This window comes from Lycium barbarum, chromosome 7 (genome assembly GCF_019175385.1).
Source record: "Lycium barbarum isolate Lr01 chromosome 7, ASM1917538v2, whole genome shotgun sequence".
Taxonomy (NCBI): Eukaryota; Viridiplantae; Streptophyta; class Magnoliopsida; order Solanales; family Solanaceae; genus Lycium; species Lycium barbarum.
Genome location: NC_083343.1, coordinates 13,335,616 through 13,407,704, shown reverse-complemented (window position 1 = coordinate 13,407,704; position 72,089 = coordinate 13,335,616). Strand labels below are relative to the sequence as shown.

The 72,089-nt window shown below is 37.2% G+C and overlaps 3 protein-coding genes, 2 long non-coding RNA genes and 1 other non-coding gene across 11 annotated transcripts; 5 read left to right on the top strand and 1 right to left on the bottom strand.

The window, feature by feature from the left end:
- The first annotated feature begins 19,336 nt into the window (after positions 1-19,336).
- On the top strand, positions 19,337-19,442 carry LOC132604820 (small nucleolar RNA R71). The gene has a single exon (XR_009568915.1). It is a non-coding gene; the product is annotated as a small nucleolar RNA R71 (small nucleolar RNA).
- Positions 19,443-26,811: 7,369 nt separating this feature from the next.
- On the top strand, positions 26,812-30,998 carry LOC132602151 (uncharacterized). Of its 3 annotated transcripts, none has more exons than XM_060315145.1 (6): positions 26,812-27,136; positions 27,724-27,966; positions 28,106-28,186; positions 28,268-28,328; positions 28,417-30,502; positions 30,606-30,998. In XM_060315145.1, the coding sequence occupies exon 5, from the start codon at positions 29,387-29,389 to the stop codon at positions 30,464-30,466; it is 1,080 nt and encodes a 359-aa protein (XP_060171128.1). In that variant the 5' UTR covers positions 26,812-27,136; positions 27,724-27,966; positions 28,106-28,186; positions 28,268-28,328; positions 28,417-29,386; the 3' UTR covers positions 30,467-30,502; positions 30,606-30,998. The 3 variants fall into 3 exon arrangements, with proteins under 3 accessions (XP_060171128.1, XP_060171127.1, XP_060171129.1); XM_060315144.1 differs by having other exon boundaries at positions 26,812-27,144; XM_060315146.1 differs by having other exon boundaries at positions 26,812-27,144; positions 28,106-30,502.
- A 5,378-nt stretch (positions 30,999-36,376) lies between these two features.
- On the top strand, positions 36,377-39,347 carry LOC132602150 (uncharacterized). Its single transcript, XM_060315143.1, has 3 exons — positions 36,377-36,719; positions 38,496-38,629; positions 38,813-39,347. The coding sequence occupies exons 1-2, from the start codon at positions 36,428-36,430 to the stop codon at positions 38,573-38,575; spliced, it is 372 nt and encodes a 123-aa protein (XP_060171126.1). The 5' UTR covers positions 36,377-36,427; the 3' UTR covers positions 38,576-38,629; positions 38,813-39,347.
- A 5,802-nt stretch (positions 39,348-45,149) lies between these two features.
- LOC132602149 (uncharacterized) lies at positions 45,150-46,681 on the top strand. Its single transcript, XR_009567623.1, has 2 exons — positions 45,150-45,807; positions 46,467-46,681. It is a non-coding gene; the product is annotated as an uncharacterized LOC132602149 (long non-coding RNA).
- Positions 46,682-48,198: 1,517 nt separating this feature from the next.
- On the bottom strand, positions 48,199-52,591 carry LOC132602148 (uncharacterized). The gene is made up of 4 exons (XR_009567622.1): positions 52,383-52,591; positions 49,942-50,829; positions 49,689-49,828; positions 48,199-48,433 (listed from the first exon to the last, which is right to left on the bottom strand). It is a non-coding gene; the product is annotated as an uncharacterized LOC132602148 (long non-coding RNA).
- A 16,744-nt stretch (positions 52,592-69,335) lies between these two features.
- On the top strand, positions 69,336-71,488 carry LOC132602147 (uncharacterized). 4 transcript variants are annotated; one of them, XR_009567621.1, is made up of 4 exons: positions 69,336-69,689; positions 70,032-70,052; positions 70,161-70,471; positions 71,291-71,488. XR_009567621.1 is itself a non-coding variant. In XM_060315141.1 (3 exons), the coding sequence occupies exons 1-2, from the start codon at positions 69,411-69,413 to the stop codon at positions 70,410-70,412; spliced, it is 531 nt and encodes a 176-aa protein (XP_060171124.1). In that variant the 5' UTR covers positions 69,336-69,410; the 3' UTR covers positions 70,413-70,471; positions 71,291-71,464. The 4 variants fall into 4 exon arrangements, 2 of the variants coding, with proteins under 2 accessions (XP_060171124.1, XP_060171123.1); XR_009567620.1 differs by having other exon boundaries at positions 70,158-70,471; XM_060315141.1 differs by lacking the exon at positions 70,032-70,052 and having other exon boundaries at positions 71,291-71,464.
- Positions 71,489-72,089: the final 601 nt, after the last annotated feature.

Here is a 72,089-nt window from a genome sequence, read left to right as displayed (position 1 = left end):
CACATGAGCTCAAATGGTATTGACCAATCCGGAGATACAATAATTGGAGTAGAGGTGAGAATTTTCTTCAGCTCATTAAATTCCTTAAGGCACTATTCATCAAATACAAACTTAGCTTCTTTTTCAAGAAGCTTACACATCGGGTTGGCGATCTTGGAGAAATCTTTGATGAACCGCCGATAGAAACCGGCATGTCCCAAAAAGCTACGAACCCCTTTGACAGAGATTGGTGGAGAGAGCTTGGCTATAACATCAAATTTTGCTCGGTCTACCTCGATACCCTTTTCGAAAATCCTATGGCCAAGGACAATCCCTTCTGTCACCATGAAATGACATTTCGCCCAATTTAGTACAAGGTTGGTTTCTTAACACCGCTTCAATATCTTACCGAGATTGGCAAGACATTCGTCAAAAGAGTCACCAACAACAGAAAAATCATCCATGAATACTTCCAAGAAATCTTCCACCATATCCGAGAAAATAGACATCATACACCGTTGAAAAGTAGCCGGGGCATTGCACAAGCCAAAAGGCATGCGGCTGAAAGCAAAAGTGCCATAAGGACAAGTGAAAGTGGTTTTCTCCTGGTCCTCTAATGCAATGTTAATTTGGTTGTACCCCGAGTACGTATCCAAAAAGCAATAATAAGCTTTTCCGGCTAGCCGATCAAGCATTTGATCAATAAAAGGCATAGGGAAGTGGTCTTTACAGGTTGCGGTGTTTAGCTTTCGATAGTCCATACACACTCTCCATCCGGTGACTGTCCTTGTAGGAATCAACTCATTCTTGTAGTTAAGGACAACAGTGATGCCCTCCTTCTTTGGCACACATTGCACCGGACTAACCCATGGACTATTTACAATTGGGTATACAACAGCCGCATCCAACCATTTGATTATCTCCTTCTTGACCACTTCTTGCATAGGAGGGTTTAGCCTCATTTGATGCTCTACACTTGATGAACTATCCTCCTCAAGTTCGATTCTATGTTCATAAATACCGGAGGGAATTCCCCTAATATCCGCAATAGTCCACCCAATAGATCTTCAATAAGCCCGCAACACTTCAAGAACCTTTTGAGTTTGTTCCTCATTTAACAAAGATGAGAGAATAACCGGTAAAGTATTATCTGGGCCAAGAAACGCATACTTCAAATGAGAGGGAAGTAGCTTGAGCTCAAGTTTTGGAGGCTCAATAATCGAAGGCTTAGCCGGAGGAGTGGTTCTTTTATCAAGATCAAGAGATAATTTCTTCGGTTCATAAGAGTACGAACCTCGGCCAATAAGATAAATAACTATTTCAATATACCCCTTCATTTCATCCGCCTCAAAGTTCACCAAAATAGCCGAAAGTGTTTCGGCAAAGTGCTCCTCCTCCAACTTATGATCCACCGCTTCGTCTACCACATCCAAAAGACTCAATGACCTAAATGCTCTCATAGGTAATTTTAACCCCTTGCTAGCTTGGAAAGTTACCTCTTCATCATTGACCCGGAATTTTATTTCATTCTTTTCGGAGTCCATTAGAGCTCTCCCGGTGGCAAGAAATGGCCTTCCCAAGATAATTGGGACTTCTTTGTCAACTTCAGAGTCAAGAATGACAAAATCTGCCGGTAATAAGAATTCCCCCACTTTAACAAGGATGTCATCAACAACCCCTACCGGTCTTTTGATGGTTCTATCGGCCATTTGGAGACACATACTCGTTGGTCTAGGTGTTCCCAAACCGGCTTGCTTGTATATGGCTAGTGGCATCAAATTAATACCAACCCCATTATCACATAAAGCACGAGCAAAATTATGATGACCGATGGTGCAAGGGATAGTGAAACCCCCGAGATCTCCCTTCTTCTCAACATTTGATGACGAAATAATAGCGCTCACACGGTGGGTGACTCCCACCGTATCATGCTTGATTGGTCTTTTCTTCGTCAACAAATCTTTCAAGTATTTAGCAAATCCCGTCATTTCATAAAATGCATCAAGAAATGGGATATTCATTGACAACCCTTTCAATTGGTCGTAGAAGCGTTGGCACTTGGCATCCTCCATTCTTTTCATCAATCTTTGTGGGAACGGTGGAGGAGATTTATATGTTTGAGTCAAGGGTTTAATTACCCCCGTGACCTTGCTCTTTTAGGTGCTACCACCGGTAGCTTTTTCAACACTTGGCTCCTCGTCACCCTTTAGAACACAAGGGTGCGCTTCCTTCTTTTTCTCAACAATAATAGGCACTTCAATTGGTGCCTCTATTTCTTCTTCAACTTCTTCTTCAATAACCTCATCAACAATCGGCTCGACAATGATAGGTTCAACCACTCTCTGATTTACCGCATTAAGGATCTTTCCACTTCTAGTAGAAATAGCTTTGCATGAGGCAATGTGATCACCTCCACTACCCCTTGGGTTCGGAATTGTGTCGCTAGGAAGGCCCCATATTTGTGGTGGATGTTGCTAACGATAAAGATCTCGCATTTGTGACTCAAGTTTATGAATAGAAGGGGTGTGAGAGTGTTGACACCCAATTTTGTCCCGCCTCTCTGCCAAAATACCTATTTTTAAGCTTCAAATATTTTTTTTTTGAAAAAATTAAAAATATACATATATTATATTTTACTATGATTATTAGCCTTTTATCAAAGCCGGGGTTTCATTATTATATTACAGTTACTAATTATTATTATTATTATTATTATTACAGTTCACAATTTTTTATCATTTTAGTATTTTACCAGCTTACGCACACGCATCACATTTATCTTTGTATAATTAAATAATAGTATTTATTTTACTGTGGATTTTTCGCAATATTATTGCACTGCTATTACAACGCCATTTTTTTCATCTAAGCATTAATGACGACATATTCCATATTGAGCAATATTTTAACAGAAGTTATTTAAACAAGTCTTTTATTTAAATTTAGAAGCCAAACTATTTCTTGCACTCAGTCCGTATTTTGATTTATCGGATTCCAAATCAAAGTCCAATCAATTCATAAATATTTTTTAACCAGCCTATATTTTTTACCTTAATTTTTAGACCAGTCCGTATTTTAATTCGTTAGCCCATTCTTTTAATACCCGGTCTAAAAATTGACCCGGTCCGTAAATGAACCGGGTCTGACCCATTTCAGTGAAAATAAGGGGAACCCTTTTAGGGTTTCCCCTCATTTCCCCCCACCTTCCTCCGCCTCCCTCTTCTTCGTCCCTTTCTTCTCTCTTTTCCTCCATCTCCGCCCCTTTCCCGTCGTCACTCCGCCGCCTTTCTCCGTCGTCACCACCATCTCCCCATCGTTCTATTCCTCCCTCTCTCTCCCGCGTTACCCGCACACTCCCCTCCCACTCGCCACTGTCTCTCACGTTTCCTCTGACACCCCACTCCCCTTTGTCGCCTCTCACTCCTCACGCCTTGTCCCACACCACTGACACCCCCACGCACACGTTCCTCTCCACTACCTCCATCACGCCTCCACTATACCCTGTCCCCACGCCACTGCGACTCCCACCGTGCTCACCGTCATCTCCACCTTCGCCTGTCCTCCACTTCCCGTTGTCCCCGTTTCCTCTTTCTTTCTTCAATACAAAGGTCAAAAGACCTATAAAGGGTGGGAGGGTTGAATCGAAAAAGAGGGGGTTTTTTTTAAAATCGCGGAAATTCCCCAAGAATCGAAATTATTGAATCGCCAAATTTCCCTTGAAAATACAAGTCTTTGATTGCTCCAGTTCTCCTTTAAAACATCGGCTTTCAATTTTATCGATATCGTCACAAAAGATTAAATCTTGTTCTGTTTTTACTTTGGGTGCTCGTTTGAATCTGAGTACACACGAGTTCGAATTTTGAAGTGTTTCGAGGTATATCGGAAGCTCGAGCCCCACTTCGCTGCACCCGAAGAAAGTAAATTTCCTTCCTTTAAGTTATTTTAGCAATTGTTCGAGTGCTTTAACTGTTTATGTGATTTTTTTTGGCTTTGGTTGTATTTTAGTTTCGTTTACAGTTATGATGGTTGAATTAAGCATATTCAGTTCCTCTTAGTTTAAATTAGTGAGTATGTTAGTCTTGTATGAGTTTAGATTCGTATGGTGCCTCAACTTCATGTGTGTTGATTAGCATGTCATCAGATTGGTCTTACATCATTTGGCAAACCTTCTTACAGGTCTAGTTCCCTGCATTTAGTTAAACTCAGATTAATCCCTGATTGAATCCTTTAGAGAGGTTGATGCTCATTAAAATGATAATGGCATAATGAAATGATCATTTCCTATTATGTATAAACATGTCCGTATTCACTAATGTCATTTAAGAGTGTTATGAGGATCAATTGAGTATAAGTCTCGACGTATTATTTTGTTTGAAACTGAGAATTATGATATTGTCATATTTCACTGAGATCATGCTTTATTCAGTTTTTTTTTTTTTAAGTAATCATGCCAGAACAAGAAAAGTATTCAAGCATGCTTTCCTTATTCCAGGGAGTCTGATATTTCGTCTGTCTATGCCCCTGTTCCATTTGCCCCCCTCCTCCTCTGCTTATTTAGTGATGACATCGCATATCTGCTTACCTTTTAGTGTGTTTAATTTGTAACATTAGTTTGAACCTGTACGGATAATGGGGTTGTTGTATCTAGTTAATATGTTAGAATGAGAATACCCACATATGCATGATTAAATGCCACGTCTGATCACTATCCTTATGCTCGCGATGCTATGGCTGTTAGTTATAACACTGCCTGCCACTGTCCTCTCTGCGTGTCTGTTACGTTGAGATTGGGATCATTATATTTGGTTGTGATCGTAGCCTTATGCTCTGTTTACTCAGTTTAATGAAATGCTTGAACCGGCTGTCCCTGTTTCTTCATCACAGATTGCCTTAAAAACTAAGTAACTTTCAAAGGAATCCTGCAAATATGTGGCACGTTTGATTAAGACCTTGCCTAATATCAGTTGGTTCATCTGAGATTCAGTAGGATATACCATGCCGCACCAAATTGAATGTCTTTGTTTAGTTTTGCCTCACCTTTGTTGACTACTTTACCGGAGTATTTGTTATGCAATTGTTTGTTTTGACTACGTTATGGTGACTTTGTTTTGGCAATGCTGTCCAAGAATGAGAAATATTGATGATGGATTATCATTTTGTGTTCTTCCAATGTGATGATAGTATTAGCTGCTCATTCTAAGTTACATGTTCATCAGTTACACAGAGGATATTGAGATTTCTCTGTTTTGAAAATCTCAAGTTCAAAGCCTTTTGTTTTCTAGAAACCTGCCTTTGTTCCTTTCTGATTTGTTTGGAATTTATATGTCACGTGTCTAATCTTAAGATACTAATCCTTTTTTCTTTCATTTTTATGCATGACCATCGTATACGAGTCCGAGGGACTCGTTCTTCTTCCACATTCGGTGTTGGGCTAAAAGCCCAATGAAATCTTTTCCGTGTCCAGCCCAACAGCAGCAGATCAGCCATCCTTCAAAATGGGCTGAGTCCGTGCCCGATTACAGCAGCCCTTCCTTAAAATGGGCTGAGCCCATTTAACTTATTTACTCCTCTATTTTTTATACATTTAATTTGTATCGCATGACTAACACTTGTTAATTTAGATGAACCGTAGTGAAATTAGTGGGGTTTAGTCTTAGTAACGGGTAGTAAACCAATAATTAATTCCATAAGTTTTATTCTCTTCTTTTCATGTTAGAACTATTTATAATGTCTAATATCTATTTTACTTGAAACAATTGATTTGCAAAATAACATGACTATATATTTCAAGTAAAGGGAAGCATATTTTACTATTATAGACACTTCAAAACATCATTAATACTCAAATATAAACTCTAGTATATTCATAGATAACTCTTCAAGTTTGAATCAATCATGCATTTAATTAAGCATAGTCCATAAAAGATAATTAAAAGAGAAAGAAAACTCACTTCCTTTTGCTTCCTATTTAAAAAATAGTCTAGATTTTTCTACATAGTCATATTCATATCACACTATCTTATTCAAAGTTTAAATTTGCAGAGGTCTTCTATTAAAAACTATCACTCATATGCAAATTATCTTTCACAAGTTTTATTTTAAAAATAGTATTAGTATTTAAAATCATATCAACATATCTTTAAGTATTATTTAGCATTTCAAATCTTCTTTTGCTAAACGGCATTTGAAAGTTCCTTTCTATGTAAATTATCATATTTTTTATCAAGTCTTATTCTAGCTAATATTTCTCATTTAAAGCCTTAGTAATACCTATAAGTATTATTTTAAATAGCATTATTACATTTCTTTTTCTTTTAAAACCTTAGCAATAATTTACAAATTATTTTCTAAATGTTATATTTGCGTTTAGTCTATATTAATTAACCTAAGTTTAGTCGGATAACCGTAAGTTAACGGATTCTAAAGGATGCCTAACCCCTTCCCTTTAGGATAATATAGAGCCCTTACCTAGAATCACACTGGTTAGCAGACCATTAACGGAGGTTTAGTTTTAACTTTACCTTAGTTAATATTTAGGTGTCCTAATTCACCATTAAATTAATTAGGTGGCGACTCCTTGAAACAAATAAACAGGAATCACCAATACGTCATACTCCCTAAATCAACCCGGTTAAAATGGGGTGTGACAGCTTGGCGACTCCGCTGGGGACTTTAGGCTCTAACCATAACAACTTAGGTTAATAAATAATTTGTGAGATATTTTGTTTGTTTTATTTTATTTTGCCTGTATTGTAGTTTTATATGATTTCAAGTATTATTGTTCCGTTCCTTATATGCATTTTTTTTGTTCTATGTAATATGTATATTACTGCTTTCCTTAAATTGGCATTCCGTTCATATTTCCTCCACTCCTGGAAAATTCACACATATTCACACACTTAAAGCGGCTTCGCAGTTTGCGCCCGTGCACTACTAAATTACCCCTTTAGTTGGATTTGTCTTGTGGATTTAGTCGATCGGCGGTGCAGTCGACGGCCACGGACTTTCCACTTCCAAGTTGTCCGCTTGGGAGAGCCTTGTGTCATAGGAAAACCATTCTTAGTCTACCTAGGGTAGAGCGAAACCAAAACCTTGTAAGGACATGCATCATTTTAAACCTAGGAAGCTTAATACCCTTGGTGTATTAAGTTCATTAGTCAACCTTACCAAATGTCGAAATGAGTCTATGACTCTAAGTGACACTACTCACTATCTATGTGCATTATTTGAAGGACAAATATGTGGAATATGTGGACCTAATACTCTATAGATAAATATTTCAAGGAAACTGACATTTTTTTGCAGGTTGCCGTGGAGCATTAATTAATGCCGGAGGTTGAAGACAACCGAAGGAAATTAGTGAAGTTGAAGTATTAGATATCTTAGGTTGATTTTGAGATGTATTATTGGCATGTAATAATTTTTATTCTTGCAAATTACTTTTAGGAGGAGTTGTGGAATGATACATAAAAGACATGATTGTCCTTCAAATATTCGTTAGGCCTACCTCTGGCATAAAGAGGTCCCTTGCATTATAAAACGTGATGTATTATGCGCAATAATGTGTTTATATGCAATAATATGTCCTTACCGTATACTGACTCATTTTCTTTTTTTTTCTTTTTCTTGTTTTATCTTTTTTCTTTTTAAAATTTATTTTCAAAATAAAAGGGTTGACTTGTGCTAAAAGGGAACTGGCGGAGCATCCATATTTCACACGGTCTAAAGCCAAGAAATCAGATTCTGACTCATCACTAATCACCTGGTTAACTAAAAGGACTCGTTCTAAAATGGAGCAAAGTTTGATCAATGCAACCACTTCATCTGAGCCATCTCTTAGTTTACCAATCACGAGTGATCCCACATCCTCTAATGAACCAGAAACACATTTGGAGACCATTGCTCGTCTGGAGCAACGAGTTGCCGAACTAAGTCATATGGTACTTCATAACCGGTCATTTTCTCAAACACCGCCACATATGACTCCGTCCCAGGGAGTTCGTCAAACTTTGCCTGTGCCACATCCATTCCCAAATTTGGACGAATTTAACCAAACAAATTACTTTACTACTTCTCAGCCAGTTCGTTCCGAACACCTCACTCAAAATGCTCCCTTTTTATTTACAACCACCTCTTCAAAAGCTCAATTCATACCGCCAGCACATGACACACATCAAGTTCCGCCGGTGTATACTTATACCACAGCTCCACCCATGACACAGATTCAAGGACAATGTCGCACAGATGTTGATCATTATGTCGAAGTTGAAAATGAGGCACGGTCAGTTAATGATGAAATGATAAATAGAAAGCTCAAAAGTTTGGAAGATGCCATGAGAAGTTTGCGTGGACTTGGTAGTAACCAAAGCGTGAGATATGAAGAATTATGTGCATTTCCTGAGGTAGAATTACCACCAGGTTACAAGATTCCAAAATTTGAGAAGTTTGATGGGTCGGGGAACCCTTTCTTCCATTTGAAGGTCTATTGTGAAAAGTTGATTGGTGTGGGGAAGAATGAAGGGATAAGAGTCAAACTATTCAATCAGAGTTTGAGTGGAAAAGCCTTGGAGTGGTATTCTAAGCAAGATACAACCAAATGGCGTACTTGGGATGATTTGGCAAATGCTTTTGTGGATCACTACAAGTTTCATGTTGAGATCGCTCCTGACAGAATCTCAATTACAAAGTTGAAGAAGAAGTTCACCGAATCATTTCGAGAATATGCTATACGGTGGAGGGAAGAAGCATCTAGGGTACACCCACCCATGGAGGAGACAGAAATGGTTACTTTCTTCATTCAAGCACTGGAACCGGAATACTATGAACGTTTGGTGACAATGAGTGGAAAAACTTTTGCAGAAGTGATCAAAGCTGGGGACATGATCGAAGATGGCATTAAGACAGGGAGAATAACAAGTCTAGCAGCTTTGCAGTCTACCAGTAGGGCTATACAAACTGGTACTCTCGGAAATGGAAAGAAAAAAGAGAAAGAAGCAGCATCGGTGATGGCCTTGGGAAACACATCATACCGCCATCAACGACCACCGCGATACCAGCCTAACGCTCACCACTCACAATATTTCCAATATTCTCCACATCCCTACGACCAAGCTTTGTCATCTTACCAACCTCAATCACCACAAATATCCTACCCTGTTTACAACACACAACCAGCATATCGAGCTCCACGACCACCAACATATCTAGCTCCACCATCACAAACTCATCATCCAAACAATGCATCTGCACCTCGTCCAAATAAACCGTTTCGCAATTTCACACCATTAGGAGAGCCACTGAGCGTTGTTTTTGAAAGGCTGCAAGCTTCAGGCTTAGTATATCCCGTGGAAGGTAGAATTCCAGATCCATTACCCAGAAGCTTTGATCCCACTAAAACATGTGCATATCATTCGGGGGTAAAAGGCCATTCCACTGATCGTTGTTACGCATTGAAGCATAAGGTTGAGGATCTTATTGAAGCAAAACAGATCACGGTCAAACCACCAACACCAAATGTGGTTAACAATCCACTCCCGACCCATGATGGGGCCACGATAAATATGATTGGAATAGATGAAAATGTTGACGACCCAGCCGAATTTATAGTGCCTGTGGATCGTGTGGAGGATCATGATTTTGTAGCCGTTGCTTCTCCGGCTGTAGTGATAAGGGGTTGTGCGCCTGTCGAGATATTAGGAGCTTCATCAACGCCTGTGGAAGTAGTTCAAGCACCAAATCAGTTACCAGTGCTCGATACAAAAGCCGTACCATGGAATTATCAACAAAATGTGATGGAATGTCGAGGAAAGGACACGATCACTGACAAGGTTAAGACATCAGGAATGACAAGGTCTGGAAGATGCTATTCTCCAGAAGAGCTAGTTAGATTGGGGCAAGTTAAGGAAGCCAATGTACCTCCCAAAAGGGTCGTGACTGAAACCGAAGCAGAAGAATTTTTGAGGAAGATCAAGGCTAGTGAGTACTCAGTTGTGGATCAGTTGAAAAAGACCAATGCTCAAATTCCTATTCTCTCTTTGCTTTTGAGTTCAGATATGCACAGGAATGCATTGTTGAAGATCTTGAATGAAGCGTATGTTCCAAGCGAAACAACTAGTGAGGCGTTAGCTGGGATGATTGAGCGCGTGCTTGACAGTCATCGAATCAGCTTCGATAATGAAGAATTGCCGCCGGAAGGATGCATGCATAACAAAGCACTCCATATAACTGTCAAGTGTCGTAACATGTTTGTGGCTAAGGTATTAGTTGATGGGGGTTCTGGACTCAACATCTGTCCATTAACAAGTCTGAAGAAGATCGGATATAATGTTAGCGAGCTCAAGACCAGTGATATGAATATTCGAGCATTTGATGGGGCTCCAAGGCGTCCTATTGGGGAAATAGAGTTGAAAGTGTTGATTGGCCCTGTTGAATTCATTATGGACTTTCAAGTACTTGATATTTCCACGTCATACAATATGCTGTTAGGTAGGCCGTGGATTCATCTGGCTGGGGCTGTACCATCTACTTTGCACCAAACTGTCAAATTCGAGTGGGATCAACAACAAATATGTATACATGGAGAAGGAGACACGTCTTTCTATATAGAGCAATCCACCCCATTCATCGAGGCAGAAGGAGGGTTCGACGGAGCAGCTTACCACGCTTGGGAGGTTGTGAATGTCACTAAGGAGAGTGAAGTATGTCAAACTCAAGAGTTCAAAAGATCATGTGCCGCAATTATGGTTGCAAAAGAAATGGTGAGAAATGGGTACCAACCTGGATTTGGGCTAGGGAAAACACTAAATGGGCGGGTTGAGCCAGTCGTTCTCCCTACGCAACAATTTACATTCGGTTTGGGATATGAGCCAACTGAGGAAGAAGTGAAGAAAGCACGAAAGAATAAAAGGAAGGAGATTGCATTGCCAAAACCTATTCCTACCATTGATCAAACTTTCTCAAAACCTTCAGATCTGATTGTTGAAGTTGCCTATGATGATATCGTGGAGGGAGTCAAGAACCTGTTCGTGGAAGATGAAAATGATCATGCTGCGATAATCAAAGACTTTGCTGAAATATTGACTTTATAGGCTGCTGAGCCAAGACCTGAGTTGCAAAATTGAACTTCTATCTTAGCCCCGGTTCGCCGGGAGTTTCAGTATTTTAAGTTTAAATTTCCTTTTTGTAGTAGGCCGGAGGCATCAACTAGAACATTTAGTTCCTTTTGTCATGTTGCCTCTATGTTTTGTTACGGCCTTTTTAAATTAAGATTCTGTCATTTTGTTTGGAACGAACTACGTTTGGCCTGACTTCCTGTTGGATACGTAGGCAGCCCACATCGGGTTCGGCCACTTTTTCAAAATATTTCAGTGTTTTGTTGTATGAGTGGAACTACGTGTGGCCTGATTTCCTTTTGGATACGTAGGCAACCCATATCGGGTTCGGCCCCCCCTTTATTAAAAAAAAAACAAAAATTCAAAAGTCTTTATTTTTACCACGAACTACGTCTGGCCTGATTCCTTTGGGATACGTAGGCAACCCGAGGCGGGTTCGGCCCTTCTATCTTAAAATTTTTATCTTCAGTTTGTCCAAACATTTTGGTTCCTATAAAATACATAAGGATTTTTATACAAGACTTGGTCTTCCCACCGCTTAAATTCATGTGTCTTAGTATCTTGAAACTGGGACAAATTTTTGAAATCGGTCAAATCACTTTCAAAAAATTTTTTCATTACAGTTTTCTCACTTTTCGATCGTTTAGAACCAAGCGTTTCCAGGACTTGAAACTGGGACAAATTTTGAAGTCGATCAAATCACTTTCGAAAACTTTCATTATAAGTTCTTATTTTTCAATTGTCCAGAATCAAGCATCTCTAAGACTGCAACCGGGACAAATTTTTAGAAGTAGCATAAAAGTGGTCTTAAACAAAAGTCCATCCATATTTCTAAAATGTGAATAAATTCAAAAATCGAGTCTTCTTAATCATGTTACATATTAGAGCCACTAAGTATTTCCTTTCAAAGTCATCTAAATCTCATTACTTTTATTTTCAAAATACATTTTTTTTATAACTGAAACTCCCCGGCAAAGCAAGATATGTGGTGAGACATCGAAGAACGTGGACGCGACCGAGACAAAGTCAATTCAAGGGCCAAGTTCCCCGACATGCACAAGTCAACCAATTTTCTTTTAAACTCACAATTTTTCTTTGTTGAGACAGGTCCAATTAACATGAACACGGTGCATGTATTAAATTATGGGCGTGATAAAAAAGTTAACTTTCTTCAAAATGCAAATACTCTTCAGCGTGGATGCAAAGGTAGCTTATGCCGAACGGTGGGCGTCGTTCCACTCATCACGAAATTTCAATTGCAACAGTGGACACAAGTTCATCTTCTCAACCAAGGGCTGTAAGTATAATTCTTTTAGACCCAGCTATTGATTCTTATCACTAACAGTTGTTTTAGCTCGTTACATTCATCGATGGATTGAATACATATAATCATGGACACTGACCTTGATCACCTGTTATTGGTTAGAATTCCTCAATTTCGTCATCACTTCATACATGTTCAAATCATCATCAAATTCTTTTAGAATGAAGTATGTTAATAAGATAACAAGATCGAAATATTGCATCGTATATCAAATTGTGGGGTTAATTATAGATTTAACCCCCGTCACAATGGGACATCGAGTAAGATGTGGATATCTTTTTACAATATTATCTCTAAAGTGGACGTGGATTTACATTTACATTGTGGATGCGAGCATGGAAGTGAAAATAGAATTATATTACGGAAAATATACCTACAATTGTAGAAAGTGGATACAGATTTACGTTTTCGAAAGTAAAGTGGATTTATTTTGCGCCATATAATACGGATGTGAAAGTAGATATAGGTTTGTTTTGCACCGTATAATACAGGCGTGAAAGTCGACGTGGATTTATATTTTGTACCGTGAAAAATGGGCATGGATTTACATTTTTGCACCATAGGAAGTGGACATGACCAGGCACCCACCTTAGAATGCGGGTATTTCAATGTTCAATTCAGGCACCCACCTTAGAATGCGGGTATTTCAATTTTCAATATAGGCGCCCACCTTAGAATGCGGGTATGTCAATTTTCAATATAGGCGCCCACCTTAAAATGCGGGTATTTAAAAATTTAATTTAGGCACCCACCTTAGAATGCGGGTATGTCAATTTTCAATTTTAGGCACCCACCTTAGAATGCGGGTATTTCAAAATTTAATTTAGGCACCCACCTTAGAATGCGGGTATTTCAATGTTCAATTCAGGCACCCACCTTAGAATGCGGGTATTTCAATGTTCAATTTAGGCACCCACCTTAGAATGCGGGTATGTCAATTTCAATCCAGGCACCCACCTTAGAATGCGGGTATTTCAATGTTCAATTCAGGCACCCACCTTAGAATGCGGGTATTTCAATGTTCAATTTAGGCACCCACCTTAGAATGCGGGTATGTCAATTTCAATCCAGGCACCCACCTTAGAATGCGGGTATTTCAATGTTCAATTCAGGCACCCACCTTAGAATGCGGGTATTTCAATGTTCAAATTAGGCACCCACCTCCGAATGCGGGTATCTTATATTTCAAGTTCAGGCACCCACCTCCGAATGCGGGTATCTTATATTTCAGTTCAGGCACCCACCTCCGAATGCGGGTATCTTATATTTCAGTTCAGGCACCCACCTCCGAATGCGGGTATCTCATATTTCAGTTCAGGCACCCACCTCCGAATGCGGGTATCTCATATTTCAAGTTCAGGCACCCACCTCCGAATGCGGGTATCTCATATTTCAAGTTCAGGCACCCACCTCCGAATGCGGGTATCTTATATTTCAAGTTCAGGCGCCCACCTCCGAATGCGGGTATCTTATATTTCAAGTTCAGGCACCCACCTCCGAATGCGGGTATCTTATATTTCAGTTCTGGCATCCACCTCCGAATGTGGATTCAACTTTCGAAACAGGGGCTGCAAGTGTAACTTCTCCAACCCTGTCTTATTTACATATATTTCTTTATTGCTAACAATTGTTTTTAGCTGGTGGCTTTTGAACAATATCGAAGTTGGCATCACACATCAAATCGTGGAACTTTTTCTTCGGCAGCGAACTGGGGCAATTTGTCGGGAAGGATAGTCAAACTTCCCGACACGGGTCAAAGATCTACCTCGAACACTCGTCTCTAATTGCAAGTATTCTCTTGCGTTCCAGCAATTCAATTTTCAGAATTCTAAAGTTTCTATCACAATACCCAGTGTTATCATAATTCAGCACTGGGACAATATTTTGCAAGTTTTGCGCCAATTGGGGTTCAAGTGTCGTAATTGTCCCAGAACTACACTCGACCTGATTCTCGTATAGCCCGAGATATGTAGGCAACTCAGAGACCGGAGTCCGGTCATAATCCTCTCAAGTTTCCTTTAGCCGGGACAAAATAGGCTACCGAGTCAACGTCTTTGCCCGACAACTCTTTTCATCGTTACCGGGCAAAGAGGGACAAGTTGTTGACACCCAATTTTGTCCCGCCTCTCTGCCAAAATACCTATTTTTAAGCTTCTAATATTTTTTTTTGAAAAAATTAAAAATATACATATATTATATTTTACTATGATTATTAGCCTTTTATCAAAGCCGGGGTTTCATTATTATATTACAGTTACTAATTATTATTATTATTATTATTATTACAGTTCACAATTTTTTATCATTTTAGTATTTTACCAGCTTACGCACACGCATCACATTTATCTTTGTATAATTAAATAATAGTATTTATTTTACTGTGGATTTTTCGCAATATTATTGCACTGCTATTACAACGCCATTTTTTTCATCTAAGCATTAATGACGACATATTCCATATTGAGCAATATTTTAACAGAAGTTATTTAAACAAGTCTTTTATTTAAATTTAGAAGCCAAACTATTTCTTGCACTCAGTCCGTATTTTGATTTATCGGATTCCAAATCAAAGTCCAATCAATTCATAAATATTTTTTAACCAGCCTATATTTTTTACCTTAATTTTTAGACCAGTCCGTATTTTAATTCGTTAGCCCATTCTTTTAATACCCGGTCTAAAAATTGACCCGGTCCGTAAATGAACCGGGTCTGACCCATTTCAGTGAAAATAAGGGGAACCCTTTTAGGGTTTCCCCTCATTTCCCCCCACCTTCCTCCGCCTCCCTCTTCTTCGTCCCTTTCTTCTCTCTTTTCCTCCATCTCCGCCCCTTTCCCGTCGTCACTCCGCCGCCTTTCTCCGTCGTCACCACCATCTCCCCATCGTTCTATTCCTCCCTCTCTCTCCCGCGTTACCCGCACACTCCCCTCCCACTCGCCACTGTCTCTCACATTTCCTCTGACACCCCACTCCCCTTTGTCGCCTCTCACTCCTCACGCCTTGTCCCACACCACTGACACCCCCACGCACACGTTCCTCTCCACTACCTCCATCACGCCTCCACTATACCCTGTCCCCACGCCACTGCGACTCCCACCGTGCTCACCGTCATCTCCACCTTCGCCTGTCCTCCACTTCCCGTTGTCCCCGTTTCCTCTTTCTTTCTTCAATACAAAGGTCAAAAGACCTATAAAGGGTGGGAGGGTTGAATCGAAAAAGAGGGGGGTTTTTTTAAAATCGCGGAAATTCCCCAAGAATCGAAATTATTGAATCGCCAAATTTCCCTTGAAAATACAAGTCTTTGATTGCTCCAGTTCTCCTTTAAAACATCGGCTTTCAATTTTATCGATATCGTCACAAAAGATTAAATCTTGTTCTGTTTTTACTTTGGGTGCTCGTTTGAATCTGAGTACACACGAGTTCGAATTTTGAAGTGTTTCGAGGTATATCGGAAGCTCGAGCCCCACTTCGCTGCACCCGAAGAAAGTAAATTTCCTTCCTTTAAGTTATTTTAGCAATTGTTCGAGTGCTTTAACTGTTTATGTGATTTTTTTTGGCTTTGGTTGTATTTTAGTTTCGTTTACAGTTATGATGGTTGAATTAAGCATATTCAGTTCCTCTTAGTTTAAATTAGTGAGTATGTTAGTCTTGTATGAGTTTAGATTCGTATGGTGCCTCAACTTCATGTGTGTTGATTAGCATGTCATCAGATTGGTCTTACATCATTTGGCAAACCTTCTTACAGGTCTAGTTCCCTGCATTTAGTTAAACTCAGATTAATCCCTGATTGAATCCTTTAGAGAGGTTGATGCTCATTAAAATGATAATGGCATAATGAAATGATCATTTCCTATTATGTATAAACATGTCCGTATTCACTAATGTCATTTAAGAGTGTTATGAGGATCAATTGAGTATAAGTCTCGACGTATTATTTTGTTTGAAACTGAGAATTATGATATTGTCATATTTCACTGAGATCATGCTTTATTCAGTTTTTTTTTTTTTAAGTAATCATGCCAGAACAAGAAAAGTATTCAAGCATGCTTTCCTTATTCCAGGGAGTCTGATATTTCGTCTGTCTATGCCCCTGTTCCATTTGCCCCCCTCCTCCTCTGCTTATTTAGTGATGACATCGCATATCTGCTTACCTTTTAGTGTGTTTAATTTGTAACATTAGTTTGAACCTGTACGGATAATGGGGTTGTTGTATCTAGTTAATATGTTAGAATGAGAATACCCACATATGCATGATTAAATGCCACGTCTGATCACTATCCTTATGCTCGCGATGCTATGGCTGTTAGTTATAACACTGCCTGCCACTGTCCTCTCTGCGTGTCTGTTACGTTGAGATTGGGATCATTATATTTGGTTGTGATCGTAGCCTTATGCTCTGTTTACTCAGTTTAATGAAATGCTTGAACCGGCTGTCCCTGTTTCTTCATCACAGATTGCCTTAAAAACTAAGTAACTTTCAAAGGAATCCTGCAAATATGTGGCACGTTTGATTAAGACCTTGCCTAATATCAGTTGGTTCATCTGAGATTCAGTAGGATATACCATGCCGCACCAAATTGAATGTCTTTGTTTAGTTTTGCCTCACCTTTGTTGACTACTTTACCGGAGTATTTGTTATGCAATTGTTTGTTTTGACTACGTTATGGTGACTTTGTTTTGGCAATGCTGTCCAAGAATGAGAAATATTGATGATGGATTATCATTTTGTGTTCTTCCAATGTGATGATAGTATTAGCTGCTCATTCTAAGTTACATGTTCATCAGTTACACAGAGGATATTGAGATTTCTCTGTTTTGAAAATCTCAAGTTCAAAGCCTTTTGTTTTCTAGAAACCTGCCTTTGTTCCTTTCTGATTTGTTTGGAATTTATATGTCACGTGTCTAATCTTAAGATACTAATCCTTTTTTCTTTCATTTTTATGCATGACCATCGTATACGAGTCCGAGGGACTCGTTCTTCTTCCACATTCGGTGTTGGGCTAAAAGCCCAATGAAATCTTTTCCGTGTCCAGCCCAACAGCAGCAGATCAGCCATCCTTCAAAATGGGCTGAGTCCGTGCCCGATTACAGCAGCCCTTCCTTAAAATGGGCTGAGCCCATTTAACTTATTTACTCCTCTATTTTTTATACATTTAATTTGTATCGCATGACTAACACTTGTTAATTTAGATGAACCGTAGTGAAATTAGTGGGGTTTAGTCTTAGTAACGGGTAGTAAACCAATAATTAATTCCATAAGTTTTATTCTCTTCTTTTCATGTTAGAACTATTTATAATGTCTAATATCTATTTTACTTGAAACAATTGATTTGCAAAATAACATGACTATATATTTCAAGTAAAGGGAAGCATATTTTACTATTATAGACACTTCAAAACATCATTAATACTCAAATATAAACTCTAGTATATTCATAGATAACTCTTCAAGTTTGAATCAATCATGCATTTAATTAAGCATAGTCCATAAAAGATAATTAAAAGAGAAAGAAAACTCACTTCCTTTTGCTTCCTATTTAAAAAATAGTCTAGATTTTTCTACATAGTCATATTCATATCACACTATCTTATTCAAAGTTTAAATTTGCAGAGGTCTTCTATTAAAAACTATCACTCATATGCAAATTATCTTTCACAAGTTTTATTTTAAAAATAGTATTAGTATTTAAAATCATATCAACATATCTTTAAGTATTATTTAGCATTTCAAATCTTCTTTTGCTAAACGGCATTTGAAAGTTCCTTTCTATGTAAATTATCATATTTTTTATCAAGTCTTATTCTAGCTAATATTTCTCATTTAAAGCCTTAGTAATACCTATAAGTATTATTTTAAATAGCATTATTACATTTCTTTTTCTTTTAAAACCTTAGCAATAATTTACAAATTATTTTCTAAATGTTATATTTGCGTTTAGTCTATATTAATTAACCTAAGTTTAGTCGGATAACCGTAAGTTAACGGATTCTAAAGGATGCCTAACCCCTTCCCTTTAGGATAATATAGAGCCCTTACCTAGAATCACACTGGTTAGCAGACCATTAACGGAGGTTTAGTTTTAACTTTACCTTAGTTAATATTTAGGTGTCCTAATTCACCATTAAATTAATTAGGTGGCGACTCCTTGAAACAAATAAACAGGAATCACCAATACGTCATACTCCCTAAATCAACCCGGTTAAAATGGGGTGTGACAGAGAGCCTACCACTTCGGTCAGATTTTCCATCTTCTTGTCACTCTTATGCTGGTTGTCCAATATATTTTCAATCATAGATTCCATCCGAGAGGTCCCTTGATCATTGGAAGGACCTTCTCGCCAATTTTAGAGTTAGAAGTACGGCCCTTTGGTGGAACATAGGCATTGGAATTCCGATTACCATAATTGTTGTTGTTGTAATCCCTCCTGTACGAACCACCATATTTATTTCGGCCATATTGATTGCTTTGTTGTTGGGGCCTCCATTGTTTTTGATAACCCCCTTGAGAGTGATCGATATAATTAGCATCCTCGCGTTATGGCTGCCCCTCTAGATAAGCTTCTTCCGAGACTTGGTACATTCCGGGAGCATGAGATGGCATCTCTTCAACAACATTCACACTTTTAGCTTCTTTCTCCGTAAGCCTCTTTGACAACAAATCCATGGTGGTTTGCAATTGAGCAAAAGCATGATCTCGCTCATGATTTTCTTTGGCCACCGCGGCAACAGAGGGACTACCATATGACAGGATTTCACTATCATTTGAGTGCCAAGCTTGATTGAGGGTGGTGAGCTTATCGAGCAACCTGGTGATGCTGACAAATGATTTGTCCATGAAGTATCCCCCAGCTGCAGTGTTGACAGCAATTTGATTCATTGTATCTAACCCCTTGTAGAACTTCTCGGTGAGAATAGCATCCGGAAACCCATGAGTCGGAGATTGAGCTAGATAGTACTTGAAACGCTCCCATACTGAATATAATTATTCCCTCGGAAGTTGTTTGAACTCAAAGATCTTATCCCGAAGCTCATCCTTTTTGCTTGGTGGGAACCACTTCTTCAAAAATTTATTGGCTAACTCGCTCCAGGTATGAATAGAATTGCTGGGGAGCTTTTCATACCATTCCCTTGCTTGGCCAGCCAAGGAATATTTAAAAACCCGTAACTGAAGTGCATCAACAGAAACAACACTTTGGGATTGTTGAGCACACACATGCAGGAAGTTCTTCAAATGTTGGAGTGGACAATCCTCCGAAGAATTTCGGAAATAGCCTTCAAGTTTCAGCAGCTGATAGATAGAACTATCAATTTTAAAGGTAGCATTTCCAATTCTAGGAGGAACCACAGCATAAGCATAATCAGCTTCATTGATGAATTCCGCAAATATATTCTCATCCTCATCCTCTTCTGGTGCAGGTGGGTTCACTTGGAGTCCACCTTGGTTTCCTTGATTCCGATTCTGTCTTCTTGCCATGTTTACCTGGTTCATCACAACAGCAAACAAGGTGTGATGGAATAGAAAACGTTTTAAAGAAGAGTACACAACAATCAGTAATTTCTAAACCGTATTCCCCGGCAACGGCGCCAAAATTTGATACGCTCAAATTACACCTATTAATGGCGTAAAGCGGACGTTGTCAAATATAGTAACCCAAACAAGGTTGGGGTCGAATCCCACAGGGAATATGGACAGAAAAGGGTACTAATTATATGCGATACTAGTCTTTAAAGGCTTTAATCCTATTCCGAATATTTTGAAAAGAGATTTGGTTTATAATAGCTATTTTGAAGTGTTAGGAATTTGTTTAGATTTTAAGAACCAAAGTTGTGTCCCCGCAATGATTAGATGTTATGCTATGGGTGTCAATATGATATATTTCTAATGGGTCGAGGTTATGTATGCACTTAATCTCTAATACACTTTCTAATATTTTCCAATAGTTAGAAAGTATTTCTTTTCATGATTTTCCCAAATGCAGAAAAGTTATAAATAAGGTTGATTAAATATGCCAAGTAGAACTCATCTTATCCCTAAGCGAGTTCATTAAACGAGGGTTAGCGCCCCGAGTCCTTGTTATATTATTTTAAATCACACCCTAGTTCATCTTTCCAAATAAACTAGGGTTTGTGCATGAACAAGTATTTGGAACCACTTATAGAACAATGAATACGAGAAATAATAAAACACATCACAACCCATTATATATATATATATACAATGTTAGATACCCATTACATAGCACCCATCATTTGGGTCCACAACTTTGATTAAAGAAACTACTCACACATTATGGTCTCAAGAGTAGTAAGCAATAAATGAGACATAAAGCTTACAAAGTAAAATAAAGATGATGGAAAATGGAATCTTCTTGTCTTCAGTAAGCTCCAAAAGGGGAGTATTCAATGCTCACCCACCAATGGAACTTTTAATGTGGTTACAATAAACTATGAATGAATAAAATGACCTAAAATATTCTTTAAATAGGCTCTAAAAACGCACAGCAGAAACTGACAAAATTGCCCCCGATAGCAAGATCGACGGACCGTCGATCGTTCGACGATCCGTCGATTTCTCCATCCTTTGTACCTTTAGCAATGTGGTCCATTCAACGGTGCCGTCGACCAGTTCGACGCTCCGTCGAGTATTCCGTCTTTTTCTCCTTTTGTGAGAGATCCTGCTTAACGACACAAATGAAGAAGCGTCGATCAGTTCGACGCTTCGTGGTTGCCTCCGTCCTTTGTCGTCTTCAACTTTGTCATCACTGGAAAATCGAGCTTATCGACGCTTCAAAGGACGGTTCGTCGGCTAGTCGACGGACCGTCGATTCTTTATTTCTGGCCAATTTTCTTTTGTTCTTTGGTTTTTGCTTTTAGGCCATTGTTTTCCTAAAACACAACGAAACATATTAACGAGAACCAGACTTACTTGAAAATAACCAAAATTCATAGTAAAAAGGCATCGAATGTGCCACAAATCCACGACACATCAGTGTTCTCACCTTATATTGGCGCATGTGTCTCATTCTTTTACTCATTCAACACCGTACAGATCTTGATCTAGACATCTCCAAAATGTCTAACTTGAGCTTCTCTCTTCAATGATCCTCAAATCCATCTTCTTAAAGAAACTCATATCTGGCTTACAAAACAAGTCATAACATGGTGGTGGAACTCATCTCTTCACGTTACTCAACGTAAGAGACGATTGCTTGTGTGAGAGAGCCAATCTCGCAACTTGTTCGACACACTTTATCAATAAAATTACATAATCACATGCATAGAAGATATGAACACAAATTCAAGAGTTAAATATTGATGAAAATATTGTAACAACCAAGTCATTTTACAATACAGAAATATAATCATATCCTATGCAAACCTAGAGCCGTAATATGTTTCTTAAACAGGTCTCTAGATATCGCCTTTGTAAAAGGATCAGCTATCATTTCTCGCGTAGGTATGTATTGTAAAGTTACTTCTTCACTTGCTACCGTTTCTCTTACAAAGTTATACTTGATGTCAATGTGTTTGGCTTTGCTGTGATACTCAGGATCCTTTGTGTATGCAATAGCCTCTTGACTATCACAATGTAAAATCATTGATCCTTAAGAATTCTTTGCTACGCCCAAATGCTCAAAGAATCTTTTTAACCAAACAGCTTCTTGTACTGTAGATGCACAAGCCACAAACTCAGCTTCCATAGTTGAAAGAGCCGTGCAAGTTTGTTTCTTACTTTTCCATGAAATAGCACCACCATTAAGTAAGAAAGCATAACCGGATGTCAATTTTCTATTGTTCCGGTCACCACCCCATTCAGCATCCGTGTATCCTCTTAAGTGTAAATCATTTCCACTATAACATAGCGAATAATCAACAGTTCCATTCAGGTATCGGAAGATCCTCTTCACAGCTTTCCAATGATCTCTTCCAGGACTGGACTGATACCTACTAACCAGACCTACGGCATAACAAATGTCCGGACGAGTACACAGCATAGCGTACATCAAGCTCCCGACAGCACTAGAATATGGAACTCGAGACATGTCTTCTTTTTATTTTTCAGTGTCTGGACACATTTCAAGGCTTAAAGTTTCACCTCTTGCTATAGGAGTATCCATGGGTTTGCAACTATTCATTCGGAAGCGTTCCAAAATTTTCCTTATATAAGTTTTTTGAGATAGACTCAAAACCTTCTTGGAACGATCTCTTTGGATCTTAACACCCAATATATAGTCTGCTTCACCTATGTCTTTCATGTCAAGTGATTTTGAAAGCCATGACTTGATAGTTTTCATATACTCCAAATTATATTCGACTAATAAAATATCATCCATGTAAAGGGAAAGAATTACAAACATTCCATTGGACTTCTTCACATAGATGCAATGGTCTTCATTGATCATGGTGAAATCATATGAAATCACCTCTTTGTGAAATCTCAAATACCACTGCCTTGAAGACTGCTTAAGGCCATAAATAGATCTTTTTAATTTGCAAACTTTCTTTTCTTGGCCTTTAACGATGAAACCTACAAGTTGTTCCATGTAAATTTCCTCGTTTAATTCTCCATTGAGAAAAGCTGTCTTCACATCCATTTGGTGTAACTCTAGATCCAAACGTGCAATAATAGCCAAAAGTAACCGAATTGAGGTAAACTTCACAACTGGTGAAAAAGTTTCCTCATAATCTATTCCAGCTAGTTGGGTAAAAACCTTTTGCGACCAATCGTGCCTTGTATCTTTCTATTGACCCGTTCGTTTTATGTATAACCTTGAGAACCCATTTGTTCCCAATAGCTCTACGCCCAAAAGGAAGATCAACCAAATCCCAAACTTTGTTGGTTCTCATGGACTCCAATTCTTCTTTCATTGCTTTAATCCATTCATCTTTTCTAGGACTTGCCAAAGCCTCAGTCATAGAATTACGCTCATCCAATTCTGTGGGAGACACCAGGAAAACGTAATCTTTAATCTCATAAGATCGTTTAGGTACACTTTTTCTGGTACTCTTACGTTGTTGAAATTCAGATTCCTCTAAAGGATTTTGGGATTCAAAACTCCAACTTGGACCAGGAACCGATTCTTGATCTATTTGACTATCAAACATGTCCGAAGATATTGTCTGATCATCTGAATTCAACATTCCGTAAAGGGGATCTCGTTCTTTTATTACACCCTTTTTGGGAAAATCATTTTCTAAAAATGTGATATCTCGTGATTCAATTTCAGTTATACTTCCATCTTCTAATTCACCAATGAACACATACCCTTTGGAGTGCTCTGAGTATCTTATGAAGATACATTTCTTCCCTTTTGGACTCAGTTTTCCAAACTTACCAAAACGATCCTTTACATATGCAGCATAACCCCAAGGCCGTAGATCATTCAAGTTCGGTTTATGACCAGTCAATAGCTCATAGGGAGTGGAAGTAACTAATTTAGAAGGCACTTTATTTAGTATGTAGGCTGCAGTCAATAACGCATCTCCCCAGAAGGAGATAGGTAAATTTGCCTGCACCATCATAGATCTTGTCATGTCATATAATGTTCTATTCCTCCTTTCTTATACACCATTTTGTTGAGGTGTGTAAAGAGTAGTTAACTGTCTTGTAATGCCTTTTTCATTACATAATTCTTAAAACTGTTTTGATAAATATTCACGGCCTCTATCGGTTCTTAAAGTCTTTGTACTTTTATCTAATTGATTCTCAACTTCATTCATATATTTTCTGAAGCATTCAAGTGCTTCAGATTTATGAGAAATCAAATAGACACAACCAAAGCGCGTGAAATCATCAATAAATGTAATGAAATACAAAGCACCAGACCTTGCCCGTACATTCATTGGACCACAGCTATCAAAATGGATTAATTGCAATGGGGAATCTGCTCTCTTAGCCTTCCCAAATGGTTTACGTGTAATCTTTCCGGCAAGACAATTTTCACAAGTTGGCATTTCAATTTTGGGGAAAGGACCTAAATGCCCTTCCTTTGCCAATCTATTCATTCGGTGTTGCCCTATGTGACCTAATCTTGCATGTCATGTAATAACATCCACATCACTATTACTAAAATAACATATCATTATACAACGGTCAACATAATAGTCATAAGTTGAAGGATTACAATCTAAAACAATAAAACCATCATAACGAAGTCCAAAACCATAAAAAACATTGTCATGAGTAATTCTAACACAATTGCGACTAAACTTTAAATCGAAAACTAGATCTAGAAGAACAGACACAGATACTAAGTTACGTCGGATCTCTAGAGCATAGAGGACATCATGCAACATCAAAGTTCGGCCACCACGCAAGTCCATTTTGCAAGTGCCTATCCCTTTGACTTCAAGCTTTGCATTATATCCTACATATATCCACCTTGATCCAGGTGAGACTCGACGAAACTCCACAAACGCTTCTCGATCACGACTCACATGGTTGGTGGCCCTTGAGTCTACAATCCACACAGGATAAGATTCAGTTACTAAAAGAGTGCTAGAAACATATGTAGCACTTAGAGATGCGTTTTGAAATGCTACCTTTTTCGGCTCGGGACACTCATGAGCAAAATGCCCTGGAACATGGCAGTTGTAGCATTTCATCTTACTCTTGTATTTCTTCTTGAAAAATCGTTTTCCCTTCTTGGGATTTGGCTTGTTCCTTTTCTTGGAGGGTCCTTCTCCGGTCTCCTTACCATTTCCGTCATTTTTCCAATTCTTCTTGCGTTTGAATCCTGAAGACTTTGTGCTACTGGATTCTGCCACATAGGCATTAGATACAGTTTTAGCAGCACCAAGCCGCTGGTCTTCAAGCTCGACATGACGGGCAACATCAGAAAAAGTTTTGATGCTATCATTATGGGTTGAGTTAACCTTCAAGTGTTCCCAACTATTGGGAAGAGACCGGATCACTACCTGAACCTGCTGCTCATCAGAGAGAACATGACCAGCACTTTTGAGTTGAGAAATCATGTTAGACATCACCCTAAGGTATTTCTTGACATTGTGATCATGACGCTTCTTGTAAGTGTCAAATTTGATAATCAGCGGTCTAAGGCGGGTCACAATGGTACCCCCATAAGTCTCTCGTAAGTGTGCCCACATTGCATGAGCAGTAGGGTATTCTTCACATTCGTGAATGAGATCATCAACAACAGAACTCACAATAATTCCACGTGCAGTAGAATCTTTCGTTTTCCACGCATTGTAAGTTTTCAGATCTCTTCTGTGTTGCGGTCTGGGTGAACCAAAACATGGTTAATACCTTCCAGAGCATCTTGCTCTTCTAGTACATACCACATTTTACGACTCCAGATGTCGTAATTCTCGCCATTCAGCTTTTCACCTTTGTTTAAATCAGCAATGATACTCTTAGATACCATATCTGTTGATTGAGACAATTAAGCAAGTTTTTATTCATTAATATTTACTTTAACAAATTTATGCATGTGATATTCACACTCAAGCAAATTAATTCCCATAAATGACTTCACATTTAGTGTAAAATCGAAAGGTCACAAAGTTTCCGATCATCATCTACAGTCTAAATGTTTAATCAAAAATGAAAAAAATAAATCTTAGCGTGAATTTTATTTAATAACTTTCAATTAAGTCTCAACCCATTTAAAAATAAATAAATAAACGGGATATAAAAGAAAGTTAAACAACATAACTATATATTGAAAAGAAATTCACAATTCAAATTACAAGTTCATAATCTCCCACTCAATTTCAAGTTCTTGAACATACACCTCAAAAGGTTGACTTAGAAAGAAATCGTGATAAATATTAACAAAAATACCACTCCAAGGCTCTCGAAGGGAATCTACTAAAATTGCTAAAGCTTCCCAATCTAAGATTTCAATAAAATTAGACAGTTCTTCTCGTTTCAACCGAAAAATTTCGATACGTTCAGGCACTGAAGTATTAGGAGACATCTTAAAAGCTTTAAACTCTTTGAATTTCTTCTCTCCTTCCCTTCGTATAGCCCTTTGATCCCTTAGTAGATTTTGTGTCGCCCTCGGAACATTATTCCTTATGACTTCACGTCCACGGAAATGTGTCCTATGATGACGTACTCTTCTACATTGTCTCCTTGCTCGATTTCGGGAATTCCCACTTGGAGTACTTCGAGCTTGTCCCTGTCCAGCCATGTCTGAAATGGGAACAATAAAACAATAAGAATGGACATACCATTCAATATGACAACACATGCCACATTACTCGTAGAAGACAAAAATACGTTTAAGGGTCCATCAGGACTAACAAGGAATGCACTAAAGGACAAAGAGTTATTCAAGAAAACAACTTGCTTTTTAAATATATATATATATTCTCCTATATAAGAAGAGAGAGTTGCACAGCTGAAGCAGACATGTCTTCGGAAATTCACATATTTATATGCTACTAATACCTTGTACTTGATAGCTTTAAAGCATTGTACTTTGACATGTCTGTGATTATCATATTGCTCCGCTTCGTAATATATAACCGCCTGAGCCTCAGCCTTATCCATTCTCTCCCTGTTTTCGCTTTTGCTGTGCATTTCCTCCGCTTCTCTCCTTTCATTTTCCCCCAGCTTTTTGCTTTTTGCTTTTTGCTTTTTGCTAAATCTCCAATCTCTTTGATTTGTGAGATCTCAACTGAACTAACAAAGGGATAATTACTGTGTCGCTTGGTTTGACTTCTCCCAAACTTACCAAGACCAAACTGAATTCGAAGTTAGTGGGTATTACGCTAATAGTTTGTTCAATTTCGAATATGTGGGTTAGAATTCTTAGGTTCAAGTCTGGTTTTGTTATTTACGTTTATGGGAATTAATATTGGGAGTTTAAAGTCTGGTTATGCACTTTTGAAAGTTGAAAAGAACTACATCTTGGAAATTTTTTGTATTTGCATCATCGTGATGTTTTTGACCGCGTATGGTGGCAACCGATTGGAAACAGTTTTGACTTTACAAACCATACTTGGACAGTTTAGTGAAGATTTGAGATGATTTTGAAATTTAATGAGGCTAAACTTAAGGAATAGAGCTATTTTCTTGAATTTCTACATAAAAAATATTGTTATAAGCTAATTATTTGAAACTGTCTATATAAAATGTAAGTAGAGTTCCTAAATCATCACGTAATGTAAAATAACCCTGCACTTTTATGGGTCTAATTTTACATATAAGAATAGCCTTATTCTTTGTTTTGTTGATTTGCTCCTTTGTTCTTCTCTCTCTGTCAACCTTTTCAAATCTTCGATGATATTGACTGCTCTTTCATACATATTTTTTATTTTAAACTTTTGGCTTGATGTGCAGAACTGTCTACATTCGAAAATACAACTGATTCGACATGCCGTAAACAAAAAGGCAAAAGTCAGTGCTCTGAAGAAAGATGCGCCAAAGTAAAACAGCGACGCCGTGAAGTGTATAGAGCTACGGCAGTTGATGAAAGGCAAATAAACTTACTGCAACGACGAACGGCATACCTTCATTCTACGACAGAGTTGTTTGAGCAAAGAGCCGACGTAACCGTAGCCTCATCTCCTCTCTTGGAAACAGGTTAGTACTCTCTAACATTTTTGGCTGCTCAAAATCAACAGGGAGGCATTTCTGCATTTACAAACATTATATGCGTATAAGTCACGGTTCTTTAGCCCAATATGGTTGCATTAATATCTCTTATCTTTGTGTGTCTTAGCATATGTGTCCGTAGTGCATGGTTCCGCTGCTGTTGATAGTGACAGAAATCTGGCTGGTCGTCCTAGCATTTTTGAAATTGGTAAGTTCAGCTCATGCTGCTTAAATTTATAGATTGCCCTAAACACCCAGAATTAAATGAGGATTCCTTATATTTATTTAGGATCAACATCGAACAGCGACCAACCCGTATAATATTAACTCGCGTGCCGTCACAAACAAAGGTTTGTTTTATCTAGGTTTAAAATCATTTTAACCATTTCTTTCTCTTGGTTAAAATTCTTTGTGTTTACCAAAATCTTAAATACGCAGGTCGTAAATCTAGAGCATTGCGTCACTGCAACATTAATGACTTGCCTAATACCTCGTCCACCTTGAAAACTGTACCAAACTGTAAATTTTATAAAGCCAAAAGATTTCAATATGAATCACCAGGATTTTGTTGTGACAATGGGTCGGTGAAATTGATTCATTATGGGTTACCTGCTGAATTAACAAATCTTTATTCAGGGAATTCCGAGGAATCTAAACATTTTCGCACTTACGCCAGAATGTACAACAATATGTTTGCATTTACTTCTCTTGGAGTGAATTATGACAGAAATTTAGCAAAAAGAAATCGTGGTATTTATACATTTAGAGTTCAAGGGAAAATGTATCATTTCATCAATGAGTCGGTCAGCCAAAAATATTCAGCTATATTTCTATGATACAGAAAATGAGCTAGCAAATCGGATGGCATTCTCGGACCAGCTTAACGAATCAGTTATCAAAACTTTGATGGACATATTAAAACTCAATCCATACTCTGTCTTTCTGAAATCTTTAATACATATCCCTGAATTATCGAACTTTTATATTGAGCTTAAGTGTGACTCTACTTTAGACCAACGGACTTATAACTTACCAACATCATCAGAAGTAGCAGGAATATGGATAGAAGAGGAAAGCAGTTCCAACGTGTCTTTACCACACATTCGCATTTACACCCAGAGTAGCAAGAGCCAATTGATCAATTATTATTATGGTTGTTATGATCCGTTGCAGTATCCGTTACTGTTTCCTTATGGCCAGAATGGATGGCATTGTGATATTAAAAAGGTTATTTAAACGAATAATACTGTTAGGCGTAGAAGTTACTACGAACATGAGCAGCTCCCAAGTATAGAGAACATCTGCTCGGTTGAGATGCTCCTTGACATGGAAGCTCAACTCGTGCAAGAAAAAGAAAAGAAAACGAAATAATGTGTCATGCCGTGAATACTACAGTTACAAATTCCAAATGAGAGACGACGAAGAAAATGGAGTTTTGCACGCTGGCAGATTATTCCAACAATATTCGGTTGACGGATTGATCAAGCTTGAGACTCAAAGGTTAGATTTCTATTCATTTAACCCTGACTTATTTCGAGTTGATATGTTATCAGGGATTCTTGATTTTCTAAGACATGGAGAAAGAGATGCATCAAAAATTGGCAAAAAAGGTTTTCTTCCGGCAAGTTTTACAGGGGGGCCTAGAGATATGCGCCAAAGATATATGGACGCTGTTGCGTTGGTACAATATTTTGGAAAACCTGATATATTTATGACAATGACATGTAATCCATCTTGGCCAGAAATAACTGAACATTTATTGGTAACAGATGAGGTACAAAATAGGCCTGATTTAGTTAGCAGAGTGTTCCGAGCAAAGGTAGAAGAGATGAAAACAGATATATTAAAGCGAAATATTTTTGGAAAAGTCGCTGCTTTTATGTACACTATTGAATTTCAAAAGTGCGGTCTTCCCCATGCTCATTTTCTTATTATACTCAACACTGAATATAAACTTTTAACTCCGGAATCTTACGATAAAATTGTTTGCGCTGAATTACCTGATTCTGATACGAGTGCTTACTTGTACTCACTTGTTACTATACATATGATGCACGGACCTTGTGGTACTTTAAATCTGAAATGTCCTTGTACGAAGAGTAAGGGATATTGTAAGTTTAAATATCTGAAAGAATTTGCTGATCATACATCAAAGGGAAAAAGTTCATATCCAATCTATCGCAGACGAAATACTGGAAAACTTGTGAAAATTAGAAAACACTTTCTTGACAATTTGTGGGTAGTTCCTTACAATCCATATTTACTGAGCAAATTTAATTGCCATATTAATGTTGAAGTTTGTTTTGATATTAGAGTTGTCAAGTATATTTATAAATATATCTGCAAGGGACATGATAAAATTGCCTTCTTCGTACTGGCTGATGATCCAAACATCGAAATTGATGAGATCAAAGAATATCAATCTGCTAGAGGGTTTCGGCACCAGAGGCAACTTGGCGTTTATTTGGTTTTCCTCTTAGTGAGATGACTCCAACTGTTTACAACCTTCAGCTACATCTTAAAGGTGAACAATTTGTCTCTTTTAAGAGTACAGAGAAAGTAAATGCAATTATGAATAATCCCATGATCAAGAAAACAATGTTGACTGAGTTCTTTATAATGAACAGAATTAATCAGGATGCCAAGAATATAAACTTACTTTACAAGGAATTTCCACAATATTTTGTCTGGTCCAAACGAGATAGAACGTGGAGCCATCGAAAGCAAGGCACTGTTATTGGACGTATTGTGATGTCTCACCCAACAGAGGGAGAAAGATATTATCTTAGATTATTATTAATGAATATAAAAGCACCGAAATCATACAAAGATTTGAGAACTGTAAATGGAGTTTGTTGTATTACGTTTAGAGAGGCAGCAGAAAAAAGAGGATTGTTACAATGTGACAATAACTTGATAGATTGTATGTCCGAAGCTGTAAGATATCAAATGCCTTACAGTTTGAGACGTTTGTTTTCTACGCTATTGGTATATTGTAATCCTGCTAACCCAAAAGAACTGTGGCACCAATTTGAAGATTCTATGTGTGAAGATTTTAAGATTTTGCCTGATGTGAATCAAAATGAGATTCATCATATGACTCGAAATCATATCAACGATATATTGCACTCAATGGTTCGTGACATAAATGAATTTACCCTTGTACCCGAAAGAGTTTGGGCTTCGTCTACTGCTAGAGAAGCGAAAGATTATCATTTTGAAAGAAATATAATCGACAAATGAGGATTTGTTCCTGCAAACTAAATTGAACAATGAGCAACAAAAAGCGTATGATGTAATCCTTGACAGAATATATCGGAATAAGTCTGGAGCTTTTTTTATCGACGGTCCCGATGGAACTGGCAAAACTTTTTTTTACCGTGCGTTATTGGCTGTTGTACGATCAAAAGGATTTGTGGCTTTAGCAACAACAAGTTCAGGTGTTGCAGCTTTAATTCTTCCCGGAGGATGAACTGCTCACTCCCGTTTTAAAATCCCCATTGATATTGACGGGCAATTCTCTTCTAATATTACTAAGCAAAGTTTGCTTGCATCATTGATACTGTAGAGAAATATAGCAGACGAAAAGTAAATCGGAGAAACCTTCTGCTAGCCCAAGATCGTTAACTAAGATCGGAAGATTCAACTAAAGAAGAGGAAGATTTGGAAAGAAAGTGTGAAAGTACAAGAGGGGGGGTGAATTGTAAGCCTGTTAAAAAAAAATCTAGTCGACTACTGTTTGGTGCTAGTCGACTGATAGCGAGACAGCCTGCACAAAATTATTAGTCCTTCGATTTGCACAAGTATAAACCACAATAAATAGTAAGGGTACAGAATATAATATGAGAGCAATGAAATAAATGACACCAGGAATTTTTATACTGGTTCGGAACCAATGTGGTATCCTAATCCAGTCCCCTTGGGTTACAAGGAGGTTATCTCTTTAAGCTCTTTGTAGTTTGAGTTGAGTACAGCCTTTGTGGTTTTCCTCGTTCACCACCAACGTTTACAAGGTTGATTTTCACTCGCTCACCAACAACGACTCTTTGGTTTTCACTCGCTCACCAAAGAAACGAACAATGACACAACCTCTCAATAGTAAGCCTCACCAACTATACTATATCTCTCCTCTCTTTTTTGTTTACACAGTAAGTCACTCAGGATTACAATGCTTATGAAAAGTAGAGCAAAGAATTTGAGAAGGTTGAGACGAAAGTATAAGTGGCTGCGTATTTATTTTCTTGTTCTCCTTGTTCTTTTTGTAGTCTTCAAGAATTAATTAGCCGTTGCATGAATCATGGACTTAGATATCTGGTTGCTCCTCTTTGAATCTGGACTGTCTTTGAATAAGGCAGTGCCAGTTTGTTGCTTTCCTCTAAGCTTCCTGTAGGTCTTGAAATATATCTTCTTTCCTTGAATGAAGATTTTTTGCTATTGAATTTCCTTGTATAATCTCTTTCTTCCTTGAATGTTGTACATCAATAAATGATCACTTTTCTCACCTTTCCTATTGCAGAGAGCTTTTGAATAATTTTAAGGAATTTCCCCTCATATTGATTTTCTTTCCATTCGTAGAATATTGACAATGATGCTTCCTGATTCCTTTATTGTAGTAAACAATAGTATCATTTATTCAACCAATAAAAGTTGTCCTTTGGATCTGCTTCCTTTCAAAGATATTGGTAAATAACCACAATAATACTTGTAATAACGTAGCAAATAATATCAGCCATACCCTTCATAAGATTTGCTATGGTAATAAATATCTTTCTTCTAGAATGACTAATATGCTTTCCATCTTTGAGCTCTTTTTTTGGCTTGTACAAATATGAGATCTTATTAAAGCAACCCAAGAGAATTTCAAGATCCTCAGAATTTCACCTCGGATCTTGATTTATATTAATTTGAATGTAGTCACATTCATCTTCTACAAATTGAATTTTTATCACTCTTGTGCACTTGATACTTCTGACATATCTTGATACTCCATCATTTTTAGACCTTCCTTAAGTAACAAAAATCTTGATCTTTTCCTTTCGTAGAATATTTTCCTTCCATAGGATCGTAGTAGATATTCTTTCCATAATTTTGGCACCTTGATTTGAGTAAGTATTTTTCTTCCACATCTTCTTTCGCAATTCCATCTCGTAATATCTTCTTTTCCTTATTTGATTAGATCTTCACCAAATCCCTCTTCATCAAATAAACCTATACCAAAAATAAATTTACCACAAGTAAATGTTTTTTTATTAAAACTTATGTTGGTTTGTTATCATCAAAATTAATCGGTGAAACCTTGGACCTAACAAAGTGTTTACTTGAATTGACTTGTATTGGTAGTATTAGCTTACAATTGGGGTTGGTTACAAATGACTAAGGCCACCCCTATTTATACTTGTGTAGGGATAGTTCTAGAAATACTTTTAGATACATCCATTAGAAAAATCTAGTCATCTTTATCTCCTACCACTACTCTAGAATATCTTGATATTATTCTAGATACAAAAGGATCTAGATAATTCTATCATCAACTATAAATATCTAAGTGTCTAGAATTTCTAGACATTTCCTAAAACAATATATATCAAAGATATTACATTATAACATTTTAGAAACTCTTCTAAATATCTATGATATTTATTCTTCAAAAAATTAACTTTAATTTTTCACTCCCCCTTAAAGTAATTTTTTGGAAGCTATCCTGAACTTGTTGTGGAAGAACTCAGACGAAGCTTTTGGACATGCCTTGGTGAAGATCTCAGCAATACTTTCTCGACAGTTCTTCCTTCTTCAAATAATGATGGTTTTTCGCTAATAATTGGGCCTCCAAAGAAACATGACTATGCGTTGATAAAATTTTCATCTCTGTTACGGCCAGACTTGACAATATTTCTTTTTGGCCTTGCGAACCACGTGAATCATCTTCATGCTGAGTTTCATATTCTTGAGTTTCCAGACTCCCCCTTTCTCTTAGCTCCTTGAAAATTGTGTTATTTGGAGAAGCACCTGAGTCGGTGACGATATGACCATTAATTTCCTGCGAAGACTCAACACTATTGTAGGATCGACCACCAGATTCCCTTTTCAGCTCCTCAATGAACTATTTGTCAGCTTCAGAGCATCCGAGAACTATATTATCTGTCTCTCCATATGAAATTGATCCTTCAAGGTCAACCTCTTCATTTATTTGACTGTCAGCTTCTCTATCTGCTTCCAGTATTTGATCTGAGCTAGTGATTGACTCTAATATGGTAGATGATTGGCCAGAGACTTCAACTTCCACTACAACTCCCTCAATGCTTTCTCCGAAATGATCACCAGCATCATATATAGTTTCAGAAACTTCATGCTCAGGATCTACTTCAACATCCTCTACGTCCAGACTTTTATTACCAATTTCAGGATTTTCTTCGTTGATTTCCATGATAGCAGCTACCACGTCACTAGTCTGAACGTCTTTGGAATCTTCTTGCTTTTTATTGATGACACTAATTCCTTCCTTCTCCACGTGATGGACCGTATTATCTCTTGATTCCATGATCCAGTCTCTTTCAAAATTGAAGGAAGCCAGGGGATCTACTACTCGAGTCTCAGCTATGAAGCACCTTCCCCAGTCTTCTTCTTCAGGAGCTCTCTCAGTTTGAGCCATGTTGGTTTCCTAGGCTCGGCAAAATCTTTTTATGTGTCCTACTTCACCACATCGATAACATTTAATAGTCTTCTTACCCTTATTAGAAGACTCTTTCTTCTGTCTTGGCGAGATTGACCCCTCATGGAATTGAGATTGTGTCATCTCTCTTGAGCTACTTCGCTTTTGTCTTCCTTTAAAATTCCTCTTGTAAGCTACAAGAGCATTTCCTTCCCCTTCTTTAAAACATACACTAGCCATCTATTTGGCTAGTAGCTCCTGTGATGACAACAAATTCTCAAACTCCTCCAAGGATGGTTGTTGAGCCCATCATTGAATTGATGTAACAAAAGGAATATGTTCTGTCTTCAACGAGAACTGCTATCTCACTACAGAGTATACTCTTCCTCATCTTTCATTATTCATCTTTTATGTCCTGGGACATAGATATTCTAGATACCCCCTTCTATTATGAATCGCCAAAGTCTTCCTACTTCTCCATTGTTACAATCAGATCCGAAAAATGAGAAATCCATCAAAATGGACCTGAATTGAATCATGACTATATAAGCTATTCTGATATTAAGAGATTTCATATAGATTTCATTCGTGGAAGCGGGCCTTTGATTTCCTTGGACCACGTAAGAATTCGTCGTCCGATTGAATCTGCTTTTTCCTGGATGCTCTATAGGAATCCATCGCTATTCCTTTCCTCCACCGATAAAGGTTCATCCCGAGTCACAAGAGCAATCTCCACGAATGATAGTTCTTCTCATTCGTGCTTCGGAAATAGCCTCGTCCAGATTTAATAAAGAGATTTCTGAACATAAGTTCTTAATCCTCAAAAAGTACTCGGTAATAGAAAGATTACCTTGAGTGGTGTTCACCAATTCATTCTCTAGTATTTGTAGTCGGGCTTCATCCTTCTTGTTGAACAAACGATCAAGGATCCTCCAAATTTCATGAGCTGATTTGCACCTTATAATATGATCAAACAAGTTGTGCGAGATGGACCTCTTTAGGATGAACTCCGCCTTCGCATTAATCTGCTTTCACTTCTTGTATGTGCTGCTATTTTCCGGTTCGTCAGTAGAAGGACTTGTGTAACTACCATTAACAACATCCCACAAATCCTCTCCCACAAGGTATGACTCCATGCATGTCTTCCATACCTTGTAATTTCAACAACTACATCCCCAGTCCATTAATACGACCGCTTAAATCCATTTAGAGAAATCAATTGAATCTACCACTAACCCGATCTTGAAATAAAATCCAGAAGCCAACTACGGCTATGGCTCTGATACCATGTAGAGAAATATAGCAGAAGAAAAGTAAATCGGAGAAACCTTCTGCTAGCCCAAGATCGTTAACTAAGATCGGAAGATTCAACTAAAGAAGAGGAAGCTTTGGAAAGAAAGTGTTTACTTGAATTGACTTGTATTGGTAGTATTAGCTTACAATTGGGGTTGGTTACAAATGACTAAGGCCACCCTTATTTATACTTGTGTAGGGATGGTTCTAGAAATACTTCTAGATACATCCATTAGAAAAATCTAGTCATCTTTATCTCCTATCACTACTCTAGAATATCTTGATATTATTCTAGATACAAAAGGATCTAGATAATTCTATCCTCAACTATAAATATCTAAGTGTCTAGAATTTCTAGACATTTCCTAATACAATATATATCAAAGATATTACATTATAACTTTCTAAAAACTCTTCTAAATATCTATGATATTTATTCTTCAAAAAATTAACTTTAATTTTTCACAGATACGTGATGCCAAATTAATCGTTTGGGATGAAGTATCAATGGCCAAAAAACAGCTGATAGAGGCTTTAGATTTATTATTGAAAGACCTGATGGATACGAAGTTACTCTATGGTGGAAAAGTTGTAGTTTTCGGTGGAGATTTCAGACAAACTCTTCCAGTTGTTCGCAGTGGCACAAAAGAGGATTTCATAGAAAGTTTACTATGTTCCGGTATCTGGAATAGACTTGAAAAACTGCGATTATCAGTAAATATGAGAGCAAGAACTGATCCTGCCTTTTCTGAATATTTGATGCAAATAGGAAGTGGAAAAGCAGAAACAAATTGTCAGGGTAAGATAGAAATTCCCGATTCTTTTATTGTTCCTTTTATTAGCGAACAAGAATCTTTGAATGTTTTATTTAAAATAACTTATCCAAATTTATATACATCTTCCTGTGATATGGCCTCTGTGACTTCTCGTGTTATTCTGACAACAAAAAATGATTTCGTTGATGAAATAAATGACACACTCATTATTCAATTCTCTGGTGATTCTAGAACAGATGTTGCATTTGACGAAACCACTGAAACGCATGATCAAAGCCAATATGAAGATTTCTTGCATAGTTTACATCCTCCGGGTTTACCTCCGTACAAATTAACTTTGAAAAAAGGTTGTCCACTAATGTTATTGTGGAATCTAAATCCCTGCGAAGGCTTGTGTAATGGTACACGACTTATATGTCGTGATTTTCAAAAACATGTTATAAGTGCTACAATTGCAAGCGGTGACTTCAAAAACACCTATGTATTTATTCCGATAATACCGTTATTGTCCTCGCAGGATGAGAAACTGCCTATTCCTTTTAAAAGAACACAATTTCCTATTAGATTATGTTTTGCTATGACAATAAATAAAGCTCAAGGTCAGACTTTAGATTTTGTTGGAGTTTATTTATGAGAGTCTGTTTTTTCACATGGTCAGCTTTATGTTGCTTTATCACGAGCAAAAAACTCGAATTGTGTAAAAATATTAATCCGGCCGCCAACAGTTGATAGCGACGATGATCATACAACATACAATATAGTATATGATGAAATCATTCAAGCGACTGCCTTATAAATTGATTGTTACTGTTTATGCAATGAACTTTTTAAAAATCTGATATTTACTTGATTGACTTACTGGGAAAGTAATTTATCATTGATTTAATCACTTGAGTACATTAAACTTAATAAGCATTGATGGTCAACAGTTAGCAAAGAACAAGCCATAACATTACAAAGCTTCCTCCCATGACTTCTCATGGATAATAGCATGAGGTTCTCTATAAAAGTATGACAGCATTGTGTCGGTAAGTTTTTGACAGCATTATGTCGGTAAGTTTTTCTCCATCTTTTGTTTACTTTACTTAAGATGTTAAAATCGTGATGAATTAGTAATGACAGTATGTGCTATATTCTGTTTTGATCATGAAGATGTTCTTCCCCCGTTATCACTTACTGAGTGTATATCAGCTTATCATACTGTGGAATACTTGCAAATTTGGCCTGCTCTACGAATAGTCACTTACCACGCATCCTCCTCTCTTGAACAAGTAACAGAAGATAATACAAATTGGTAATATTTATATTAAAGTCGGTTGCGTTAAGAACAAGGTATCTATGTATTGTATTTTAGCGTCCTGATAAAATGCTTCAGTGGTTTAGCTCTTTTCCAATTGTGACTACATTGTTAAACTCTGCGTATTGTCATGATCTTCTGTGTCTTGTGGGGTCTGGGGAAGGTAGTATGTGCACAGACCTTACCCGTATCTTTGTGAGTTAGAGAAGCTGTTTCCGATAGATCTTCGACTCGTGTTGATATTTACTAATATATGAATGAAATTTGTGGAAGAATTCTCTGGATTAGTTTGAACATGCTGATTTCTTGTGATCTAGATGATTTAGATGAGAATGATTTTGACTTTTTCCGGTAAAATTGAAAACTTTGAATGTGGAGTCTGGGATTATTCTATTACTGTAGAAATGGAAAGCAAAGGTTTTCCCTGCCCCCAATTTTCATTTAACAAGAAGCTAAAGGATGAAAATGGTAGCTTTAATATAAACAATGATTTTAACTGCAGGAAGATCTACATTAAGTGGCTGGTGTAATGGAATGGATGTTGTATACAAGAAGCTGAACAAATATAGCAACCAGCTATAAAGAAACAGTTATATGAGACAATTAATCCTATTAGTTATCAGAGAACAAGCAGAGGTAATTTGTAGAAATTTCATGTATAATTTCTTTACTTAGTTATGTCTTGTATCCAGATTTCACTTGTAGTAGTTGAATGCTCAAAATGAGCTATTACATGCACTGCTCTTTCATTGATGTGCAATGAATGGATTTATATTAAAATTTTAATACACCCTGATGCACTCACTTTTATTTATACAGGCAGTGGATTTTGATACACCACACTCATCACTATAATGGCAGCTCCTGATAGAGGCTGGTTGATAGAAGTTTCAAACAATCGCTCAACTCAACAAAGTGTTCCAACTATTTCTGTCAACCGCCTCACTCTGCCTTATCCATTTGACTTCTCTGGCCGTCTGATTACCGCCTCGCTCTCTGCTGTTTCCATTTTGCTTTGCTTCCCTCTGTTTTCACTTTTCCTTTGTAATTACCTAGCTTCTCTCCTTTAATTTTCGCACAGCTTTTCGCCAAATCTCAAATTTTGAAGTCTTTTCGTTTTCCCTGAGATTTGTGGATATCTCAACTGAAGTAATAAAGGATTCATTGATGTGTTCCCTAGTTTGAAGCGGGTTTCTCTGGGTGCGTTTTGTCTCTGTCAAGGTAATTGCATCGCAATTTCTTTTAAAACATATAATGTTGTATCTGTTACAGGTTTAGTAATCGGATGTGCTCGCAGGAAGAAGAACTGCTTATTGTTTGTTTCGCCTTGTATGACATTTGAAAATAAAATTGTGCAACTGATGTACCTTTCAATGAGATATGCAAACAACCACATAGGAAGAGATGATGATTGTTGCCTCTTGAGTTTTATCAAGAGGACCATCTTGTTCTACCCACTATTGCAGTTTGTTTTCTGTGTTTTATTTGTTATGAGTATTTAAAAGAAATGCAGTAGCTTCTTTTTGGATCGATAATACAGACAACAGGTATGTTAAGAGCTAGATAAAATAAAGTGATAGGCTGTCAGCTAAATGTCCATTTGCAAAGCTAGCTGTGTTTGTTTCAGATAATGTTAACGTGAGTTTGAACTGTAGATACGTTGACAGAGCTGTAGATGCATTAATGTCAACATGAGCATAAATTTTTCAAGAACTTTTTTCCTACCAAATGAGGACGCAAGGCAGGAAAGTTTTCAATTATAAATAGCAGAATTATGTATAATAAGAACTTCCAAGTATCATCCATACATTGGGCCCGTGCATAGCACAGACCACATCCCACTAGTATATATATAGGTCCATGATCATGAGACACAGTGTGATTAAGTCACATAACAAAAAAGGAACTGATTGTATATCTCACTGATATTCAACTGGAAAATCAGTATCGTCCAACAAATCTAACTTCATGGAGAAAAATAGTCACATTTCTTAATGCACAATTTTTTTTTTATGACTCATATCCTGGTCCCCTGGACCCACTTATTTAATAACAAATGGTGCTACTTATGACGTTAAATTCCGTAGCATTGTGTCACTGATCATTGTAAACAAAAAATGCCAAGATACCACAAAAAATATGAAGATCAGCTTGTAATTCTCCTTCTGTTAACATATAATTCTCTCTATTAACATTATTGAAAAATGGCAACAGAAAGACTAAAACAATTAAAAAATATATCAAAAAGTGTAATGGAATATCCATCTTTTTTAGATCACTTTCCTTCTGCCCAACTTCATCAAGAAAGTAGCAGTACTTTTCTTTTCCCAAAGTCTAAATATTATGTCATGCCAACATATGAAGTGGTATCAATTGTGGGGCTTCTTTTATTGTGATAAAAATTCCTAAAAATTACTGACAAGAGACCAAGAAGAAAACTTAGCCCAAAATAAAAGGCACTTCAGCAAAAAAAACATAAACGTACTATTTTCTTCACAAAACAATCTCACGCGAATTGCAAGAAAACGAGGATGCACACTACAATTTCTCCGTTTCAGTCTTCAATTAATTTAACAATTGAAGAATACAACTAAGAGCAGTATACTTCTATTCAGTCAATAATCAAGACTTTGTGACAAAATAACCTGACTCTGATACCATTGTTAGAAATTAGTAACAGGAACAAGAATCGTGTGTACCTGTTAACAGCAGCGGAAAATTCACAAAATCTTTGTTGAAGAATTGCTCCAAGCCATCTACTTCACCAGGAAATAGAACACTAATATCCACAAACTAAAGGTCTTTTTTGTTTTGTGTGTGTATTCCTTTCTGTAAGAACACTAGATGAATATTTTTCTCTATCTTTTAGAAGAAAGCGTTCTGGTTTCTTTTAAAGCAAAAGAAGGAGAAGTGGTTACTTGGAAGAAACAGTTCCCACAATTTCACGTTGTTAACGTTCAGAGTAGTGGTAAACTCTTTGTAGGAAACTGCTCATTATTATCCTATTAACCGGGTCGGGTCAGCCCAACATTGATAGACCCGTAGCCCAGCCCAACAGTTAGCAAGATATATATAACAAATTTTAAGGAAATTTTGCAAAATACGTATCATATTAATTAGTAAGAGAAATGGACCTATTCCATACTACTCCTAAGAGGTACACTTATTGCCTTTCAATTTTAAATCAACCTTTGGACAATCTTAGATCGACCTTTGGACTCATGTGTAAGTAAGGGTGTGTTTGGTATGAATTTTCAATTTCTCTATGTTTGATTGGTCAAAATTGTTTAACCTAAATATTTGTTTATTAGATCAACCAATTAAATTTATAAAATTGAGGTCATAAGCAAGATAGTTAATCTAAATATAATTGATCCTTTTGATAATATGAATATAATAGAAATAACAATTCTGGCAAGGCAAGCAATTGAATGGATATGACAAACTAAAGAGAGAAGAGAGAGAGAGAGAGCGATTCTTATTGAATATTCCTGGCCGGATGACTGTAAGCAATGATGAAAAAGAATAAATCAATAACAATTTTCCGAGTTTATTTATAGTAACATGTGTAATCCAATGATTTACAATGATGAGATGATGGGTAATTGATAAGATAATACCTTTGTAATCGATTACGTGAATCTTGCTCGTTTCAACCATTAGATAGGATCGTGGTCATCAAATGTGATTAAATGGAATTCCGGATTGTTACACCTCGTAGATATACCTTGAGATTCGTCGTGTCTTAATTGCCCTAGTCTTGGACACTGGGGCTATCTCCGAGGTTATACGAGGTTGGACATGCCTATCTTATGTTTATAAGGGTTTAAGTTCATGTTTGGTGAGTTATGGAAGGATTAGAGAATAAGTGAATTGAAGAGAATACGTTTTGGCAAGTTTTGTTCTGAAAATTATTTTATACGAACCGTATCCTGAAATACTGTATTTAAGGATTTGAAAATTTAAAAGAGAAGGTAGATTTTTGGGTTGGAAAATACGGACCACTATACGGTCCATATAAAATTATACGACCTGTAAGTTGGCTGATGAGACCAATGTGCATAGGTATTTTCTATTCGTACTCTGTCAAATTATAGTAAAGTTTAAGATATCGTCTCACAAAGATTGGAACTACCTAGGCTACAAATTTGTATTATTTTTGTTTCTATTTGAGAGACTCAAATTGATGAAAAGGGAGTTGTTCAAAAGTCTTGAAAATTATGATAACAAAATAAGAAATATTTTTGGATTTTTCTAATAAATGATAGAGGCTGGGATATTTTGAGTCGGCAAGATAAAATTATTATAATAAAATAAAAAATTTATTATTTATTTCTCTGTTTAAAGAATGATAGCTTATTTCTAATACAATCATTCCACATAACGACAATATGTTAATAGCACCACTCTCGCTTATACAATTAATTTATTTTCAATTAATTAGGGACATTAAAAAATAATTAATTTATAACACCTCTTTCGATTAGTGTAGTTAACCAATTAAAGTAATGGCTTCAAACAAGAATTATCCTAGTTGAGTGCACTAAGTGAACAAAAGTCTCTTTTGATTAGCTTTTGCTAAATCCATGAATTTATTTGAGTCAATCCCTCCGTGAGAATTAGGACTGAAAGAAATAACACAAAGATCTCTTAAATCAATAAACTTATTTGAGTCAGTCCCTCCGTGAGAATTAGGACTGAAAGAAATAAGATAAATATCATTTTAATCAATAAACTTATTTTAATTAATCCCTCCGCTAGAATTAGGACTAAAAGAAATAAGATAAAGATCATTTAAATCAATAAACTTGTTTAAATCGTTCTCTTCTCCCGAATAAGAAATAAATTAACAAGATAAGGATTTTTGTAAAGAGATATAATTAAATCTAATAATAGATATAAATAATATCAAATACCTTGGTGTATAAAGATGATAAAGAGAAAATCCCAACATAAGAAGATAATGAAATAAAGATGTTTATTATAATAGCTTCATCAAGCTTCATCTAGTATCTCAACCAAGGAAACTTACTCCATTGTGGAGTAGAAAAACTAAATAGAAATAAAGACTAAGAAAATATATTTACTACAAGAAAGAGCCAAGAGAGACACCAAGACTAGTTCTTGTGTCCTCTTCACTATTGGATGCAAATCAAGGATGAAAGATGTTTTTTTTTTCTTCTACAAACATATGCCTATTTATAGAAAAATTCCTAGAATTCTTGGAGAGACATTGCAAGAGAAATTCAATATAATAATATTTCCTTGATGAGAAATTGGCATGGCAAATTATCATGCAATCTTGAGAAATTGGCATGGCAAATTATCATGCAATCTTGAGAATTTGGCATGATAATTTATCATGAAATTTTGCTGAGAATTTGTCATAATTTTATTTCTCTTGACTTTGTGTAGACTTTGGTGAAGTTGTCACGGATGCATCCTCCTTTCTTGGCTTTTAGTTCTTGCTTCTTCTCTTTTTCCATGTATTCTTTTCCTGCAAGATTTGTTAGAAAAGTGCGAGAATATGATATAAATTATTCATGTTTTATTTTTAAAATATTATATTATATTGAAATTACATGAATAATTTATACCCTTCATTGGCTGTATAATTTTATACAGCCAGTGTATACGGACCGTATTTCCTGAGGCGGTGGATTTTTATTGATTTTATATATTATGACCTCCCCTCATTTTTTAAGTCGTTTTAACTTAAACCCAAGTTCATGAAAGCTCTAGAAACCTCTTTCAACATATTCAATCACTCTTCCAAGCAAAAATCAAAGATCAAAGTGAGAATTGAATACCTAGGGTTTTCAAAATCTTGTTGAAGCTTGTTCCTTCTTCTTGTAGAAATTTGGGGGATATTTCAAAGTGACGAGGTCTTGCAATTGGAGTGTTCTTGGGTTCTTGAGGTAAGATTTCATCTTATTTCCATGTTTATGTGTTTATGTGGTAGTTATGCTAAAGTTTGAGGGAAAGAAATTGGAGGAAAGGTTCAAACATGAACTTACTGTTACTTTGAGTTGTAATTTAACTTGAGCTATGATTATAAGTGTATTTTGAGAAAAATCTTGTATTGGGGGAGGGGGGAGGGGGGTGGTGTTGGTAATAGTTAATGGTGAGGGTGTGTTGAGATTGTTGTACTTAGTATATTTGCAAGAAGGAGGTGTTGTATACAAGTGTATATCCGGCTGCTTAATTGTATATTTGTAAATGCTGTGAATATGAGTTTAAAAAAGATCACATGAAGTTGTTATGTTAATTATTGGTTGCGGACTTTGTGGTGATGATTAAAAAATAGGGGAAATGTTGCCCGTTTCACTTTTGAATCGAGTTATCATTGATACACGTGATATACTAGCGTCATCTAAGTTGTATATGTATTCCTTTGTTATAGGATTGGCGCTCTAGTGGTGATAAGCTTGTTGTTGGATTATTTGGATAACTTGAGGTATGTTAAGGCTCACTACCTTTCTTTTTGACATGATCCTTATGAACGGAACGTAAACGTAACACTACTCCATAATGATTCTATTCTTAGTAGCTAGGGAGGTTCCATGTTGATTCATGATCTATAAATGTTGATTTCAGTAAGTACTCTTTCTGATCCAGTAAGATCCATATAGTCCTTTGTTAATGGGAATGCTAACACATAACGACGTTCGGAGGTATAACGACTTTACAGTACTCCGACAGATTTAGGATGTACTCTTATTATAGTCATGCATTGCACTTTATATATATATATATATATATATATATATATATATATATATATATATATATACAGACCAGTGACCCCTCAGACGTTATATACGCGTATAATATGTATTATGTATATGTATGGATAGACACGTGATTTTTAACCCTCCCTGGGGTGTCTCACCTTCTAGCGTCCAAATATTTCTTTTAATTTTAATTTTTGACGTGTCGATTATTCTATTTTATTTAGTAGGTTTATTTATGAAAACAAAAATCAAGGAAAAGGAGTAAAAAAAAAAATGTACACATGCACCCCTGATAACATTTCTATACAAAATACATTTTTCCTTCGTACCCTACACTAGCACATATGATAACATTTCTACAACATTTCTATATAGGATACCTCTTTCCTTCATACCCTACACTAGCACACATGAGATTCTTCTTCCCTTCTAATCCACACTATGCACATGACCTATACCAACCATCATATACCACACATAGATAAAAAGAAAAAGGGAGGACTCTACACAGGTTAGTAGTGGCAACGTTTATAGAAGTCATCTTCTTCACAAAACAGAACATCCTAATAAACCTAGACACACACACCCATACACCAAAAAACACACAAATACTCATATAGAAACAGACACGGCACCATATCCAAAGAGAGAGCTTTCCATATATAGAAAAACTATAAAAAACAGTCCACCATTTTTCCGATAAACCACCGCCCAACACCACCTCATTTCCCGGTTACCACCTCAGTCACTCCATCGTCGTAATGCACCCCTTTCCCCGTTACCGACCCTGTTATTAAACCAGTGACTACACCACCGGAAAACCCCAAGTTGAACCACCCTAAAACAACCATATAAACACTATGAAAATACCCGACAACAAGAAGTCTAAACAGAGGGGTTGAGGTTTCTGTCCCTGTTTTAGTTTGAGTTGCGGGTTGGGGTCCGGGTTTCTAGTAGAGGTTGTTTAGTCGAGTTCCGGTCCACGCCCCGTTGACTTTCAAATTTAGCTCGCCTTTTTCGTCTGTAATCCATTGCTGTTGAGATTTGTTTATACAGTAAAGAAAGTTTTAGACTACTGAGGTCCGTTTTCTTTTCTTTACCTTGCTTTCATTTTTTGTTTTGCATACCATATTATCTTACTAGTTGTCTAACTTCACTGTTTGCTAAGTTTTATTTTGTTTATCTTGTTTTAACGAGTTTAATGGTTTCATGAGATGTTTGCTTATTCAAATTAAATGATTCTTATTTGTTGTGTTTTGTTATTCCTTATTTGTTTGATTTTAGACGGAAGTAGTCATATTTGTTGTGTTTTGTTACGGCTCTTTGAAAATAATTGATTAAAAATAGTAATGGATTAATGGAAGTGGGTAATGGGGTTAAAATAATTAAGAAGTGTAAATCTGATCGTGAGTTAGGGCAAAAGTTTAGTTGGATGTAGTAGTTTTTTTTTTTTTTTTTTTTTTTTAATTTGATCTAGTTTTGATTAGGTACCATTTTGTTTAATTTAATTATTTACTCCTTTGTTTGGTAATTGGGTTGCTGGATTGGATATTAAAATTGAAAAACAAGTTTAGGCATAAACGTTTTATTGCATTCCAACAACTAGAATCTTGTGCGACCCGTAATTAAATGAGCAAATTTTAAGATTTGGCATAGACGTTAGTTAGGCAAATATAGGTTTATTAATTGTTTTTGTGTTTTCTTTTATTCGCTTTAAATTTCATGTATTCATTTCCCAGATGGGATGTCCCGGAAGAAAACAAAAATGTAAAAATGGTGGTTGCCCGTGGAGAAGACCCGGGATGTCGGGGATAGCTTAGTATAGTTTAGCATAGTGTAGTTTAGGTTTATTTTCTCGCATTTTTCTTTTATTTCGGGTTGTAATAATTCGGACTTTATTTTCTAACTTTTCTTGTGTGCGTGCTTGTGTGATTGTTTGAGTTTACTTGATTGAGTTTTCTAATTTAAGCCAATACGAGTTAATTAAAGCGATCGTGCTAAAACCACGGGACTCGAGGAATGCCTCACACCTTCCCCTCGATCAACAGAATTCCTTAACCAGAATCTCCGTCGCTGATCAGTTTTAGAGTCAAAACTGTTCTTAAAAGGGATAACTATTTTAAGGTGACTTGGCACACCGAAACCCATTGTCAAGTAGCGACTCTTGTTATTTTTTAAATAATCCCTTTGGAAACACATTTTGGTCACTTTCGATTTGAAAACCCTTTTGAACTTTTGTGGGAAAAAAGGGGTGTGACAGTATGGGGTATGGGGTATGGGGTATGGGGTATGGGGAAGGTGACGGCGTTATATACGCACTACCACCTGATCAGCTAGTCACATGATGATAACAATGATGATGATGATGCCCACAAAGGCCGATATGATTCAATGGGATGCCCACAGAGGCTTGACAGGCGTTATATATACATGCATGCGCAGTATTTATGTACATCATCGGCCCACAGAGGCAGTTCAGACATATAGGTTGCATTTATTTCATCCTATGTTTTCTTATGTCTCTTTCATGTTACTTTCGTACCTTACATACTCAGTACTTTGTCTGTACTGACGTCTCTTTCTGGGGGCGCTGCGTTTTATGCCCGCTAGCACTATTAAAAAAACAGGATTTTTCGACAAAAAAAATGGCAATTTCCGACCTCATGAGGTCGGTTTTGGGCAAAAACGACCTCAAAATCGACCTCGAAATCAGGTCGGAATTATTACCGACCTCATGAGGTCGCAAAAAACCGACCTCATGAGGTCGGTAATGTTTTTTTAGCCGGGTATTAATTAAATAAAATACCGACCTCATTAGGTTGGTAAATTATATTAATAATATAATGATATAAGTTTACCGACCTCCTGAGGTCGGTAATTTATATGAATATATGATATATTGTTTTAGACTTCCGTCGTCGTGAGATCGATATTTTATAATTTTTTCAAAATATTTGCAAAAACCCGACCTCATGAAGTCGGTAATTTGTAATTTTTTGGAAATGTTTTCAGAAAACCGACCTCATGAGGTCGGTAATTTGCAATTTCTATAGATAGTTTTGCAGAAAACTGACCTCATGAGGTCGGTAATTTGCAATTTCTATAGATAATTTTGCAAAAAACCGACCTCATTTGCAATTTCTAGATAATTTTGCAGAAAACCGACCTCATTTGCAATTTCTAGATAATTTTGCAGAAAACCGACCTCATGAGGTCGGTAATTTGCAATTTCTTGGAAATTTTTGCAAAAAACCGACCTCATGAGGTCGGTATTCTGCAAAAAATGGGTAGGATCCAACTGCTATTCCAGCCGCCCCCTGTCAAGATGAAACAATTTTATATTCAACTAAAACTGGCTCAAATAGTTACCAACAATTCACCAAAGTACTGAAAAACATAAAACATTAAGCTACTTCAACAAACACATATATTACAACCAACAATATGTCAAATTCAATTCGAAACTACTTCAAAGTTGAATCAAAACGTCATTCAAACATTTCGAAGAGACATTAAGCTACTTCAACATTCGCAAACATCTACACAACATTAAACTAATTCACAACATTTGCAAACATCCACAGAACATTAAACTAGTGGGACCACCAACACTCTTAAGCCACCTTTCCTCTATTTGTTCTTCTGTCACCTGTGTGTCGGGTGGCTGAGTACGAAGAAACTCCGCCTTTGAATGTTGATATTGATTCTGAAATAAAAAGGTAAAATTAGCAACCGACTTAAATTAGGTATTCAACGGAAAAAATTATCAAATTCTGAAAAACTTTAGTTTAAATATCTTGTCTCGGATGTTTATAACAAGATTAACTAGCTAACTAGGTTATTCTGTTTGGTTAGACACTGAAACATGAAATATGTATGAATAAATAATGAACTGAAAATTACATTTTGCTACACAAGATGTCTATACGTTTCCTTCAAGATCTTCTTTATGTGGAATCATATATTAGACAGCTTGGAATACATCATTTTTCCATTAAAAAACACATGATGCATGTGAAACCACAGAATACAACCCACATTTTTTTTAATCTGAAGTGCCAGATTTGCACTTCATGTGGATTTAGGTCTGGACAGTGTAAATTTTCTTGCCTTTTGGATGTTCCGATCAGTCGCAGATTAGGACAGCTTAAGTAGGCATTAAGATCCACTGATATTGATTTCAATGAGATGCTTCTAATAGATCTGGGGAACATTTTCTCCAACAGCAAAGGGCACCATTTGATGGACTATCACATGTTTTGTAATCCAAAATCAAAAACCAGAAATGAGGGGAAAAAAGAGCAGTAGATTCTACATGACACAAGGTTTTCTTTTCCACTTTGTATAAGAAATACTAGAATGTAATTTGGATGTACGGATCCAGGTAAAACTGAATACACAGATTTTTCCCATTCATGATCAAACAAATGAATGTATCAGTTGATATCGGGGGAAAAGGAAATCAAGTCATGCTCAAAATATGACTTCTATTAAAAAGGCTATAGTAAACTCTTACTTTAATATCCACTTGCCTCAAGGTATTGTTGTTTCATTTCAATCTAAGACATTACTATAGTACTGTGAAGTTTTAAAATTTTAAAAATCTGCCCAAAACACTATGTCTCAGGCTCAATGCTACTTGTACTCTTTGTACAATTATCATATTCACTTTGTGTACTTTTTTAATCCTGTATTATAAGAATAGAAACCAATCCATTCTCCTTTATTATAAGAATAGAAGCCAATCCATTCTCCTTTATTATATTAACCGTGCATTTTGTTCACCCCAAAAGGTTGTTACAGTTGGTTTTGAGGGGGCTGAGTACAACAGATCCTTCCTATGCTAATTTGAAGGCTAGGACTCTTACAAAAGATCTGAAGTAAAGTGGGATAAGGGAATATCCGTATCCTAAACATTAAAGTATCTAGCCTATACAAAAGATAGAGATTCAAGGAATTACTCTGGATCAAAGACAAATTCTTTCGTTTCCTGCTAGATATCTTTATAGCTCAGGCATGCAGCAAGGGCGGTGAATTCTCATTTAAAAATGCGTCCATGCTGTTTGGATTACCCCAAACTGGGTAGCCTTTAATTTTCCCTCTAACATCAACAAACATATGCAACAATCAGAATCCAAAACAAAAAAATGTCTGTTAAGTTGACTCTGATTTTTAGCACAACTATGTCCTTAATATCGTTTTAGAATTGCATACCAGGACATTCAGAGCAGCCAGTGTAGCCCTTCCCTCACGAGTTCACTGCATTAAGAATCAAGATAACACTATCGAAAATCATAAGAATTGGCGAATTATTTGGGAAATAGCTGTCATAGCAGAACATTGCTTCTTAATTTATTCGGTTAAGCACAGATAAACCCATAGTTATGTGCAAGATTACCTTAGAAGCAGAAGCTATGTGGGTACCACGACGACGTTCTTCATGTCTGCAAGACCGGGTTTCATGTAGGGCGAATGTTGTTATTTCTAGAGACATAATTACAAGAGAAAATCTATTTGAAAGAAGAGTTAAAAGAAAGAACATACTCATGTCAAAAGAGAACTGTTGTCATTCACAATGGTAATAAGCAACTATTATGCTTTATGATCATTAAAAAGAAATACTTGGAGACAGTGATACTGTTTCATGTACACATATTTTCTAGACTTCTCCTCAGTTGCAAGGCAAAGATAGTAAAAATTAGTTTCTACCATACATAAGGACTCGCCTTTTCAAAGAACTGATGATCTGTTGAGATAGTGAAGATAAACGATACAAAACAAATGGTAACAACTTGTCATCTAGTGAAATGTCACTATTTCTCAGTGCATCCTCATCTGGAACTGGCACTGGCCTTTGCTTCAGTATTCTCTAAAATTATCTCATAATGTTGCTCGCTTTTCAGATTCTCTGAACCTAGCACCATGAGAAGACAAGTAATGGTAGTACTCATAGGCATTTCCTGCTCAGGACCTTTGAGCATTTCAAGGATGAAATCTACAATTGAGACCACTCAGGTCAATTACTATAGATAGAGATATTTGATCTTTATGCGTAAGAGAGGGAACGGTATGAAAAGATGACCTCTTCTTTCTAGGCATAGCCTGTAAGACACATAAAAAAGAGGTATTATTATTTTTAACTAACCACGAGTTGCTCTTGAACAAACTTAGTGAAAGGGCATCATAGAGTCTTAAGAAACCAGGCAGTAAATACTATAAATTGTATAGACTTTGAAAAAAGCTTTACGTCAAGCTAAATTAGATTACACTATTTAAGCATACAAAAATTAGCTTCTTGATTTCCAAGTGCTAACTGCTAAGCTCAAGTGCAGATAAGGCTAGGTGATTCTCCACTCATAATCTTATTTAAGTTTCATTATAAAAGGAATGAATCATGCCAAAGTAGAAGTAAGAGTTCTAAATTATACCAACATCCTCCTGGTGACAATCTGATAGCCCTTACTTAATAAGCTCTTTCTTTAATTTTTAACTTGTATTCTTTACTCCTCTTTGTCGATGTCTGTTTATTTTCACCCCTAATTATATATGTTTGTTGTTCCTTTTAATATCACCATCTCCTCTTGCCTCACAGTTCAGTTTTGATTGTCTAAAAGTGTAAGAATTTGAACATCGAATCAAAACTCTTAAGGTTATGTAAGGGTAAAGTATCCCAAGAAATCATAGGCCCCTTTGAAAATCTTTAAACAACTAATGTGGTATAGGTCTATTTTTATCTTTCTCCTGCACATGTTAATGTAGTTCTAAGTTCTAAAAGAGGATAAAAAAATGTACTTTACTCACTAAAAAGGAAAAGGCAGCCAGGGATGCATGAAACTACCAAAAACTGTTTCTAATTAATACTCAAGGAGCTGAAGAATCTAAATTTACAGTTGTATCATTTACAAGTTTATAGTTGCACTAAAAAAGTAGACTAGCTAAGCATCTAACTGCCTTCAATATTGGAATTCATGTATGAGTCTCTGTAGTATAGTATAGAGTCCAAAAAGTATAAGTTGGCATATTATTTCATACCCGTATGGTTGTAGCACTTTCAGGTAACACCAGCTCTACAAGGCTTCCTTCAAAGTTTGTGGTAACCTACTTTTTTCTGGGCTGCATAATTGTATAGTTCTGTCATTTCCTGGACTTCATATTTGTGCATATGTCATCGGATTTTATCTACTATAATTTCTGGCTTTTTGCTCCTTCAGTACCCAACTACTTCAGTGGAATGAATTCTTCAAGAACCTAATTTACTAGTATTACTCTATTAAATTCCATTGTTTATCCATGTTTAAGATTGATGCATAGAAGGATTATATTTTATCATTTTACCAAACACATGAAAAAAAGTACAATTCTCATTAGACAGAACTGTAAAAGCCCATAGCAACCGGCATTGTCTTTGGCATGAACATAAACTTCCCAATTTGCAAAAACAAGAATGGTCTTGAATGTCAAACTTCCCTACTTTCTTCTGAACTATTGGAAATAGATTTTTTTTTTTTAAAAAAAAAAACTTGGAAATAGAAATTTTTTCCCCGTAACTTTCTTCCATCAAATTAACAGCACAATGCCAAATATAGAACATTAACCATCACCAGGAGATTTCTAATTACAACGCAATATTAATTAAGAAAAGAAAGAAAGCATACCTCAAATGGTTGGCTGTGGACGAGACGGCGACGGCGGTACTGATTAGGGACGGTGGCGACGGTGACGGCGGTACTGATTATGGATGGCGGCGATGGTGACTCCCTGCAATGATGGTGACGTCGATGGCGTATTAGGGTTAGAGAGAGGGGGGAGTGAAAACGTGAGAGGGAAAGAGAGAGAAATGGAGACAGAAGGGTTTGTTTGGGTCTGTTTTAATTTAATTTATTTGCCCAATTATACCGACTTCATGAGGTCGGTATATATATATATTTTTTTAATTTAAAAGAATACCGACCTCACGAGGTTGGTCTATTAAAAATAACTAGTATAAGTACCCGTGCGATGCGCGGATTATTTTAAAGAAACAAAGAGATTTATAGATATAAATGTATATGAACCATGTATGACATATTGTAGATTTTATATTCTTATTTTTTTTTTTTGGGATCAGTCTTATTATAGATTAAGATTTTCTATGATATAGATACTCTGTTATTGCCAGTTAAGCTTAACAAACTCTCAAAATGTCATGAAAATACTTATCTTATCTCTTTATTTATAAAAAAAAATTACAAAGATAAAAAAATAGAAATAAAATAGTATCATTTTGTTGAACAAATATTTTAGACTCTTTTATATTAGCTGCAACTTCTGTTTGAAATGCCAAATAATGTACATTTAACGGTGGAATAAGAAATGGATAAATATACATTTTTCAAAAAAAAATTATAGAAAAAATTACACATTTTAGAAAATAAATACCCAAACCTGCCTGTTATTTCTTATTACATTGCCTTCACCAATCGTCCATCATGAACAACTGCCTCAACATATTTCCTCTTATCGACATTACTTTTACCACTTTTTTTTCGATCCCGGTCCATTTTGATTCATAGTTCAACCTAAGAATCCTCACATACGCAAGATGATAAATTTTCATGAAACTCACCTCTCCCTGGCATCACCCCCTTGGCCCCGTCATTTTCTATTTGAAATGTACAAACTTAGATGTAAATTCCCACATATGACTTATTTCTGTTTTGAAGAGAGGATGCTAATATCTTAATATTTGACCGAATGATAGGTTTATGACCAACTATCTCATGCAACCCAACAGTAAAAATAATATGCCCAAAATCTATATACAAATCGCAAAACATATTGCAATGCCAAAAACAGAAGCACCAGACCTTTTTCATGCAAACTTTTTTTGCCATGTTTTCGTTGTTATTCATGAAAATTGTATCACTTTCATCACCAAATTATGAAGTCAAGAGCGGCCATTCTAGAAGAAAAAGTGATTCCGCCCTTGATGACAATAGCTTCATTGTAGAAGACGTTTGGAAAGAGGGTCTTTAACGGAGCTAATGTCTCTTCACATCTGTATACTTACCAGATGGCACGTAAAGATGAACATCTTTGCCTTATTCAAGTGATCGTAACATCAAGCCAACGAAGATACTGAACAACTTACTTTCTATTAATTTGACTAAAATGGCTTGAGTTGCATGTAAATTCACTTTCGATTTCTTATTGCATTAGTTGCTCTCACAATAAAACTGTGTCATCACTACATGGTATCTCATCGACCAATCAAACATCTATTTCGTCTAGATCTAGACGAAATAGATGTTTGATTGGTCGATGAGATACCATGTAGTGATGACACAGTTTTATTGTGAGAGCAACTAATGCAATAAGAAATCGAAAGTGAATTTACATGCAACTCAAGTCTCTAGAGACATAACAAAAATAGCTTATAAGATAAATAAGTATTCATAAACAGTATCCTTAGTGACAGATTGATAAAAATATTTTTCTCTTCCACTAAGAAGGGAACACTATTGTTATAGGAGTACTAAATAATAACGTTCAGCTTTAAATCTTTCGTGATCATCGTACTCTTCATGGAGGAGTACCTAGCGTCTAAAAATTCTAATTTTTTAAGATTAATAAGAAAACTTGATCCGATGTGTAATATTTTTTATTCCCTCCATAATTATCTTTGGCTAATTCCCGCAACAAAACCATAAAAAATTCCAATAAAGAATCCTAAAAAGGCACTCATATATATAGTTAAAATCAAGTGATTTTCTCCAGTTGCACAAAGCCATAATTGCGATATGCTTAAAAGAAATACAAAACATAAATAAACCATTTATTTATGATAAGCTAAGGACAAAATTATTTTGGGATACAAAGTCGGGATTCTTGACCTTCGAATTTATTTTGAGATATAAGTTGTGCATGAATTTATTGGTATGGAACAATTAGGAAAATTCGGGACCAAAAGTGATAAAAATTGGAAGATAAAAATCATCCACAATTTCCATGGTTGGCCCACACAAATGGTGTTCAATTTTAATTGGGACAACACATTAGTGTGGGCCAAGGGATAATTGTACACTTCATTTAAATGGTAAAGGGTGACCTCTAGTCTTCATTGCTCATCCTCACACTTAAAAACAAAAGGGGCAAAAGCTGAAAACCTTCATTGAGGCTCACGGCCAGCTGGGAGAAAAATCCACTCCCATTTCAAGCCATCCAAAAATTAATTGCTTGGTACAAACCCCCTATTTTGAGGTCCCTAAGTAGCGTGGAAGCATCGTTGGATCGATCAACCCACCAATTTTCATCTTTGGAAACCCTAGGCTATTGGGAAATTGAAGGAGAAAGGTAAGAATCATTTATGTTTTGCATGTTACAAAGGTTGTATGCTTATTGTAGTAGGTTAAAAAGGATGAATATCATGAAATATAGTGTGTTGGAAGTGAGTTGGGTGTGTGGTGCTTGAGCCGTGTAAATGGGTGTTTGTTGTGTTGTGTTGAAATTATGAATTAATGCCTAGTTAGTTTATTATGATCATTGTAGGGTGAAGAACGATTGAGAATCATCCATATATGTACGTTTGTAGTGTTGGACGAAACGGGTCACATTATATGACAATGGACGAATTAATATCGCTTAATGTTTTAGTCGTCGTCGTTGTGAATTCTATGTTGGAAATAAACGTTTATTAACTCAAATTGATATTGTGATTGTTGCGGACTGATTTGGGTGCTATTGTACATTTAATGTGAATTATTTGTTGATGAGAATAGCTTTGTTAGAATGTGAATTTTTGGGTACAACTCATGGTTTGGAAATGAGGAGCATGATATAGGGGTGTCTCGGGTTGGGGGCTGAATTCGGCTGAATTGTAGAAAAATTTGGGTTGTTGGGAATGTTGTATGAATTGCTTAGAATGTCTTTAAATATTGTTAGTATGTGAGCGTATAAGCGTCGATTTTGGCTTGAAGGTAAGTCGTCGAATTGAATTTATGAAAGTTGATGAATGATGGAAAAGAGAGCTATTATTGTTGTATTACCTTTCGGATTGATTATTAATGTTGTTAGGTTGGTTGTTGTTGTTGTTGTTGATTGATACGGCCGAGTTAAATTCTCGGGGTAGCCTGTTTACAGGGGAAATGCTGCCCAAATTTCTGTAGAATTAAGGGCAAAATTGGAATTTAATGCCCAAAGAGTCTTTAGCTAATGTTTGGCATTTTATGGCTTATTTTTAGATCGTGGGCAGCCCGAATCATAGTTTGGACTTAGCTTGAGTTGGATCATATTGGAGAGCGTTTGAGGTATGTAAAGCAACCTTCCTTCTTTTGGCATGCCTTAGTTTCACATAGGCTAGATTAGAGCTTTAAGGGAATTCCAAATTCGAGATCCGAGCATGTTATGATCCATACATATATTCTTTGTCACTCTTATGTATGTTTTTATGAAATATGAACCATGATGTATTTGAAGTAATCGCTTTCCGAAATTCGCATAGAAAATGTTCACTTTAAGGAATTTTGTAATCTCTGAATGCCATATTTTTCGCATAGAGGCTCGGATCGCTCCAATAATTTTTATAGGAGTTTGCTTGATGTATAATGGGTATGTTTTTCATAGGCGGGCTCAGTTCGGGTCTATACTCGTCCGTGGGTCCTGCGACGCCCTTTATGTAAATTCGACAACTTTGAATCAAAAAGTGATAATTATTATTCCGATTTCGAATATGACTATTTTACTTATCCTTCGGATTTATAATAATGATTTTATGCATATGATTCCTCACTACTCCGCTCGTGCCTACTATGATATCGTTCGCCGGTTCCCGGGCCGTTTTTGTTGTCGTGCGCTTTTTGATACATTCCGGTGTTATGCTGTGTTTATGGTTCACCGTGCTCCTCGCTCGAGGGCCGGGTTCCACTTATGTTTGGCGTTATGCTGTGTTTGGCGTTATGCTGTGTTGTGATGTGTGACGGGGATTCGGAGATTTGAAACTTTCTGGTGTTATGCTGTGTTGTGGCGCCATCGACAGGCGGGCGACCACATTTTCCAGTGCCCTATGCATAATTTATACTTTGGAAATAAACATTTTGATATGTATTATTTTATATATATCTGATTCGATTATTATTCAGATTTATTTCTGTACCTTCTGCTTTGCATACTCAGTACATATTTCGTACTGACCCCCTTCTCCGGGGGCTGCGTTTCATGCCCGCAGGTACAGACGCACAACCTGGTGATCCACCTGTTTAGGACACCCTTTCTGCTATTCGGAGTGCTCCTCTCTTTCCGGAGCTTATACTTTTGGTATATATATTTATTAGTGCATTTGTATATATTCGTTCATGGGTACGGCGGGGCCCTGTCTCGTCATATGATTCTGTCGGTCTGTTTAGAGGTCTGTGGACATGTTTGTGGGTTAGGGTCTTTCTGTATGGATGTATGTACATGTCGTTTGGGCGATCCCATACGCCGAGGCGGCCGGTCCGCATATGTTGTTTGGGCGATCCTATACGCCGAGGCGGCCGGTCCGCATATGTTTATATATTGCTTGGTTAGCCCTGTGTGGCTTTTGTTGGTATTTTCTGCGTGCAGGGTATATTGGATAGTCCGTAAAACAAAGGAAACTCTGCCGAAATTTTCTGGAAATTACCTAAATTTGAAATAAAACCTTGTCGGCTTCCGCCATATACTAGAATGAGTTGATAGAATTTGAGATAATATTTGATAGATGGGTTCGGGTGCCCAGATCGGGCACTAGTCACGGCCTACGGGGTTGGGTCGTGACAGAAGTGGTATCAGAGCGGTTTGTCCTCGGAGTGTCCACAGATCGTGTCTAGTAGAGTCTTGTTTATCGGTGTGTTGTGCACCACATCTATAAACAGGAGGCTACAGGACATTTAGGATGTTGTCTTTTCTTCTGATCTTAGATCGTGCGATAGAGTTGTGCTATTAGGATGATTCTGTTTTGATCTGTTGTTGTTTTTCTTTCAGTGATGCCTCCGAAAAAGGCGACGGCCGCCCAGAAGAAAAAGGGCGTAGTAGGAGAGACCAGCCGGGCTCAGAAGGATACTCGGACCCTTGCTCAGATGATGCGTGATATTACGTCCCGGGCAGAGAGATGATGATGATGACGATAGGCGTGACAGCCTGAGGGTTCGAGAGTTTCTATTATGTGGCCCTCCAGAGTTTTACGGGTCTAAGCCCGACGAGGACCCCCATGACTTTATTCGGGGGATGCGGCGCTCACTAGATTTGGTCAGGGCTTCAGAGACTGAGTCTGTTGAGTTGGCTTCGCATAGACTACGGGATGTTGCTGCTCACTGGTATGAGTCCTGGGAGCTATCCAGGGGTGAGGGTGCTACCCCAGCTACTTGGGACGAGTTCGTGACTGCTTTCACTCACCACTTTTTGCCCCCAGAGTTACGGCGGGCGCGGGTTGACCGATTTTTGCATCTGCAGCAGAGGGGTCGGAGCGTCCGTGAGTATAATATGGAGTTTGATTCTTTGGCCCGGTATGCACCTGCCATAGTAGCAGATATGGACGATCGGATGCACAGATACGTGATGGGGTTAGACCGCTATTTGATTGATGGCTGTATAGCGGTGGCATTGCAGGCAGACATGGATATTGCCCGACTACAGGCTTATGCCCTGGGTATGGAGGACCGACATAGAGCTGATTATTCTAGCAGAGATCGGGACAGGAGGCCGCCCAAGAGGGCCAGATTCGCAGGTTATTCTGGAGATTCTCGAGGCGGACAGCCTCAGCAGCAGCAGTCATGCAGACATCCTCCTCCGTCAGGCCGGGGTACACAGCCAGCCGGTAGGAGATTTGACAGTGCAGGACAGTCTGGGGCCGGTCAGAGCTCCAGAGCATCAGGGTCACAGATAGCTAGAGGTCCCAGCCAGTCCAGACCACCCAGGCCCCGTTGTTCCCATTGCGGGAAATCGCACCCGGGAGAGTGTTATCGACTTACTGGAGCCTGTTTTTCATGCGGTGGTCAGGGCCATCTTATGCGAGATTGTCCGTTGGCGAGCGGTTCTAGTAGTGTGGCTCAGCCGACGGGGTCAGCCGCTGGTTCATCATCTGCTCCATCAGTTGCACGCCCTGCGGGGCGAGGTATGCCTGCACCGGCGGGACGCGGTCGAGGTCGTGGCAGTGCTTCAGGTTCTAGCGGTCCTTCGAACCGCATTTATGCCTTAGCCAGCAGACAGGACCAGGAGGCTTCACCTAATGTCGTCACAGGTATATTACTGGTTTTCTCTCGTGATGTGTATGCATTGATTGATCCTGGTTCAACATTATCATTTATATCTCCACTCGTTGCTGATACAATTGGGATAGAATCTGAACCGATAGAGCCTTTTGAGGTAGCTACACCAGTAGGGGACTCTGTTATAGCCAGTCAGATTTATAGAGATTGTTCCGTGATTATCTGTGGCCGCTGCACTAAGGCGGATTTGGTGGAGTTAGATATGATCGAGTTTGACGTGATTATGGGTATGGATTGGCTAGCTTCTTGCTATGCTAATGTTGATTGTCAAAAGAAGATAGTCCGATTCCAATTCCCAGGGGATCCAGTTATAGAGTGGGCAGGTAATACAGTATCGCCGAGGGGTAAGTTTATTTCATACCTCAAGGCTGAGAAAATGATCAGAAAGGGGTATATTTATCATCTGGTCCGTGTTCATGATTTAGAGGCAGAGGCACCGACTCTTCAGTCAGTCTCAGTGGTTAATGAATTTGTAGATGTATTCCCAGATGAGCTTCCAGGTCTTCCTCCCGAACGGGAGATAGAGTTTGCTATTGATCTGTTGCCAGACACTCAGCCTATCTCTATTCCTCCGTACAGAATGGCACCTGCAGAATTGAAAGAATTGAAAGAGCAGCTGAGAGATTTATTGGAGAAGGGTTTCATTCGGCCTAGTGCGTCACCCTAGGGAGCTCCGGTATTATTTGTGAGGAAGAAAGACGGCTCGCTGCGGATGTGCATTGATTATCGGCAGTTGAATAAGGTAACCATCAAGAATAAATATCCCCTCCCCAGGATTGATGATTTGTTTGATCAGCTGCAGGGTGCCAGGCACTTCTCGAAGATAGACCTGCGATCGGGTTACCATCAGGTACGGGTACGAGAGGCTGATATTCCCAAGACAGCATTCAGGACCCGATATGGGCACTATGAGTTCAGAGTTATGTCTTTTGGGCTGACAAATGCCCCAGCAGTATTTATGGACCTGATGAATCGGGTATTCAGACCGTTCTTGGATATGTTTGTGATCGTATTTATCGATGATATTCTGGTTTATTCTCGGTCAGAGGCAGAGCATGCGGACTATTTGAGGACGGTACTTGGCATACTTCGGCACCAGGAATTATATGCTAAATTTTCTAAGTGTGAATTCTGGTTATCTTCAGTGGCATTTCTGGGACATATTATTGGGGCTGATGGCGTCCGGGTGGATACCCAGAAGATCGAGGCCGTAAAGAATTGTCCTAGACCTACGACGCCGACAGAGGTGCGTAGCTTTCTGGGATTGGATGGTTATTATCGGAGATTCGTGGAGAAGTTTGCTTCCATTTCAGCGCCTTTGACAAGGCTGACTCAGAAGGGAGCTAAGTTTCAGTGGTCAGATGCTTGCGAGCGTAGCTTCCAGTTGCTGAAAGAGAAGTTGACTACGGCTCCAGTCCTGACTCTTCCGGAGGGTCCAGATGGGTATGTGATTTATTGTGATGCCTCTGGTATTGGTTTGGGATGTGTGTTGATGCAGCACGGCAGGGTGATAGCTTATGCTTCCCGACAGCTCAGAAAACATGAAAAGAATTATCCTACTCATGATTTGGAGCTGGCCGCGGTCATTCATGCTTTGAAGATGTGGAGACATTATTTATATGGGGTTCACGTTGACATTTATACAGATCATAAGAGCCTTCAGTACATCTTTAGGAAAAAGGAGCTGAACTTGCGGCAGCGGAGGTGGTTAGAGTTGCTGAAAGATTATGATGTTGACTTTCTCTACCATCCTGGGAAAGCTAATGTTGTGGCAGATGCACTCAGCCGCAAGTCTATGGGCAGCCTAGCAGACGTGCCATCAGAGAGTAAAGAAATGGTTCGCGATATTCATCAGTTGGCTAGTCTTGGAGTTCGCTTGGCTGATTCTGGAGATGTTGGGGTTTCTGTTCGAGGTATTGCTGAGTCCTCTATTACAGAAGATATTAAGCGGCATCAGTATGAGGATCCTATTCTAGCACAGTATAGAGACGCAACGCTGGCACAGGAGAAGACTCTGTTTGAGATTTCACCTAATGGAGTGTTATTTCATAGAGGCAGATTGTGTGTACCTGATGTTGCAGGGTTGCGGCGACAGGTTATGGGTGAGGCACATTACGCCCGATATTCTGTTCACCCAGGGTCGACGAAGATGTACCATGATATCAGATGCCAATACAGGTGGGACGGTATGAAAAGAGATATAGCAGAGTTCGTTGCTCAGTGTCCAAATTGCCAGCAGGTTACGATTGAGCAACAGAAGCCCGGTGGGCTATTGCAGGAGATGGAGATACCGACGTGGAAGTGGGAGATCATTAATATGGACTTTATTACAGGTCTACCTCACACTCCACGGAGGTATGATTCTATTTGGGTTATTGTTGATCGGCTGACGAAATCAGCCAATTTTCTTCCTGTTCGGACCACCTATTCAGCTAAGGATTATGCCAGGCTTTATGTCAGGGAGATTGTACGACTTCATGGAGTTCCTGTGTCTGTTATTTCCGATAGAGGTGCCCAGTTTACAGCTAAGTTCTGGAGATCGTTTCAGGAGGGATTGGGGACCCGGTGAGCCTGAGTACAGCCTTCCATCCCCAGTCCGACGGACAGGCCGAGCGCACTATTCAGACATTGGAAGGTATGTTGCGTGCCTGTGTTATTGATTTCAGGGGTAGCTGGGACGACCATTTACCTCTTGTTGAGTTTGCGTATAATAACAGCTACCACTCCAGTATTCAGATGGCACCATATGAGGCTTTGTATGGCAGGAAGTGTAGATCACCGATCGGTTGGTTTGATGTTGGGGAGACTGAGTTGATTGGCCCAGATGTGGTCCAGCAGGCCGTGGATAAGGTGAAACTTATTCGAGAAAGATTGTTGGCAGACCAGAGCCGACAGAAATCTTATGCCGATAAGCGACGTCGACCGTTAGAGTTTCAGATTGGCGATTGGGTGTTCCTGAAAGTGTCACCGATGAAAGGTGTTATGCGATTTAGCAAGAAAGGAAAGCTCAGTCCGAGATATATTGGGCCCTATCTGATTATTCGCAAAATAGGAAAGGTGGCCTACGAATTGGATTTGCCAGCTGACTTGGGAGCGGTACACCCGGTATTTCATGTTTCTATGCTTCGTAAATGTATTGGTGACCCTTCCAGAGTCTTTCCTGTAGATGACATTCAGGTCACAGAGGAGCTATCTTATGAGGAACAGCCTATAGCCATATTGGATCGCCAGGTAAAAAGGTTGCGGAACAAGGATATGGCTTCTGTTAAAGTGCTGTGGCGGAACAATAACCGAGAGGAAATGACCTGGGAAGCTGAGGAGCATATGAAGAAGAAGTATCCTCATTTATTTTCAGAGCCTACAGGTAATCCAATTCTCTATTTGACTATGTTGTTTGATAAATGAATCGTTGATCAATGATTGTATTGTTGTGATAGTTAGTAAGGAAACTCCCCCAAATTGTTGTATGACCGGTAAGGTTAATCTGACATTCGAGGACGAATGTTCTAAAGGGGGAAAGGATGTTAGAACCCGTATTTTTGTACAGTGGAATAATCCGGATTTATTTATGATAAGCTAAGGACAAAATTATTTTGGGATACAAAGTCGGGATTCTTGACCTTCGAATTTATTTTGAGATATAAGTTGTGCATGAATTTATTGGTATGGAACAATTAGGAAAATTCGGGACCAAAAGTGATAAAAATTGGAAGATAAAAATCATCCACAATTTCCATGGTTGGCCCACACAAATGGTGTTCAATTTTAATTGGGACAACACATTAGTGTGGGCCAAGGGATAATTGTACACTTCATTTAAATGGTAAAGGGTGACCTCTAGTCTTCATTGCTCATCCTCACACTTAAAAACAAAAGGGGCAAAAGCTGAAAACCTCCATTGAGGCTCACGGCCAGCTGGGAGAAAAATCCACTCCCATTTCAAGCCATCCAAAAATTAATTCCTTGGTACAAACCCCCTATTTTGAGGTCCCTAAGTAGCGTGGAAGCATCGTTGGATCGATCAACCCACCAATTTTCATCTTTGGAAACCCTAGGCTATTGGGAAATTGAAGGAGAAAGGTAAGAATCATTTATGTTTTGCATGTTACAAAGGTTGTATGCTTATTGTAGTAGGTTAAAAAGGATGAATATCATGAAATATAGTGTGTTGGAAGTGAGTTGGGTGTGTGGTGCTTGAGCCGTGTAAATGGGTGTTTGTTGTGTTGTGTTGAAATTATGAATTAATGCCTAGTTAGTTTATTATGATCATTGTAGGGTGAAGAACGATTGAGAATCATCCATATATGTACGTTTGTAGTGTTGGACGAAACGGGTCACATTATATGACAATGGACGAATTAATATCGCTTAATGGTTTAGTCGTCGTCGTTGTGAATTCTATGTTGGAAATAAACGTTTATTAACTCAAATTGATATTGTGATTGTTGCGGACTGATTTGGGTGCTATTGTACATTTAATGTGAATTATTTATGATGAGAATAGCTTTGTTAGAATGTGAATTTTTGGGTACAACTCATGGTTTGGAAATGAGGAGCATGATATAGGGGTGTCTCGGGTTGGGGGCTGAATTCGGCTGAATTGGAGAAAAATTTGGGTTGTTGGGAATGTTGTATGAATTGCTTAGAATGTCTTTAAATATTGTTAGTATGTGAGCGTATAAGCGTCGATTTTGGCTTGAAGGTAAGTCGTCGAATTGAATTTATGAAAGTTGATGAATGATGGAAAAGAGAGCTATTATTGTTGTATTACCTTTCGAATTGATTATTAATGTTGTTAGGTTGGTTGTTGTTGTTGTTGTTGATTGATACGGCCGAGTTAAATTCTCGGGGTAGCCTGTTTACAAGGGAAATGCTGCCCAAATTTCTGTAGAATTAAGGGCGAAATTGGAATTTAATGCCCAAAGAGTCTTTAGCTAATGTTTGGCATTTTATGGCTTATTTTTAGATCGTGGGCAGCCCGAATCATAGTTTGGACTTAGCTTGAGTTGGATCATATTGGAGAGCGTTTGAGGTATGTAAAGCAACCTTCCTTCTTTTGGCATGCCTTAGTTTCACATAGGCTAGATTAGAGCTTTAAGGGAATTCCAAATTCGAGATCCGAGCATGTTATGATCCATACATATATTCTTTGTCACTCTTATGTATGTTTTTATGAAATATGAACCATGATGTATTTGAAGTAATCGCTTTCCGAAATTCGCATAGAAAATGTTCACTTTAAGGAATTTTGTAATCTCTGAATGCCATATTTTTCGCATAGAGGCTCGGATCGCTCCAATAATTTTTATAGGAGTTTGCTTGATGTATAATGGGTATGTTTTTCATAGGCGGGCTCAGTTCGGGTCTATACTCGTCCGTGGGTCCTGCGACGCCCTTTATGTAAATTCGACAACTTTGAATCAAAAAGTGATAATTATTATTCCGATTTCGAATATGACTATTTTACTTATCCTTCGGATTTATAATAATGATTTTATGCATATGATTCCTCACTACTCCGCTCGTGCCTACTATGATATCGTTCGCCGGTTCCCGGGCCGTTTCTGTTGTCGTGCGCTTTTTGATACATTCCGGTGTTATGCTGTGTTTATGGTTCACCGTGCTCCTCGCTCGAGGGCCGGGTTCCACTTATGTTTGGCGTTATGCTGTGTTTGGCGTTATGCTGTGTTGTGATGTGTGACGGGGATTCGGAGATTTGAAACTTTCTGGTGTTATGCTGTGTTGTGGCTCCATCGACAGGCGGGCGATCACATTTTCCAGTGCCCTATGCATAATTTATACTTTGGAAATAAACATTTTGATATGTATTATTTTCTATATATCTGATTCGATTATTATTCAGATTTATTTCTGTACCTTCTGCTTTGCATACTCAATACATATTTCGTACTGACCCCCTTCTCCGGGGGCTGCGTTTCATGCCCGCAGGTACAGACGCACAGCCTGGTGATCCACCTGTTTAGGACACCCTTTCTGCTATTCGGAGTGTTCCTCTCTTTCCGGAGCTTATACTTTTGGTATATATATTTATTAGTGCATTTGTATATATTCGTTCATGGGTACGGCGGGGCCCTGTCCCGTCATATGATTATGTCGGTCTGTTTAGAGGTATGTGGACATGTTTGTGGGTTAGGGTCTTTCTGTATGGATGTATGTACATGTCGTTTGGGCGATCTCATACGCCGAGGCGGCCGGTCCGCATATGTTGTTTGGGCGATCCTATACGCCGAGGCGGCCGGTCCGCATATGTTTATATATTGCTTGGTTAGCCCTGTGTGGCTTTTGTTGGTATTTTCTGCGTGCAGGGTATATTGGATAGTCCGTAAAATAAAGGAAACTCTGCCGAAATTTTCTGGAAATTACCTAAATTTGAAATAAAACCTTGTCGGCTTCCGCCATATACTAGAATGAGTTGATAGAATTTGAGATAATATTTGATAGATGGGTTCGGGTGCCCAGATCGGGCACTAGTCACGGCCTACGGGGTTGGGTCGTGACAACTATTGTATGAGATTGTTCAGGAGTCGTGATAAGTGAGAGAGAGTTGGTTGTAGCACAAGTACTTCCAACATCCGGTTGTACATGTTCAGCCTTTCTCTTCTTATCTGTTTTGAAACAACATATCCTAAAATGTTATGATATGTGTTGTGTACTAATATATGTTATCGGATCAAAGTCCCGATTTTTGGCAGCTTTGATCGCAAATACGAAAAATTATAGATAGTTATTACACTAAAGGTGATTGAAACACTTACACGGTTTCTTCATCAGATTAACATTTACATATGTATGTGAACAATTAGAGAGGATACAAATTAAAGAGACCAAATTACAAAACAGAATTAAGCAAGAATACACAAAATAAATAATAAATTATAAAATAAATGAATAATAACGCAACCGGGAGGCCTTGACTTACATGTCTATTTGAGATGAAACTCCTAAAGTCATTTGGATGTACATGAATTTAAATCAGTTCTCACCTTCTCTCCCTGCAAGGAAGGTAATTAAACATACATAAAGCTTAGGAAACAAATTTTCTTATCAACGTACATATTTTTTTTATCTAGTCAAAAACTAAAACTTTTATACAAATTGACAAATGATAAATACTTATCTTTAGCTTGCAGTGGCTATTTTCGTAATGCTCTCAGCATTCTGCATCAACCTTCTTAGTTTCCATTGATGCCTGCAACAACCACAAAATAACCATTTCGTTCAAGATTCTGCCTAAACGTAACCCTTCTCCCTTAGTTCCAGCATCTTCATCAACTCAGTTATGTAAGATATCGTATAATAAATTGATGTTATAGCATTAGTGCATTAAAACATAAAACAGTTGAGTTAGAGGTGGTAATGGAAAGTGGGCAAGGAAATGGGGAACGTGGGTGAGTGCTTGAGGTTGGTTTAGGTATAAGAAGTTATATTAATTTTAAAAAACTGAATGATAAAAAATGTTCAAATTTTTAAACTGGTTATTCCTTATGTGACGGAAATTGTTCAAAAAGTTAAATTTCATGTTTTGCTCGAGATAATGTCTCCTAACTTATAGCAATAATATTTATCCATTTGTTAAACGTGTGGAGAAGTTTAAATTAGTTTCAAATCTATTATTTATCTATTTTTCCTTTGACAAATCATTAATACAATTCCAGTACTTACAACTGCTCATTGTGATTTCTCCTACAAAATGTAGTCATTCTTACTACGCATAGATAAATGTAAAAATTGAAAATCTAATTTGTAAAATTCCTATTTTAAAATTTTGAACGAAAGATAGTAAGAAAAATTACAGAATTGAAAATCTAATATATAAAATTTCTATTTTAAAATTTTGAAGGAAACACGTAAAAGAAATTACACGGAAAAAATTTGACTCTCTTTTAAAAAATGTATAATGAGCTTAAATTTAGGACACGGTTGGGATTTTAGTGAATATTTAAATTCTTTTTTTTAATTATACATTCAAATTATAAAAAGTGTGGATAATATCTAACGTAACTTAAAAAGAAAGGAAAAACACATACTATAAAACATTTTTTTTCAAGTAATCAAATAAGAAAGTAAATACACATTAGCAATAAGTACTTGAAAAAAAAAAAAACAAAGAAGAACAACAATATAGAACGTGGTCACCCCATTATAGGATGATTGTGGGTTTGCTTGGCTCTAATATTCTGGAGCACATCCTTTTTTATCTAATATTTTTTAATTGTAAATCAGTATATTTATATCAAAATTAAAAATTAACTAATTATTAACTATAATTAACTAATTGTTGTCCTAAAACTAACACATGGCATTCTCCTGCGCTGCCACTTGTCACAATGCTATTGCAAACTATCCTCTTTTTAATTATATATAGATTTTCAATTATTTTTAACGAACCGACCTCGTGAGGTCGGTATTATTTTAAATTAAAAATATAAATTATAATATTAGGCATCAAATAAATTTCCGACCTACTGAGGTCGGTACATTATTTTTTCAAATTTTGGTACAAAATTACCGACATCATGAGGTCGGTTTATTTTTAAAAAAATTAAAAAATAAATATTAAGACTTTACTGACCTCATGAGGTCGGTTTTTTTCCGACCTCAATTGAGGTCGGGAAATCCTATTTTTTTAGTAGTGTAGTGCAGATAGACAGTTTGGTGATCCGCCCTCGTAGGCTGCTGATCAGCTGACCTTGGAGCACTCCTCTTGTTCTGGAGTTGCTTTGTACTTTTGGTATGTTATTCTTTCGTGTACATATGGGTACGGCGGGGCCTTATCCCGACCTCTTTACATCAGATACTCCGGTAGAGGCTTGTAGATAGTCATGGTATAGTTAGACTTGGTATGGCCCCCTTCGGCCTATATTTTGCTGTATAGTTTTTCATGACGGCCTAGTCGGCTTATATAGTTTTGTCCAATATAGTTGTATAGTTTGTCTTCTTGGGCTCATTCCTTTTCAGCATATCTCTTATATGATTTAGTAGGTTTTCATCTGGTGACCCCGAGGTCCACTCTTGTTTATGATCTGAACAAGTAAAAATGGAGAGAGGGAGTATTTAGTGTTGTTAATGTTCTCTTCTTCATTATTTCAGCTTTGCTCTTTCGTTATTGTATTTTGCTTTACATACTTGATTTCTTATATGTGTTACTTGAGCCGAGGATTTATCGAAAATAATGTCTCTACCTTCACAAGGTAGAAGTAAGGCTGTCTACACACCACTCTGTACAGACTTCCGAATTACACTGAGTATGTTATTGTTATCGTTTTGGCACGTCAGATGTGTCAAGTGACTAGACAAATTAGGATCGTTAAAGTACATTCAAGTTGCAATTGTGGGTCCAGATTCATATGACGATTTTGGATATGGGTCCGACAAAATAAAACAACGGTGGTATGTAAACAAAAAAAAAGTACAGGAATGCCGACAAATTAGTTGGGTTAAGTGAACACTGTCAATTTTAGGATGACTGTTTAAAACATGACCATTTTTGTGATGTATTTAAAATTTATTTAACCTGATAGAGCAAGCTTCAGATATGTTTGTCCTTTGTTGTTCTCCTCTTTTTCGTAGGGTAAATAAAACACTAAAAAAGGATCTCTTATATAAATTCTCATTAATATTATAAAATTAAAAAGAATAAAAATTGTAAAGAAATCATGTTTATCATCATATTTTCGTGAATCAGAATGAAGCTAGTCAAAATCGATTTTGAGTACTCATATCCGATTACAAGTTCATTGATTACTTTTGGTTTTTAATGGTTATAGTACAATTTAAGTCATTTCAAGAATCAAGTGTAGCCGAGTAGATATTAGCCATCACAATAACTCTGTCATTATATAACTTGTGCAAAGTAGAAGTGGAGGTCGGTTAAATTTAAAGTGGCTAAATTTTTAATATTTGTAAATGCTGACTATATTTCGAATAATAACAGCACTAAGAGAGATTACCTATTTCATTTCTACCAATTAGTATGCGTTTTGGACAATATTTTCAAGTTAAAAGGATATACTTGGACACTTTAAAAAAAAAAAAACTATTTGAAAATTAAAGTTGTATTTGTATATAAACTGCATTTTGAAAAGTAGTTCATGCGAAACTTAAAACTTTGGCACTATAAGTACTTGGAAACTCAAAATAGTTTTTAATGTTTAATTATCTTAACTAAAAAAATTGTTATCTATAGCAATTTTTTTTTATAACTTTAACATCTTGAACACGAAAATTGCAAGGGTGGGTGGGTTAATTAAAATATAAATTGTCACACACACAACGCAATATAAATATTGCTTCCTCTATAAAAGGTCAAACAAGCTCTGCCCTCTGCTCCAACTTGGTTGAACTGAGACTCATAAAATTATTCTCAAGTATTCTCTGACCAACAAGAGAATAATTAAATTAATGATGCTTCTTCGTAGCTCTTCAAGTCCATTATTGAAGCAATATTATTCATGGCTACCACAATTATCCCCAGGACCAAAATACTTGTCAAGATCATCTACATCACTCTCAAGCTCATCACTAGATTCAGTACAAAAGATGTCCAGAGCTTTGTCTGAGACTGATCTTAAACTGTTCAATAGACCATCATCTTCAAGCAGTACTTGTTGCATGGCCATGCACAACATACTTCCTATCACAGTTGATGAAGAAACATATGAAGAGGAGAAAGAAGATAAGGTAGTGTTCATGAACAGTTAGATAACCTCATATCTATTTGAGAGAGCATATTTTTATTTATTTAATTGTGTTTTCGGTACACCCTTTCATGTTTTGACCTTAATTATTCTTTTTATGAGCTTTAATTTTGTCTTCAACACGCCCTCTCACGTATAGGCAAGAATTCTTTTCCATATGCTTAATTATGTCTTTGATATAGTACCCCTTCATGTCCTATCGTGATTCATCTTTGCATGGAGTTTAATTATGTTTTCACACGCCGCTCCCATGTGGCGTAAGTCTCATGCCAAATTTAAGTTGTATATAATGTTAACTTAGTGTAATTGTTTTTTCTACTATTAGGTCACCTCAGAGGATGTATAAGTAAGCTTCCTAAAACCATTGCTGCCTATTTTGATGCTATATATTAAATTTAGTGTAACATCTGATTATCCAAAAACTTAAACCGTTAGAAATAAATGTCTTCAGCAGGTAAGGCTGAATAATGGATTGATGTTGTTTCCGAATTATCGGTTGGAAACGGGTGAGGGGCGTGAAGTTGAGGAAGAGAAACACACGAGGGCGGTGGAGATGGTGGTTGACGGCGGTGGAAGTGGTGGAGACGGTAGAGGAAAGAAATGTGGTGGTGGAGGTGGTGATGATTCTAATGGTGGAAATGGTGATGGTTTTGAGTGGGATTCAAATCATGGGAGTGATAGTACTGATTTGTATTACAAAAGATGATTCAAGCTAATCCTGGGAATTCACTGCTTCTTGGAAATTATGCAAGATTCTTGAAAGAGGTACTAATATAGACTTGCATTTCTTTATTTTCTACCAACATAGATGCACAAAATTGTGTTTTAGCAATGCTTGAATGAACACAAAGTTTAAGAATTATGGTATATATCAAAAGTATTCTTAGAACTTGTAATTCTATAAATCTATGTTATTACAATATTCTACGGTTATAAAAGAATTCCATTATAAGAATATTATGGAAAATTTAGAGTTAAATAGTTGTCAAATACACAAAAATATTAAGCTTTTCGTCCCAATTTATGTGATAGTGTTTGTTTGGACACAACATTTAAGAACTAAAGAAAGAGTTTTGAAACTTGCGATCAATACTAAATGTTTATCATTTGTATGATTCTAAATTATCTCATTAAAGGTTGAATAAATATTTTAAAATTAAATTGTTACTAATATAGAAAAAGTCATTTTCTTGAGAATGATCCCAAAAAAACAAAAAGAATTATCTCATAATTTGAAACAGAGAGAATACTATTTTATGTAGAACGGACTAAAACAAGGATCGTATAAAATGAAATAAAGGGTGTACTAAATCTTTTTGTCCCTTTTTTTTTTTTTTGGTTTTTGGCTGAAGTACATTCTGAGTAACTTGACGATAGAAGATTAGAAGTTCCTTTCATTTGTGCATATCGGTTTTGTACTATAAAAAGATTTATCCGTAGGTTTTAACTTGGTAAATGGTTTATAATAATTTAAAAGATTTTAGAAGTAAAGTATTATATAAATTGCAAAAATGAGAGCATGCGGAGATGTCCACGTACTCTGTTTCTAACAGTTGTTGATTTTGTAAATTGAAAACCAAACAGGTCCGTGGAAACTTTGTGAAAGCAGAAGAATATTGCGGGAGAGCAGTTTTGGCAAATCCAAGTGATGGAAATGTACTTTCATTATATGCTGATTTAATTCGGAGATCCCATAAAGATGCCTCTCTTGCTCAAAACTACTTTGAGAAAGCTGTTAAAGCTGCACCAGACGATTGGTAAGAATAATTCTTATATATGACATGAAGGGATTAACTAATTTTTACCTATATATTACTACTTTCAGTGTAAATAACTGTCGTCTGATTTATGAACAAGTTATACTATAGAATTAAAATATTGTAATTGTAATATGAGAACTAAATAATGATGAGATTATTTAGTGAACGGAAAAGGGTCATATTTACCCCTGTACTTTCAAAAAAAAGGTTAAATATGCCCTTCGTTTAAGTATGGGGCTATAAATACCCTTACCGTTATACATTTGGTTCATTTTTACCCTCAGCCTAACGGACCATCAGGTCCCACCAATAAAAGGGACACGTGGAGTGTATTAACACACATAACGTTCTAGCTCATTTATCAAAATCAGATCCTTACCATAATGTCACACCCCAATCCGGATAGGGCATGATGGGCACCCGACCCTTACTTAGATCCGAGCGAACCCGCTGGTTCTCGTTATACTCATAATCTCACAGGACTCTTAAGTCATGAAATGAACGCATAATGGAAGCTTTTCGAAAACATTCTTTTCGTCTTTCTCGAATCAAATAAAATCTGTAATTATATGAATCTGTAAAGTAATGCATAACGATACATCGGCTTAAATAGCCGCTTACAA

Bases quoted from the DNA above. Each gene is read 5' to 3' on its own strand.
- LOC132602147 (XM_060315140.1), top strand. From the start codon at position 69,411: ATGATGCTTCTTCGTAGCTCTTCAAGTCCATTATTGAAGCAATATTAT. The intron at 69,690-70,157 runs GTAGTGTTCATG...AAATGTCTTCAG, and splicing joins AAGAGGAGAAAGAAGATAAG to CAGGTAAGGCTGAATAATGG.
- LOC132602150 (XM_060315143.1), top strand. From the start codon at position 36,428: ATGGCCAAAAAACAGCTGATAGAGGCTTTAGATTTATTATTGAAAGAC. The intron at 36,720-38,495 runs GTAAGATAGAAA...TTTTAACTGCAG, and splicing joins AGCAGAAACAAATTGTCAGG to GAAGATCTACATTAAGTGGC.
- LOC132602151 (XM_060315145.1), top strand. From the start codon at position 29,387: ATGAGAGACGACGAAGAAAATGGAGTTTTGCACGCTGGCAGATTATTC.